Source organism: Sylvia atricapilla, chromosome 2 (assembly GCF_009819655.1).
Source record: "Sylvia atricapilla isolate bSylAtr1 chromosome 2, bSylAtr1.pri, whole genome shotgun sequence".
Lineage (NCBI taxonomy): Eukaryota > Metazoa > Chordata > Aves > Passeriformes > Sylviidae > Sylvia > Sylvia atricapilla.
In genome coordinates this window covers 13,117,452-13,169,960 of record NC_089141.1, presented here as the reverse complement: position 1 = coordinate 13,169,960, position 52,509 = coordinate 13,117,452, and the positions used below count along the sequence as shown (strand labels likewise).

The window sequence follows — 52,509 nt, the reverse complement described above, 5'->3', positions numbered from 1 at the left end:
ACTTCAGTAACCCTGTCTCATGTCAAATGTGGAGTCTTCTGTTCCAGGCAACCAGATTTCTGCAAACTGATTAAGCTTTGTGTTAAAGCCAACTGTGATTATTGACCTGCTGTGATTATTGCCTTGCTACCTTCCCTTTATTTATTTATTAATTATTTTACTACGGCCAGTGAAGATCATTTGATTTTTGAGAGAGATCAATAGAAAGCTTAAGGCAGGAAGCAACTCTGTGCCACTTATCAAAATGATGCAGATCAGATTATTTCCAGCTTTTATTTCATCTGAACTGTGGTTCCCTATGCACTTTCAGTGAAGGAAGTGTCAGTTATGTCAATGAGATAGATGAAAGGAAAAAACCCCAACAACCACACAAAGCAGCCCAAAACCACAAAAAGTGAGTCTGAACAGCAGTCTCGGTTTTGTGGAACATGAGCTCCCAAACAATTTTTAATAAACAAGTTTGCCCTTCCAAGTGTACACATGCCCACTCACCTCCTCCACTTTCCTCACAAATATCTCAAAACTAAACCCAGGGTTCTCACCTAAAGTTGGTCTCTGCTTTTTGCCCTCCTCCTTCCTGATCCGGGCACAAGCTCCTGCTCCCATGGGGTATTTCTTATCCTTCAGCACTGAAAGAACATTAAAAAATAATAATCTAAGAAAAGCAGCCATGCCACACTCTCATCAGGACCTGCTGTGAGGTTGTTGTCCACAAAATTCAGATTCACCTACGTGGTGTGCAACAAGCCAAGTAATTACACACTTGAGAGAGACATTGATTATTCACTTATTTTGGAGTTACACAAGCCTGGGTGCTTGGTGATATTTCACAAATCAAGCACAGCCCACGGGGCTTTCCATGCCATTACTTACACACAAAAAAGTTGTGTTAGTAACCTCCCAAGTATGATTGGTAATACTTGCCATACAATTACATAATCCCACCTGACTCCTATGCATGCTCAGGGGAAGAATCTTCACCTAGACAGGGATCTTTTTGACCTGGAGGTGTGATTTTTAATATTACAATGAAGGTGGTTCACCTATATCCAGATATGTTCAAGAGGCATATGTATCCAACACCGGATGGTGTGGGTTTGTGGTTTAGGGGGTACAGTGCTAGTGCTGGATTGATGGTTTGACTGGATCATCCTAAAGGTCTCTTCAAACCCTGATGATTTTAGGATTCTATAGGATGCATGGGCCTTAAGCCTTTTGCCAAATTGACAATACATATATCAACACCTTGATTTACTTCATCCACAGAGCTTGTTTGCTACAGGGTCCCATTGACTAAGGGGTGCTACCCACTCCTCTGGTTCTACTGACACACACTATCCTGTTTTATTTGATGAAAGACAGGAACCTGGGGTGGCTATCAGAAAGACATTCCCTACAGAGAGGATGGTGAGGGATAGGACCAGGTTGCCCAGGGAAGTTGCCCGTCCCTGGAAAGCGTTCAAGGCCAGGCTGGGCGAAGCTCTGAGCGACAGAGCTCGGAGCTCTGTTCTGGCGGAAAGCGTCCGTGGAACTTCATCGTCTTTAAGGTCCATTCCAGCCCCTTAAGGTTCTAGGGTTCTGCGATGCTTAGAGCTGGCGGGCCGCTGTCCATGCCGGTGATCGGCCTCCTTTGTGGCCGGCACGGAGCGCACACAGCCGGGCCGCGGGGCGGCGGCGGGGCGGGAAGGCGCCGCCATGGCCGCCCCGCCCTCAGCGCCGACCGCGGGGCGCCGCCCCCATAAGCGCCGCGCCGCCGCCGCGTGTGCAGAGCGCCTTTCGGCGAGGCCATGGCCCGGCGCGGCCGCTCTCCTGCTCCCTTCGCGTGGTTCGTGCACGAGCAGCTGCCCGAGCTCCGTGTGGCGGCCGCCGGCCCCTCCTGCTCCCAGGCGTGGGAGGTGAGGGCGGAATGGCGGCGGGGCCTTTCCTGCGGGGTGTGCGGCGGGCGCCATTTCGCGTGGCGGCCTCGGGCGGCTGTGGCCGTGCCGTCCCCCCTCAGCTCCCGGCCGTGTGCCGTGGGTGCGGTGTTGGCATTCGGGAGGGCGCTTGTTTGTGGGTGCCCTCACTCGGAGCTGCTCCTTGGCCTTGCTGGGTGTTAGTAGTCGAGGCTTACTGCGTTGTTAGGAAAAAAGTGCCCGGGAGTGTTTGGGCCAGCTTGGCAGCCATCGATCATAGCCTGGGGAAGTGCAGGAGTGATCTATGCATGGAGCTTGTTTGGTTTGTGGGACTGCTGTAGCGAGGGAAGTGGGAGACACCTTTTTATAACAGCTGATTTTCCTTCGAGTCCCTGACAGAGGAAGAGAAGACAACGTATGCCGAGAGGGCTCATAAATGGAATAGCAAGAAACACCCTCAGGAGACACTAAAGAAGGTAAATGCTGAGAACGGAACACCTTCAGTAAGAAGGGGGAGTAAATGGTGTTGGGCTCTGTGTGCTCAGGTCCATAGGATGCTGTGGAAGTTCCACCTGCTCTCCACATCCTCCAGGCTCCGGAGGTTATGGCTGCAGTAGTAGTGCATGCCATTATGAAGTGATGCAGATAATTGTTTTGGTTTGAATTGAAGGTAAAAAATACTTGATACCTCTTTAAACCATTACAACTTGTTCCTTTGGCCTGCCTTACCAAGTAAAGTGTGATTCTCTAACACCCTAGTTTTACGTTTAACAGTATTTTGCAGGGCCTGACTTAATTATATTTATTTATGTATCTGTCCATCCATCCTGTGAATTGGTGTTGCTTCTTGTTACAGGTTCATGTTGCTTTTGCTTTGTGAGTGTCATTGGTTTAGGCAGTTCTTGTGTGGTGGCCTGAAAGCACATCTTGGAGGCAGCTGATTAGTTTTTCTGGAGGAGCTGTGTGGCAAACCAGGTCAATGAAATGTTGCTGCCTATGCACAAATAGAATAATTACACCCTGCCATTGTTTTTAGGTTGGTTGGATATGGGAAAGAGTAGTAGCACTGTTGTGGCGAACAGTATAGAAGTAGGCAGTTAAGTGTGTATGGTTGTGGTTGGAAATGGCGGTAAAACAGATAATTTCTGCTATTTACTGCCTTGAAAAAGTATTTGTCTTGTTTGTTTGTTTCTGTCTCTTTTCTCTCCCAGCACCTCCCTGAAGCGGAGTTACTTAAGAGTTTGAGTTATGTGAGGTGTCAGCTTATTTTATTTCAGTCTTTGCTGGTAGTGTAAAAACTTGTGTGTCCAAGGAGAGAAAGTCACATTTACTGACTGAGTAAATGGATAATACTGAATTTACTTCTTTATGTTCTATTACTAGATAATGACCGTGAACTATCAATTAATGGTGAGAATAAATTCTAGAACTTCAAAACACTTATGTGGTGATAGAGGGAATGACAGGATGATTGTAGTTTGCAGTAACTAGTAAAAATGGATTAGCTAAATTAGGCAGCCTAGACTAGAAGGGAAGTGTTAGGCAGTATTCTCTAGTTTTGGGGGCCTGCGTGTCTGGGAAAAAGCTGTTTAAAGTGTGATCATCGTTGTGTCGTTTAGCAAGCTGAGCATGTGTGTTAATTAATGGAACTCCAATATTATATGTCAGAGAGAACTAGGTGAAATGGCAGGTAATTCGCAAATGGAGGCTTCTGTGTTTCCTTCCACAGGTTGTAGCATTTTAGAAGATTGTAACCAGGGAGAGGTTTACCAGGATAAGGATCACAGTCCTTACTGTGTCAGTGGAAATAGGGAAATCTGGATATGTGAGACTCTGTGCTCCCATTTTATTGATCCCAGCCCTGTACACAGACAACCACGGTCACTTTGTGTCGTGAAAACTCATGTTCCTCTTTTGGAGGTGGCCAAAGCTTACTTAGATGGGACTAATTCCTCATTTTGTTTTAAATAGTTCAAACTGATAACCAATTAACTTTGGCTAAGGTAGTTATCTGCAATCAGTGTACCTGGGTGTGGATGTTATTCCCAGTTTGGGTTTGAATGATCATGTTCTGTAAGGCTTCAGGATTTCTTTTCCCATCCTGTTAAAAGCTTATTGTTCATGAATGGGTTTTCAGAGCAATCCAATGACTTCCTTAAAGCTTTATCAACTTTTCATGAACCTGTTTCCTAGTCAAAGACAGCTAACACATGTGCCAGGTGCTTTTTTCATAAAACTTATAGAGAAAAGTTTTAAATTCCAGTTTGAAGATTTCCTTGCCTGTGATAATTGGTTGAACCTAAGAAAATACTCTCCTTTTTATTGTTATGAAATTTTGTAAATCTAGCTGTAGCTCTTTAAGGCTCTAATGAGCTGACAAAGGTACTGAAGAGAAATCTTACCTTCCTGCAAGTATACAGGCATTTATATAAATAAACTTTTCCACCTAACCACAACTATTAGTGGATATTGTATTTTCCTCTGATATAAGGAGCCGAAGGATTTTATTTGAGGCAAGAAGACTTTTGTTGTTGTTTGGATGGGTTTTTTTTAAAAACTTTTTCATCTTTTCCAGACTTGTAATGGGCCTGATCCAGTTGCTGCTCCTCTGACCACAAAGATGCCCAGTGTTGCTCCTTTGCCAGATGCCTGTGCTCTGTCCTGGAAGAATGATCAGGGTATGGTGATGTGGCAGCAGTTGATCCTGGTAGATGAGAGCATGCCCTTGGAGGATATTTTCACTGGTACCTGTATGAAGACTGTTTACATTTTGCTAAAAGCCACCTGTGTGAGATGTTTTACACTCTTGGGCTTCTGCTGTAAGAGGTAGAGGGACATCAGGGAAAATACTGTCCGCCCCCCTCAACCTCCAAGAATTCTATTCTCTGTTTTTCAGCTCAATGGGTGTATAGCCACTAACAGTTTCTTAACAGTTATTTCAGGGGGTTTAAGGAAAAGATAATTTTTTTAAGTCCTCCATTTATGATTTGACAAGGCCTAATCCTGGTTCAGCAGAAAAGAGTACTTGTACTCTTTCAAAGGGTTAAGAATTGTTGGATATCAGTGTTCAAAATTTGTATGATAGAGGTATTAAATAAAACAAGGGCCTGGCCTCTTTGGGAGAATAAAAGAGGGAATATGCACTCTGTCAGTGCCTTTATAACATCCTGACTTGCTTCTTTATTGAAAGAACTCTCAAAAATGAAACCTTTCTAACCTGTTCCATCTCTTCAAATGGTTGTTCTAATTAGAGTTGGGTAGTGAACACATTTGTAATCTTCTACCCAATGAATATTGTGTTATTCTGAAAAATAAAAGGTAGTGCTTACAAGTCAGGAAGCCAGTTCATATAAAGCAGTATGGTTAAGTCTCACCTCCAGCTTTTTACCTCAGCCTCTGGAACTGTTTTTATGTTGTCATGGTTATGGGGGAGCAAGAAACAGTAGCTCCATAAAATGTGAAATGCTTATTAGTGCCCTCTGTGCCAGGGGTCATGCTCCCCTGGCATTGTGATGCAGATTTGATTGGGCTGATCATGCTGGCTTGAGTTGACACAATTGATCTTTCAGCTGAATGAGAGGCATAATGATCAAGGATAACTGAGATACATTTCATGGTGCTGCTCTTTGTATTTCTCAGTTAAAATTCTGTATGGATCCCTGGAGCCATATCCATTTTTTCGTAAGGTAGGAGAGGTGTCTTTCCTATGACAGCTCACACAGTTTAAGACCCACCTAAGGGAGCATGACCATTAGGCTTAGGGAAACTAGTGTTAAATGGCCTAAAGTCTGGCATACAAAATTATTAACGTGTAAAGAAGGTTACACATCTCTAGTAGAGCAAGTAGGATTTTTTTGATGAGGGGCAGAAGTTTAGAGTGGGGATTAAATCGCTGTGTTAAGTTTCACTGAGGGCATTGTGACAGTCGTGAAGAGAATGATTAAGGTGTATTGTAAAATAATTGTCATAGTTGGATACTTTTTAATTAGTAAATGATAAATTTGTTTCTTAATGTTTGTGTTGGGTGTTCTTGCTGCTTTCTTTGGGAGCTCATTTGGTGGAGGAGAAGCAATCCGTTTAATTAGCAGACTTCTCATCTTCTTGCCCCACAAGATTGCTACCAAGACATTTAAGTGGTGTAAGCTGCCAGATTTAGCTTGTGAGGCTGTTTTGTGCCTCCTGACCTGGTTTTTCCCATACCTTATTTTCTGAAAGGGGAAAGAGAGCTCTCCTTAAAAAGAATAATAATTCCTGTTGGATTGCAGGCCTCTTAACATCCTGTGGGTTTGGAGGTAGAATTTTTTTTTTTTTTTAAGTTGCTTGTATTTGTTGGGGTTTTTGCCCCATCTCTACACACAGTAGGATCTCAGGAAGGTGTATCAGCACTACCAATGTGCCTGAATTCTGCATAACTTTGTTATCTTGTCATATTGGATACAGAGGAAGAGCTGTGTTATGCTTTGCTTGGTTGCTACACTTCTTCACCCAGTCATAGGAGAAAGTTCACCAAAGCTTACCAGCATGGCTTCTGTAACCTCTGGTGGCTTGTCTGAAGATGGTTTTGCTCTTTTTTCTTCAGATCTGGTTGCGGACATCTTCTACTTCCTGGACATTTACAGCTATGGGAAGCTGCCCCCGCACTGCGAGCAGCGCTTCCTTCCCTGTGAGATCGGGTGTGTCAGGTACTCCCTACAGGATGGCATCGTGGCTGACTTCCACCACTTCATAGACCCAGGTGGGTTTCAGGAAAGTCAGGGAAGTACTGGCGTGAGAGGGAGGCTTTCTGGGGGCTCTGCTGCCCAGATTAGACTTTTGGTATTAAGGCAAGTTTATTGCTTTGTTTATAAATGGTCAGACTTAAAATATCAGAGCAATGCTGAGCTTGTTTCTGAAGAGAATTAGTGTCAGAACTGCATGTATCTCCAAGGAGGGCGGGAGAAATCCAGGAGAACCTGTACATGTTTGTGCTTTATATTTCATGTCAGTGAATGTTTCTCTCCATGGGACCTAAACACTCTACAATGCACTTTTTAAAAAGTGCATATAACTGAAAATAATTTTTCCAAAAGTAGTTGTGGGGCTTTTACAAGACCACAAGGGAAAGAGGAAGCTGTTCCTTTCTGTATGTGAAGCTGTGGTGTGTAGTTGAGAGCTGAGGATCTCTCCTTGGCAGCATTGGATGATGATTGTACTTTTTCCTCTTTCTTGCAGAAGTACCACCACGTGGTTTTCGGTACCACTGCCAGGCTGCTGGTGAGTATTGATGGAGAAAACAAATAGTGTGCAAAGGTGTGCAATTTTACACTCAGCTTATCTGACTTATATCCAAATATTTTGTAAGTCTTGATAGTCCTTGTGTTTATCTTCAGCATGAAATGCTAATTGACAGCAGGGTAACTCAAAGATACTGGTTTATATTTAAAAGTTATGTTTAGTAGCCTGGCATATAGTAACAAAATTAAAATATCTACACGGTTGTTGTGTCTGGCTTAGCCTACCTGTTTCCTTCATGACTCTCAGTAATGTTTATAGACTCCAGTTTGTTTCTGTTAGGACATTTCCTCCCCTTGTATACAGAGGGAACAAACTTGGCCTGTGTTTTCCTACCTCTGATACTTGGATAATGGCCTTTTAAAGGGGGCAGGAGTGTGAGTGTTTGCTCACAGCCCAGAACTGCTGACAGAAGCAAGGTTTTGGTAGCTTAAACACAGACCCCTGTCTGTGGAGAGGGGTGTGTGTCTTTTGTGTACTGTAAGATGAAATGGAGGAGGGAACTGTATCTCTTAAGGAAAGTGGACTTCCCACAACTTTGTGGGTTGTTGTTGATTTTCCTGTCCCCTTTCCCCACTCCCTTAGGTGATGAGACCCATAAGATCCCAATATCTGGATTTCACCTTCCTCGTTCTTGTTACGCCGTTGTGCTGCGGGAACTTGTGGAGTTTGCCCAGCCAGCCAGAGGCGCTCAGCCCCGCTTCTTCTGCAGGGTATGGTCAAGGCTCTAAACCTCACCTTCTGCTCTCACTCCTGTTGGGTGGCTAAGGAGATACTTCACTCGAAAAACCTAATCAGTGTGCCTATAAATGAGGAAAGACACTTTGGAAAAAGTGTCCCAGTTCCATGCAGGAAGAAACGGCCTCTAGAAGCCAACCTTTTTATAAAGCAGAGACCTAATTTTCTGCCTTCTTATTTTCAGCCTGCACTTCTGGCTCTAATCTACTGATGAACAGGGTCTATTGTTCTCTGACATTGTTATGACTTTGGTTAAGGGCCCCTAAGATTTGACTTAAATTGGATGTGCTCAATAATAGTCATAAATCCTGCTTTTTTTTAAAGGATATTTTTGCGTTTTCATGACACTTCTCCCCGTGAGAATAACAGGTGTCTTAAATCTTTGCTAAAGTTTCATTTTCCAGGGAACAGAACAAAATATTAGGATTCAGAGGTGTTTAAGTTTCATAACAGGTGTATTATGTTTCAGTTTGATTCAAACCTAACCTTCATCCTTAAAAAGTAGGGAGGGACAAGATCTTGGGCTCCATCCATAAATACAGGGCTTTGAAGAAGTGTACAGGAAGAAATTTCGTTTCTGTTCAAGATAGTTGTCAGGGAGATTGTTTGTGGCACTGAATGCAATTTTGTTTTGGAGGTGATTTTTTCAGACCTAGTTAGAAGTCTTGGAAGTGTCAGAATTTTATGCTGTACTCCTTTGAGAGTCTTTTTGACAGAAGTCTTCTTTTCCTCCAGTCTAATGACCGATTCCGAATTAACTGGTGTCTCGGTCGAATGGCCAGCATAACAGGTAGGAAATGGGTCATTTTTGTCCATCCTTTTCCCCTCCTACCCCCAGAAGTAAGGGCTGTGTAATCATGGAGAGCTGTATTTGTCTGAAAAGCATGTCTCAAAGTTTTGATAAAAGCTGGTGCTGATAGCTAGAGCTGCTTTGCATGCTCTTCCTCTCTCCCACAACTTTCTAGGAATCCAGGTTTTATTAAAACCACTGGTGGAATATCTTTGAGCTTTGATGCTGTGATAAGAGGCTAGGCAGTGAACAGGGACTGATTGAGAAATGAGCTGAGCAGGATATTCAGTGACTCCTGTTTTCCTGGCCTGAATTTTCACTGAACTGTAGGCATTGAGAGCCACTGGGAGCTTTTTGCTGTAGAAGACCTGATAATGAAACTGTACCAGAGGAAGTACCAAAAGGAGCCATCCAAGGTCTGGGTATATAGAAAACTGGATGTCTGCCTGTGGGATTTCTCCAGTAACACCAGGTGTGTTGGGTGGTTCTTTGTTTAAATGTGCCTACTTTCAGATTCTTCTGTGCTGATACAACAAGTGATACTTGCTTGCAGTGTTGCAGGAGCATACTGGATGATTATGCAGTTAATTTAGAAATAGCCTCTAGTGCTTCCTCTGCTACTAATTTAAGAAAAGAAGCAATAATTCATTCCTAAATTTCAGTAGATTTTAAAAAAGCCATGTAAGTTAATCTTGGGATTCTGCTTGGAATATGGATTTTAAGATCCAGTGGGTTCATTGTTGTGACTTTGTCTTTTTATAGTCAGGCAGTTTTCTGTTTCCATGAGTGTCTTCACTCTAGAGGGAGACCTTAAGGGGAATGCAGGAATGTACTTTAGAAGACAGGTTTGGAGAGGAAAGTGGGGATGTTTATGCTATGAGGAACTATTTCACATTAATGGGAAACTTGAAGTGTTTCAAATGGTTTAAATTCCATTTGTCTCTTAGGGTTCTCTTTTCTCCCTGCCCACCACCTCAGCATGAAGCAGGTTGCCTGATAAGCAGACCTTTAAACTCTGCATAAACTACTTAGGGTAAAGCCATTGAACCCTGAAATTTTTAAAGGTACTGCATGGTCACTGCAACAAAAAGATACCATTGTTACTACTTGTTCCTGTTCATCTGGCCAGACCAATTGTTCTTGTTGATTAATAATGTAGGTACTTCTGGAATAAGCCTGAGCTTCATTTCATGTAGGTGCAAGTGGCATGAGGAGAATGATATTCTCTGCTGTGCTCTGGCATCCTGTAAGAAAATGGGGTAAGTATTGCTGGGGAGGTGCCTCCAGCATGATGACTTTTATTTTGTTAGCACTGCAATGGTGAGGGAAGTGTTAGTTACGTTAGAATTCAATGTTTGACTTCAGAGGTTATTCTCAGGATGCTCTGGCATATCTCTGCTTTGGAGACTTCTATACTCCCTAACATGTAATGTAGATACATAAGGTTCTGTTCTTTGTGGTGGGGAGAAATGAAAAGTAATTAGTTGGGAAGTGAGGAAATGCCATTTATGTTGTGTCTTGACAGCAGTAGTAGCACTTAATACAATAATAAATAGAGAGACAATAATTAGTCTTTCATTCAAAAAAACTCATCGTGGACTGATATACCCCCCAAAAAAGTTGCTTTTCATACTTCGAAGTGCTGCACTTGATAATGCAGGGAAGCAGCTTCTTTTTATTTCATGTGTAGCTGTACAACAGACTGGTAGTCTTGGTAAGATGCAGGGGTGCTGCCATTAAGTCCTTCTGCCCTCTGGTATCTGTTCCGTGCATCTCGGGCTTTGGCTGCTTTTGTTTGCCAGTTGAAGAGCATAAAATGCTGTGCTTCCACACATCAGCATTCCAGCCCTTTTAGCCAAACTTCTCTTGTTTTCCTTTCTTCCTTGGTCAAGTTACTGCATCAGTAAATCCTTTGCTGGTGCATATGGAGTCTCACTAACAGCAGCTCATCTCCCTCTGCAAAACTCTGATTGTGATCAAAGCACAAATACTGGGATCATGAAACCAGATGCTGGATATGTCCAGGTCAGATTCTTTCAGCTGATACCCTGATTTATTTCCAGTTGCCAATTTCAGGTGAGCTGTTCTCTCTTTGGGTGCTGTCCTTTGTAACAGCAGACTGATGAACTTGTAGGGGTTTGACCACGGGTTTGATGGATAGTGGTGTATATTTCATGTTAGCACGTGCATTTACCTTATTTTGAATATTAATTTTTTTTCATACAGAAAATGAAAGCTGAGAGTTCTGGATGTAACAAACCTTTGGGTTCTCCAAGACAGGATCAAGAGTTTGTCCATTCTAATGGTGAGTTTGAAACTGTCACATTTTTTAAGCAGAAAGAGAAACTTAATTCAGCTGTTGCTTTTTCAAATTTCTGGGCCTGGATGGTTGCCTGTAAGTGCCTATATTCTTGTTTGTGGCTTTCAGTGAATTTCTGAAGACACAAGCATGAAAAGCTGGCCTTTTCATACTGGACAGAATCTTTGGGTCAAAAATGTCTCTGAAAATTCTGTTTTTCTCAGAAATGTTGCTCTCTGATTTATGCTTTTCCATCACATGAAGCCATTCCCGTGCCCAGGTGCTTTGAAGCAGGGCCATGTTTAAAATGCTCTCCATGCTATTAAATCATTGTATGATTAGACTGAGCTGGGCCTTGTTACAAGTGTTTTGTTACACTCAGTTAAATACTTCTCTTTTAAAGTCTCTTTTTGCAAAAAGGATTTTTTTTGCCCGAAGGCCTCTGAGCTCAGTTCATCTGGATGTTTCATGGCTAACCTTCAGAGGAGCAGAATCAGGTTTGCAAAATAAATAACTGTAAGGATTCTGAGTTTGCAGCTTGATTTCTTGCATACAAGATTCATGCAGAAGTAAACTCTGTTCCACCTGGAAATCCTGCTCTTATGGTCTTGGTATTTGTGGAGGACAGGACCTGCCTGACTTTCTGTATCAGAGCTGTTGAATAGGTTCAGCTCCACAGCACATGAAGAACAATTCCATTATTTTATGCAAGCTTTAAATGCTGATTTGATGTGCAAACTCTATTTAATTTAATAGGTGATTATCCATGTGGTGTGAAGACCTCCCCTTGTGAAACAAGTGTTGTACAAGGAAGAGGAGTTATTCGGTTGCTGAGAAGTGCATCTGATCTAGCCAAGTCTTTCAAGAATTAAAAATCTTTCACATCCAGGACAGCTGTAAATTCTAATTTTCTTTGTTTCCCTAAGATAACTAGTAGTTTTTCCAGACTGCAGTTTTTCATCATCTGTGCAAACCTTGACAGTTGAAATTATTGTTAGAATGATAAAACTATTGAGTGGATTTAAAGAAGATAAAAAAATCTTGTTCATTACCTACAGAAAGATTTATTCTGAAGGGACCTGTCAGTCACATTTTTAAAACTGCATTCTGTACTAGTTGTATTTCTTAATGAATGGAGTGCAAATTCAAGATTGATTAATCAATGTAATTGAATTAGAAGAATTCTTTAGTGACCAGTGTGGCTTTAAACAACTTAAACTTTTTGCTTTATTTCTTTTTTTTTATGACCTTCCCATCTCCTGCATGTGGAAGATGGGACTTCATCAGTAACAGTCTTGCTTCAAAAACTGATGCAGAGGGGAAAGCACTGAAGGTGTGAAGTGCTGCCCTAGAAGAATTAATTCAAAGTCAGTAGTCTCAAAAGTTTGCTATAGTATATCAGTTCTAGCCATGAGAAATTTGAGTGGTCTTTCAAGGCAAAAAAGCAGATTTTATATAAAATGCTTTGAAAGAAATACTGTGGCACATTTATCTATCTGTTAATGTTCTTAGAGGCACAGGTTATATTATATACATCAGGAACAAGTGCAGCATAAGTTTTGGGTTTTTTAATTTGCATCAGTTTTCTTTTTAAGAAATGCATGTGTCTCAGACTTAGACTTAGACTGGAGAGAAGTGTAGGTGTTATGGGGTTGGGGTTTTTGGGGGCGGTGTTTTTTTGGGGGGGTTGGGTTTTTTGGTGGTTTGTTGTGGGTGGTTTTTTGTGATTTTTTTGTTTTGTTTTTGAAATATATCAGTTTGAATTTGATACTATTTCACAAGAGTTTAGTCAGGCTGGGTAGATACCAGCCAGGTATCTGGGGACACATTAAAAAGTGTGACAGTGTCTGACATTTTGTAGGGAAGTTAGATATTCCTTTTTATGGAGGTAGTGCTTGGACTAATCTCCAAAAAGTTGTCTGTCTGAGCCTTGTGCCTAGTCCATGTGTCTCCTAAGCAAGTGATTCTGAGAAGTAAGAGCTTATTTTGTTAAGTTGTTCCTAGATTTTGTACCAACAGATGTCCAGTTTTGAAATACTATTTCCATAGCAACTAAGTGTGTGAAGATTTCATTCCTTGTACTGAAACTCAAGATGAGGTGGTTCATTCCCTTGAATAAGGAAAAAAACCAACAAAACAAATGCAAGCAAAACCTAAAATGCAGCCAAAGCAGGAGGTTTATTTAAGCATGCTGATCAGTGGGTCAGAGAAGGCCAAGTGCTGGTTTGGTTGGGAAACCTGTTACAGTTGCTGTAAGGCCAGTTGAACCCTTTCTTCCAGGGTTTTAGGGTCACTGAAGCATTTCTGTTCTTACCTAACTGTTCACCTTTATCACTGAATTTCCTCACTTGATTGTGTTTCCTTCCTCGGAGGCTGCTGTCTTGCCTGCTGATTTTCACCAAATAAGGGACAATAAAGCTCTAATGCTGAAATTTACCAATGAAGCACTTGGGAGTGTTGTAACAGACTGAGAGTGTCTATCAGGTAGTGATAAAGGCTTTTCTACGTTTGTATAGAGCTGTCCAAGTTCCTTAACTGACAGCCATTGCTGCATTGATATTTCACAAGGTACAGAACTATTGTTTTTGAAGTATTTTCTGAGTTCAGTGTTGCAATAAAAGTTTGTTTCAGTTCTTATGTAGGAGAGAATTCATTAAAAATTATTGTTAAAATACTTACTCAGTGTAAAGTACACAAACCTAATATTTTTTACTGAGCTTAATGTATTAAATATCAAGACTGAGATAAAGAATGTGAGCATAAGTGGGAAAATGCTGTTAGGATTCCATGGCATGTCTGTGCTTTACCACCTGTAAATTAAAATAGCACATAAGATGTAGAAGATCTAATTATATGCTCTAGGCAGTGGGCTGTTAACTGGGGCAGTAACTATCTTACTGTAATAACCAACAACTCTAGAGGGGGGTTTTTGTAGTGACAGTCAGAATCTGTGCCATTAGAATGAGTACAGTAACTCAAAGTAGCCCATTTCATACTGTTCTGTATTTATTGGGGGGGAGCCCTAACAGTTGTTGAAGGATAATAGAAAATGCTTTCATTTTGGAGCTTGGTTCCCTGGCTGTTCTGCAATTTGTGACTCTGTTGGATTTCTGGAAAAATAAACTCTGAAAAACAAGCACAATAAAGTAATGCTTCTCTCCTCTTAAGTAAAGGAAAATAAAGATGAGGGATTGTAACCTTAGCCCACTTCCCAAGTGCCAGGACAAATACTGGTAAGGCACAAACTGTCAAAACCAGGACAAAATTCTCCCCACTTGCATGAAAAGATTCTCAAGGTGACACAAAACCAAGAGAGGGCAGAATGGCTCTTGGGCAGAGTTTGGGTGGTGCAGCCTGGGAGCTCTAAACATGTACCACAGGATAAAATGTAATGGTGACAACATTCATTCTGTGTGTGAGTGTTTGGTAGCACATCTGCTGAACTGGCTGAAGAGCTGTTTTCATAAAGGAGACATCTAGATTCTCTCAGACCTGACTTGCTGCCCTCCTGTTAGAGCAGCTGACAGGAATGGGTAAAAAGTCATCTTGGTTTAACACACACAGTGCAAAGTTATTAGGTCTTTTTGCTCTTGTTATAATAGTAGTAGACAAGTGGTTGACTTGTGCATTGCTGCTCTAAAGGTTTTAGCCAGAGCAGTTGTCTCAATTGTCATGAAAACAATGACTGTAGTGACAGCTTTGCTGGTCTAGTCTACATCAGTATCTTGACATGTAACCATATTCTTTTACATTCTATTTAGAGTATGTAGCTGATACTGAAAAATAAAGTATGTTAACATAGAGTGATCAGGAGTTGCTCCTGCTTTTAATTTAACTGTTACTTAAACATTGCTGGCTTGTCCACCTTCTTCTTGCAGTAAACTGCAGGAACCAGGGGCATGGTAGAAGTTCCAGCATTCTCTCAGATGCACACACATACATTGTAGATAGAGCAAAACCTGGTTTTGACATCTTTAATTTGAATTTTGGTTTGGAAGGCTGATCATTAAAGCTCAAGGTGAAGGTGGCCTTAGTCTTGTCCTTCACGACCAGCTACCTCTTCCCACTTGGCTGCACCCACAGCAATCCTTTTTGCTCTCCATCTGCTTCACGAGGTAGCAGCTTTGGGTGTTCTTTGCTTTTCCTGTCCCCATACCTGCACGCACACAGCACCTCTGTGTTTCTTCCCCAGTCACTTGGCCCTGCTCCCGTCTCCTGTGTGCTTCCTTTTTGAGGGTGAGTTCTGTCAGGAGCTCTTTGGTCAACCTCTGCTTGTTTTGCTGTTCGTCTTGGAGAAGGTGGTACTTGAAAAATCACCATGCTCACGTGAACCTATTTCCAGCACCCTGTGCCACAGTAGTCTTCCAGGTCGCTCTCTGAGCAAGGCCAAGGACTGCTCTTCTGATGTCCAGGGCTGTGATGCTGCCTTTTGCTGCTGTCCTCTCTTTAAATCTTAGACTCCGCTATCTTGTGCTTACAGAAGCCAAATTTGCCCTCTGGCCTTCGCATCCCATGACTATTTCTTGTCCGTAAGGATGAGATCCAGCAGGGCTCTGTCTGTTCCCAGGTGGAGCTCTGCATTCCAGCTGCTCTCTCACATGGGGAGCAGCTCTCCCTCATCACCTCCCAAGTGTGAGAAGAGCTGGACAGTGAGTGATGTATGGGAAGGGAAGGCACACTATCTCCTGACTCTTGATGCCTGTGCCAGTTCTGGGATCTGCATTATAACTACTTTGATACCAGAGAGTGTTTGCTGTGTCTATGGTAAGATAACTCTTCATTCCATCCTTAGCAATGTGTCACTCATCCAAATCCTAAAAGCTAGACCCAAGACACTAATTTGGTGGGGATTTTCTGTGTGGGGGTTCTGTCAGGTGTCTGGTTGGAGAAAGCAGTGCTGTGATCCTGGATCAAACAGCAACAGCTGATCCTCATTCCGTGGTGTGTGTCCTATGCCAGCTGCCTAGAGTGAGGTCCATGCTGAGTCATTCCCCACTAGGAAACTTGCTGTCATTTCAGGGATTCTGGGTTTTGAGCGGTCACAGTCAAGTGGTGGTGTGCTCAAGGTCAGATTCTTCTGAATAAATGCTTGTTTTGGGTGAATGAAAACCTGTATGCTAGAAAGCCCTGTCTCAATTTCCTTGTGAAATAGTTGTATTTTCCTTTTCCTGATAAGTTTTTTAAAAACTTGCGTAATTATCATAGAGGGGCTGTGCTTTTGGACCTGTTAGTTGAAATAAAAAGTGCAAGCCCTTTCTGCTAGCAAGGATTTCAAATTTTGCCCAAAAGTGAAGTGACTCAAGTATTTGTGTGAAACTGGGTTTATTTTCTGGTTGATAGATAGAAGTAGCTGCAGCTGACTGCAAAGGCTTTAACAGCATCATTCCTTTTGGCAAAGTAAATGTGCTGTGGTGGAGCAGGAGAAAAACAAGTTTGTTATCTAGTTTCTGCCCTCCTGATGACTTCTGCAGGATTGTCATCACTCACTGTCACCCTAAGAGTGGCCAGCCAATAAATTTTCTTGCAATGATTTAGTAAAATGAAGAAACTGGCAAACACTTCCATTAATCTAACCCTGTATTATCTCTGTTCCCTCACTTTTCCATGGTTTGGTTTTAGAGGCTCCCATAAACTTCTCTAACTGCCATTTTCAAATAATTCCCTTCAATCCCTAGTGAACAGGTGAAGTGCAGCGGAAGTTACAAGTTGCCTTATGTTGGGTTGTAATAAATTTAGTAGTGGCTCCAGCACATCCAGAATTAATCTTGGAGGTTTGATCATTGTGCTGTGAACTTCATCAGTCGGAACACTGCCTCAGTATCTTTCCTGGAACAGTTGATACAGATAAACAGAAAAGGAGTGCAGTTGCTCTAGCAACAAGGATGGTGAGATCATTAACTCTTGTCTTTCTGACAAGTTGTGAATTGTGCACTCTGCTGAATCTTGAAGTGGGCTGTGGCAGCACTGGCTTTTGTGTGTCTGTAATACTGGAAATAGTTCCCAAGATCCTGAGAAGAGTGGGGAAGGCAGTGAGAGCAGATCCTTGTGGTTGTGTGGGGAATGGGGAGAGGTGGAATCCCTGGGGCCAGCTCTGTGGGGTAAAGGAGCATTAAGATTGGCAGTTCATTAAAGAACATTGTCTCCCAAACACAAGAGCAATCCAGGAATGCAGAGAGATTGATTGGGAAGACTCTCGTCTTCACAGGGATCTTGTGGCTGCATCCTAGTCCTAGCGCAGTATAAGGGAGGGAGAAGCAGGTGTGGGCTACAAAGGAACAACCCATGAACAGGGGCCAGGGCTGTAGGGATGCTGTTTGGAAAACAGATCTGTGCTCAGGAAGGGTTCAGAGAGGAGAACAGCAGCAGTGGGAGTTCCAGACCCATGCGATCCCTCATGCCAGATGTGCTGCATCCCAGGATGCTGAGGAAGGTGACAGACACTTTTTTGAGGCTGTTTTCTCACCTTTGGAAGGTCACAGAGAGTATGGGAAGTCTACAGCAGTAGGAGGCAAAGTACTGCACCCATCTGTCTACAGGGTGATCTAGGAAAACCTGGGCTGCTCAGTTCCACTGCGCTCCTTGGAAAAATCACAGAGCAAGCCCCCTTGGAATGTGTTTTTAGGTGCATGAAGAAGTGGGGGACTGTAAAGAGTCAGCGTGGATTTGCCAGTGCTAAATTATGCCTGACCAGCCAGTTGGATTTCCGTGATTAGTTTGTGAATAAAGAAAGTGGAACATAACTAAACAGTAGTTTGTTATGTAAAGTATAATTTTTTCCTGGTCATACATTTTCTCCCTCCTTCCTGCCTTCTGAGGGAAGTAGTAATTTAAGTTCAGTATACATACATTAACTCTTTGGAATTAGTTAAGTATCACTACTTTAATTTATCTTTCCTCTAAATTCATTATGGCTGGTTTAATTTTGCATAAAGTTGTGGCTATACTACAGGTAACTCTTGGAGTTGCTCCTGCTTCAAAAGACATACAAGACAGGCAGGAAATTAATTCAGTCACAGGAAAGCCCTGGAATAAGGCATGAGTTTGAATATGTGTGTTTGTGTATTTCTGGCTGACAGAGCAGAACAAATTGGTTGAGGAAAAACACATAAAGCATTCTGATAAATGCACTACTTCCAAGGTATTTTTAAAAAGGTAAAAAAATGATAAGTGGCACTGAATTATCTCAGCTGTATCTCTATGTGCTATCCCTCAGTTTATTTCTCAGTGCAGAACTGAGCTTAGCATTGCAGAACTTGAAGCAGTTCTGGTTTAAGTGTTGTCGTGTTGGACTCTTACTTTTTCTCTGCTAGTTCTTAAGGAATCTGCTCACAGAGAATTAAATTCATGGGTTTCGGGGTCATTTTGTAAACTCCTCTATATTTTGTGGCTGGTTTCATTAGACAACTTAGTGCAGTTGCTTACTGCTAATGTGTATTTTCCTTCATGCCTAAAATGATCACTATGCAAGTGTTACTTGAAGACTTCAGCTGACAAACAGCAATTAAGCTTCACCTATCCTAAAAGTGAGGAGTGTGGGGCAGGTAGCAGAGTGTCACCATGGTTCAGTGGCCACAGCCAGCTTCTGGCTATATTCTGGCGTTATTCTGCTGATAATTTTCAAGTCCTTTTGCTGGGCTTTCCAGTTAAGATCTTTGAGAACCCACACCATTATCTCTCAGCAGAAGCCTCTTCAGGCACTGGGGTTTGGTGGAGGAAACAGGTTGTGCTGACTAATGTCTGTAACATTTATAAAAGAAATAGCTTTTGTTTCACAGTAGAAGTCCATTACAATGGTAATTAGATAATTCATGGTATACTTGCTTGTTACAATGAGACTGGAATATACATAGCAGCTCTGCTTCTGAGCTATGCACTTCATTTTTTTATCTGCCTTGAGCTTATCTGTGAAATGTTCTTTTTTAGCCATCCATTTTTGCAATGTTTTGTCATGCATCATGAGAAAAGGTTCTCAGAATTTCTTGCATTTCAGGTTATCCATTGCCAGAGGGATTTAAATTTGTGTGCTCTTTGTAAAAAACTCCTGTTGTTGCTCTTTGCAGTTGTTATTACTACAAATCAGTAATTGCATTTTAAGTATTATGTAAAACAAAGGCAGCCAGAAAGCAAGCCAGAATAACAGTTCTGGTAGGGTGGTTTTCATAGTTTTGAAATCTAGAAAATGCTGGTCATGTGTAGGAGGATGGCTGGTTCTTCTTTGAAGTTAAATTTTAGATTTTTATTACAGTAACTGTTTGGGGGTAAAGGGTATGTGGGAGGCATTGCTGTAAGTTTCTGAAACTCCCAAAGTTGAAGATGCAATAGGGATTTTTGAAAGGATAAGTATTTTACTGCAAACATATCTTTCAAAGAAAAACAAAAGAAGGAAAAAAAGGCAACCAACCCCAAAAAGCTGTTAATTAGCTTTAATACCCATTGATAGTCCTTGGGGATGGACAGTCCATTCTCTTCCAAAGATACCAGTGGTAGGAGTTCCCTCCACGTTTGCACACATCTTGCAGATAAAATGCAGTGCTTCTGATTAAATTGTTACCATTTTGAATAAAAAGCTATTTTTCCTTCTTCTTTCACCTCCCCCCCCCTTTTTTTTTTTAATGAAGGATGTACTTGCCATGCACATGCTCTCACATTGTCATTTTCTCAGAAGCAGCAGGAGCAATGGATTATTTCTGACTTGGCCATGCAAGAATCAGGAGGAAAGAGTAATGTAATGAAAATTAGGAACTGTGGGAGCTAGAACTCAGAAATTCAGGAGTCTGACAGTAAACAGGTTAGATTGTTTCTAGTTCTTATCAGCTGCTCATCTAAGTTCTTACCTTATCTGACATTATTATGCACTGTTGTCCCAAACGGGAGACTAACTGGTCATTGATGATGCTTTTCCATATCTTTATTTATATGTGCATATATAATATATACAAAGAACACATTTAATAAAATGTCTTTAAAAATCATCTTGCTTCAACCTCCATAAAAAAACGTTTGTGTTAGACAATGGTGAAAGCTTTGACATTTGTGTGATTCAGTAAACAAGACCACGCTTCCTTGATGAATTGCAGTTGGTGACCTTGAAACCTTCTGTGCATCTGGGGATACATCAGCAGCTCTGTTCCTCTGTTCTCCAAATAGACCTGACTGGTTTCTTTTTTCAGAAAGTTGGAAGTATGGAAGACTGGTTATTTTTGGATGACTCCATGTGCCTCTTTCTGCTATGAGATTGTGTGTTAGTGCTCACTCTACATCAAGCACTTCTTTCCAGGGAAGCAAGAATGTTCTCTCCCAGAACTTGAAGGCAGAGCCTTTGGCTTTCATTTTACAATGCAACTTCTTGCAGTAAGAAAGAGGGATTGTTTTCTTTTCTACAGTGATGTCTGTGCCTCAGCAGATCCCGAAGATGGCAGTGGCTTCTTCATTCATGCATTCTCCACATCCTCCTCTATGCTCTCATGCCTTGTTGGCATCTGCCTGGAGGGTTCATTTCTTTCTTCTTGCTCCCTAAAACATTGTTCAGGAGTAGAGATGTTAAGCAAAATGAGAGAGAAACATCACTGAAGAGATTTTGTTAGGATACTTTTGAACTGCTCCAAGCTAATCTAGAACTGTATCCAACTGAAGTCCAGAAATTCAGTCTTGCTGGTGATGCAAGAGGTGTGGAAGCTACTTCTGTTTTTTTGTTGGGTTTTTTTTTTGTTTTTTTTTTTTTTTTTAAATAGCATCTGTGCTAATTCATATCCAAGATTTGAATAATTTGGTTCTACCCAGGGATGCAACAGTGTCTGGGACACCTGGGCATGCCCCATGAGGAGAGATGGGAGTCAATGGGGTGGATACTAAAAGTACTAAAAGGAGACTGCAATACATGCTTCCCCAGATTTCTTTTCTCCCCAGCTTTCCCCTCCATCTGTTGATGCTGGAGGGAAAAGGAGAACCCTTCATCTGTTCCACTCACTGCTGAGTGGAGAGGTACTCACGTCATCTCGTAGTCAGTGTCCTTGCTGTCCCGGCAGCAGCAGCAATAGGAAATGATCCCAATCACCACAATGGCCGCAACAACTCCCCCAATGATGCCAGCATACAGAGCTATGTTCATGGATGCTGCATGGGAAGGGAGGAGTTAGCACAGGAATGATGGCAAAGGGGAGCAGCACAATCACTGCACTTCAAATCCCCCCACCAGCTCCAGACTGAGTGGAAGGCACATTCGTTGGACTACAGCAAGTGGAAATAATTCTGTACTGGGTAGTACAGGAGCAGTAAGCTACTGACAGGGAGGAGCCCCTGGATCTGAACAACTGCTCTTCTTTGTAGTTTCAGACATCACAAATTCAGTGCTGTCTGACTGGGTTATGGAGTTTTTGGTCATTTTTCACTAACCCAATGAGTTGGTGAGTGCTCTACCAGCCTGTAAACCAGTGGAAAGGGTCTCTCTTAAAGAGAGAACACATGATAACATTCCCCTCCTTCAGTGCTTTGAGCTAAGATATTTTCTCTGGTACTTCTCTTCCCCGAGGCAGCCCCATCTCTTACGTGGCACAACGCTGACTGTCATGTTGCAAAAATCCGTTCCCACATCATTTGTTGAAGTGCAGATGTAAAAGCCAGAGGTGTCTGCTGAGATGTTCTTCAGAGTTATTTGTTGCCCTGTTGTGAAACACAAATCAGGCCAAAAAAGAAAAGAATTAAAGCAGGGAAGGAAGTGGCAACAGCAGCCCTCCCGTTCCAGCCCAGGATGGTTGGAGTGATGAGAGGTTATTAAAGCTGATGGATTGTTCTGTCTTGCTCGGAAGCTGCCATGCTCATCCCTGGTTTTAGAGTGATTTGTGGGAGGATAAACCAAAGTGTGCTGTTTTGATTACAGGGAACATGTGGTATTTGAACATTCCTTTTAGAAAGAAAATTGTAGGTGGAGGGTGAGAAGTGTCTGTTCTTAGAGAAACCTTTTGGGTTTGTTTTTGTTGTTTTTTTTTTTTTGGGGGGGGGGGGGTGTTTAAGAAATGTCAGATGCCCAAATCAGGACTGGCCATCTTGATGAAATAACTTGTTAAACAAGAGAAAGCTCTTCAGTCCTGCAGCTCTTAGGATTTCAGATATGAATTATTTAGCAGTTGGGTGAAAAGTTTTCTAGTCTGGGAGAAGCCACACAGGCTGTGTAAATAAACAAAGAAGAAGAACTCTAGTGACATGACTGCAGTGATGCTGATGCTTTCTGTCCAACCTCACACAGCTCAGAACCACAGGCTGAAGCTTAGCTCTGTCAGTTTGTTTGTAACATCTCCAGCTGATATGGGTATGCGTAGTCCATGCTTTTTGCTTGTGAGAGAGGTCGAATCCCTGCTCTGAAAGCAAAAGACTCAATACTTTTTAATGACTTTCCTGTTTCCCTGGGTCCCACTTTTCCTATGTTGAGGGTTTGCTGGCACCTAGTGCCAGATAGTAGAAGAGCGTGCAAACTGAGAAATGACAGACAAAATGCTTGCTTGATTTTTAATTATAATTTTTTCTTTTACTCTCTCCATACTCCTTGTATTTACTTGTCTCCCTTGTCTTTTTTTTTTTTTTTTTTTTTTTTTTTTGGGTTGGGGGGAGCAGCGGTGACATTTGTAGCTGTCAGAGTCTTAATCAGAATGGAATTTTAAAATCCTCCTAACAAATCAAAAGTAACTGAGTGAGTGAAATGGGAAATTATGTGGGTCAGGTACTATCAGCTCTGGAGTGTCTCCTGAGGGGGTTCTGCACACGTTGCAGCAGTGGGACTTGCTTAGCACAGAAGCCTGTTGCCTGTAGTGACAGTAGGGCACCCAGCCAGCCTGGAGCACCGAGGGACAGTCGGCACATTGTTTGGCCGTGAGTGCTCCCATGAAAGCAGAAATGAGTTGGGAATGGGCCAGCAGAGATTCCTGTCCCGGGGAGGGACAGGGTGACAGTAGAAGCTGCTGCTGTGGCAAGTCCCGCTGTGCTCAGGGCTGTGTGTGATTCACTGGCACCACTTAGTGGCAGTGAAATGAATAAAGTTCCTGCCCCGGTGATACTTTGTCCTTTGCATATTTTGTGCAATAATCGGCTTGTGAGTATGGAATATCCTGTGGAGTCTCATCGTCTTTATTTTACTTCCCTTAAACCAGGAAGGGTAGATACAAACATTTAGTCTTCCCAAAGCTGGACAGGCCAGGAAAAAACAAAGTTGTTTAATGAAATAAATCTGAGTCCTCTGTCACTGCTTAAACCCTCATTTCTGTAAAAATAGTTCTGTCAAGGTCCTGTTGTGGGAAAATTCAGCTCCTTTTCCCTTCCAAATTCTGACTTAAAATGAAAGCAAATAAAATATCAGGGCCTGTGTATCAGTCCTAAAGAACCAGAAGCCTTTTTCATGCTCAGAGCAGGAATGGTGTAACTTTCTTATATCCCCTTCCTCTAGGTGAGTGGACATCTCTGGAAGAAAGCTTCCAGAGCCAGCTTTTGTTTCCTTCAGTTTAGAAATAGATCTCCTTGTTGTCAAGCAAGCTGGGATGTAAAGACAGTTAGAAAACTCAATGTTGTTCTTTGTGTTACACCTTACTCTCAGCAACTGAGAAATAATTATTTCTGGCTGCTTCCAGAGCCATTCAGCCTTCTCACCAGAGGAGTGCTGCAGTTAAAGTCTTTCTGACCATTCTGACTTCAGGTAGGAGTCCTTTTCCCCCTGCAAAGTTACTCATGAGCATGTCTTATATCAAAAGGACAACTTTTCAAAATCCTGTTCAGAGAACATCCTAGAATAAGCCTTAAGAGTGGTGTTGGATTTGCATTTTAAAATCTTTCCACCCCTCATCTGCAGAGACCTCAGTGCCTTGGTGTCTTTGGATTTCCCATACCTTCTGCATATGGTAGCACACGGGGCTCGTTTTGCACATTGAAGCTTTTCCAGGTGTATTTGGGCGCTGGGGAGCCCTCGTGAGAAACACAGGTCAGGTTGATTGTCTGTCCATACTGTGGTGTCCCCAGAACATTGCATTCGGGCTTGGATGGTGCAACTGAAGGAAGAAAAAAAGGAATTGTATTAATCAGAAGCAGTTTCTTGTTTCAGTGGTTTTTATTCTTGCAAGCAGAGGCAGGTCTTGCACCTGATACCTTCTTCTTAAAGGAACTTAAAGTGAATTTGGATCTCATTTGTTTCTAATTTGGCACTGGAAAGCCAAGAAGGAATTGCAAGATGCTTTTTGGGATATGTCTAATAGTATTAGGTACCCCATCCTTTGATAACTGGAGTATGACAGGCCACAGGGGGAATGAGGAATGCCCTGTAATGATTCCTGGATTATTAGGAAAGTGAACTGTACAACTCTAAAGGCTGTTTTCTACAGCTGGGTGTCTGAAGCAGAGTTGCATGCCCTAGGCATCCCAGCATCCTTCCACAGGAGTAGGAAAAGACTAAAGGTGGAATTGGGGAGGACACCTTTTTTTGCTGTTAGGAAATCTGTTGTTTAAAGCAATGTGGACGTTAGAGGAAGGGCCAGGTGTGCCTGACAGGGGCGTGGCATTGCCTGTGTCACCTTACCGAGGACTAGGAGGTCCAGGAGCGCAGTCTGTGCAGGGAAGTCATTCCGGAGGCGGACGCTGCAGGTGTAGGTGCCATTGTCCTCCATGGTCACGGCCGTGATGGTGATGCTGATGTCCCCACTGTCAACAGCGCCGCTGAAGTGGATGCGACGCTCGTAGCCCTCTCCGTACTGCACAAGCCCATCAAAGTACCGCGACACGATATCAACCTGGGGAACAGCAAGGGGACAGGGTCAGCCTCGGCCTCCCCTGTGTCAGTCTGCCACATAACTCCATGAATCAGCCCACTCTTAAAGAGCAGCTGGGAAAAGAGGACCTTAAACTGCACCAGTTTGAGAAAAAGCCAAGAAAAACATAGAAATTCAAAAGGATTTGTTTCCATCTGGAATCCCCTTCTTACACCTTATCTGAAATCAAAGACAACTGATTTCTTTTGCTGGGGCTTATTCACCATTTCTCAACATGAGGTGAGAACAGCATGAGACTTCTCTGAGACCCGTGTCAGTCAAATTGCCCTATGGTTACACAAACGCTCCCAGCAAGGATCTCCAGACAATAAATCCTTGGCAGTTCCTGCAAGGAGATCTCCAAAAGCTGCTTCCCCTCCCACTAATTCCCAAGAAGTCAAGGAGAACTTTTAAAAGTTTCTTAACCTTCAAATACTTCAAATGGATGTAGGAGACCTCAAGAATCTCTTCGTGTACTGGTATCATTAACTTAAAACTTTTTATACAGTATCAAAGATATGTATATTAGACACACATATTTTTATATGTGCATATATTTTTAGAAATCTGAGTGTTTCACATGTTTTAATAGATGTAAACCCCATAGTACATATAAGTGTTTCAGTAAACACTTGAAAGACCAAGGGAGAGGAGGAAGAGGAGTGGGGGCTTGCCTAGTTTGTGCAATAGATTTGGAATAAATTGCATCTAGACTCAGCATTTCCATTTGCACAGTTTTGGGATTAAAAGAAAAGCCTGGAAGAAATCTTTCTGTTCCAACATCCATTCCCACCCACAGCTTTCACCTCCTGCCCCTTCTCGGATGCCCTCTCATCTGTTTCTTTATGTAGCTCAGTTTACCCTGCTACTGATTTTCCTCCAGACAAGCAGGTCTCCTCTGTCAACAGCCTTGTCGGTGTTAAAATTACAGCGCAGGGTAGCATTGCTTCCTCTTGCCACTTTGATTTGCCTCGCAGGTACTTCCACAGTGAGGGCGTGAGCAGACACCAGGACTAGGAAGAGAATAAATGCTGCACTCAGGAAAAATGACAACATCTGGATTCCATGGTAGTCTCTTTGGCTTCCTCACTTGCCACAATAACCCCTCATTCCCTGTCATTCCCCACTGAGCACGAGGTGGTATGTGCTGGGACTGATTGGCTCTGGGAAGCTGCTTCAGGAGGGCTTAGAGCTAAACTCTGCTCTCTGTTCCTTGCTTCCCTCTTCTTCACCTACTCATGTATTGCCATGGAGTCTAGAAAGACGCTTTATTTTTTTTCCTGAGCCCTCCTTCAGCGTGACTGACACCCTTTGACAGTTCAGAATGTGCAGAGGGAGACAGATAAACAGATACTACAAGTGCATCAGCAGTCTTAAGGATTCAGGCTAAACTAACAAACTGATATTGTCAAATTTCAAGGATCAGGAAAACTGTCAAATAACTTGCCTCGATCCAAATGCATAGAAAAGTGACATTTTGTGCTAAGGAATCAAAACCTGTTCATGTTTTTCATCCCTGAAAACAGAAAAACCTAGAGAAGCAAAGAGTGTTTGAGAGAAACAAGGGAAGAATAGCTCTTAGGGGGGTTTTTTTCAAATTAGGAAGGTAGCAATCACCTTTCTCCAAGAACTCTAGCTCCTGCCTCTGGAGCACAGGGACAGCTGAGATTTGAATAAAACAGAAATCCCTGTGTACCCTGGGGAAGCACGCAGGGCACAGGGCAGGTGTTTCTTGTACACTGAATTCCCTCTGACTTGCTCTTAATTCATCATGTCTGAGCATTGCCTGGTGGGCAGGTCTTTGTTATTCTCAGAATTGAGCTGGACATTTATATCTGCCCTGCCATAGGTGACCTTCATGCCTGCAGAAATCAGTGGTTAAAAACACCTGCTTCCTCCTAACAGTTTGTGTGTGTTCTGTGTTTGGGTTTGTTGGTTTGAGGCTTTGGTTTTGTTTCTTCTTCTATTTTAACAGCACCATCATCTGTGGAAATCATTAGGGAAAGCTGTAAGTGGCAAGGAAGTGCTGCTCAGAGGTGCTCCCATGGCAGAGAGGAACATGGTGCAGTAAGGAGGAAAGAGGAGGAGGGCTTCCCCCATGAGGGGCATGTTGCATGTGGTGGTGAAGGTTTGCTTCTGAAAGCTGAGTCACTTTTTCCTGGAGAGGATTCATTTGAAAAGTTGGCACCTAGCAAACTTTGGGTCCTTATTCTGCCATATCTTTCTCCAGGTTAGATCTATAAGGAATGTCATGTATAAGGGAGAGAGCAATGGATTTCTGGATTCCACCTTGAGTTGCAAACTGGCTGGGAGTACCCACTTTCCTAGACAGGAAAAGGGCACAGCCTATGCACTAGGTCAGTAAGGAAACGCCAGTGGCAAGCTGAGCACTGCCAGATCCTTGACTAACAGTGAACAAGTGTCCCTTAGAAAGTAGCAGTATTGGGACACAAAAGTTTGTGTTGTCACTGCACTGAGAACCTGGGGAGACAATTCAGGTAATTACATAGGGTGACATGGAACAGTTTGCACAGGGATTTTTAGCCTGAATTCCCATCTTTCTGCATGCCCTGCCCCATGACCGAGTTCTTCTGTGGGTTCCCACAGTTCATGAGTGAGGTGCATTTTCACCTCTTCCTCTGTGACATGGCAGGGGTGGCTTCTGTTGTCTTGGGGATTATTTAATTTACAGCTGCTGACAGTTACGAGAAGGCAACCAGGGCAAAGTATTTCTAACGTACTTTTATTGCGGCCACTCCCAGATCTTTTCCTGCTCTGGAGAACCCAGGGGAAGGCCCATGTTTGCACAGCCCCAAGGCTCTTTCTGACTAGAGTTTTCATATGCCCTCTGCATGAGAGACATCAGTGAAAGCTTTCTCCTTGCTTGTTGTGACTCGATAGAGATGCTTTCTGCATTTAAGCGGAAAGCACCACCGTCTGTACTAGGAGATGGAACAAAACCCATTTCCTGATCTTTTTGTCACTCAGAAACTGGTTCCACTGGGCTGGGGTTCACTGACAGGTCGTAAACACACCCCTCTGTGTGGCAGAGAAGAAATCGCCCAACCTCAAAGATTTCTTTTCCTTCTTCCATTGGATGAGTCAAATCCTACAATAAATGATATCTTTCTTTTCTTCCAGACATGTTTAGTGCAGAGTTGGGGAGCAGCTGAACCCTGCCTCACATTTGTGAGGCACAGCCTGTAACACACTCATTCATCTGTTGCTGTCCCACTGCTTCTGGTACTCTTCATTTGTCACCCACATCTCTTCCTGCACCCCACAAAGAGCTTCCCTCTCTCAGGGAAACAACACAGTTTCATTCTGAGATGTCATTGACTCAGGCTGATTTCCTCCTTCCTACTTCTCACCACATTTCACTTAATAGTCATCATGTTTAAAATTTGTGGTTAAATCTTCAGAGGCCGGGGGGTTTTTTCTCATAATCTATTAAAAAATATGGCTGAAGGGAGGGGAAGCAAATTCTGAAAGAACTCCAAAAAAGGAGAGAGGACAAATAGCCTACATGCTATAGAGAGACAATGTCACCTAGATTTAAGCCCTAGAATTACTTTTTTGTGTATTATCACTTTGTATGTTTATAACATTTGAAGAAATTGAGAAAGGTTTTATCTTCCTCTGCTTAACTTAGAGATTTGTACTTGTACAAAGGAAGAAGAATATCAAAGTGACATTTCTACCTTCACATTCCTTACTGAGTAATTGTTAACAGACTGAAGGGTAATTAATACAATTACAGGAGGGTTTTGTTTGCTGAAATAAACTGAGATTCTGATCAAGCAACAATACAAGAACTTCATTTTACATACTTACTTCTCTCTGAGAAGTTCCCCATACTTAATTTGCACAGCAAGAAAGGTGAGAATAATGAAAAAGGAGAGTAAATACCAATGGCATTGCACAAGTTGCATAATGATCATCAAACCATGACCCAAGTCACATTTGTTGCATGTGGAACCCATCCACTTTTTCTGATTAAACTTTCCGAATTTCCTTTTTGTGGGCCTTGTTGTTGAAGTGACATTTTTCAGGATTTTTAGTTAAAAACCACCAAGCAATTCCCATGGGCGCAGCTTGGTCTAAGGCTGGAATAAGGTGCAGGAACATGATATAAGAAGATGAGACAGGATAAATAGCAGCGGAGAAAGAGGCTGAGACTTCTAGAGGAGGAAGTTCCTTTTTCAGAGATAAATATTGTATTAATGGAAACAAAATAAACTGTTTATGAAAAGTACTTTCCAACTTCATGAAGAACAGCATTTTTTTCCCATTCCTAACAGTTTTGGGAGATGCCTGTGTATCTGGACATTCAGCAGAGAGATTGGTACACAACTCAACTTGTCTGGCCATAAACACAAAGGAACCTTCACTAAACAAAAAAGAGACATACAAGGTGCATTGAAGTCCTTGTACTTTGTAGTGCTGTTTCCTTCCACCCAACCCTTGAGGACATAACCAAATTAGTACTCACTTGCACTGAAAATGAACAGCCCAAGTCCTTTCATTTCCATCCCCCTCATCTCTCCTTTGTTTCACCTCAAGGTGCTCTTCCTTGTAATCTCCAGGAGGCTGGGTAGGTAATTGGCTTTCCCTGAAGGGTTGGTTTGCAGTAGCATCATAGGTTCACTTCCTCAGTCTCTTTTAAAGCACTTCTGCTCCAGCCTGCCCCTCCCCTCCCAGATGAAGTGACATCACCACTTGCTGCTCTCTGTAAACTTATGAACTCCTCCTCCAGTTGTGGACTTTCTCCCACAATTAAATGGCCTTTCCCCGTTTCTCCTAACACGCAGGTTCATAAAGCAAGGGAAGGGTGCAGTGGGACTGGGAGTGGAGTGTGCAGTGCAGCTGAAGTCATGCATCCGATGGCAGGCAATTAGGGGAGGATAAACCTCATTTTTCTCAAATATTTTTAAGGAACAGAGTTAAAAAGTGTTTATTTAGTATTAAAGTATTACAGTGTTTCACAATGCAGGCAGCAGCCCACATTCAGGTTTTAAGAGGCCTAACTCCATTTACTTTAAATACTCATACGAATATAAGTATTTCCTTTCTTCTTCCCAGTAACTTCAAAACCCACTTGACTGATTGCAGTTAAATTTGATGGACAGACAGCAATCTTAAAGATGGAAAGTTCTTTCAGTCTCATAAAAATCAGTAATCCAAATCAGTTGGCATAAGAGAGAAATCTAAATGGTACCTCCTTAGAGATTAATACTTGTCTTCCATTCCAAGAATCTGTGGCTTCACAACATGATGGGTCTCACCTTTTGTGCAGCCAGGCAGATATGGAAATATGGTAGAGTGAGTAGTCACAGAGACTACTTCATCTCATGTTGGTGTGGAAGTGATTCACTGGTGGGGAGATTTTTACTCTGCCTCTATCAGCCACTCTGGTGCAACACAAGTAAATAATTTGGCACTGAGATGGATTATATTAATTGTTTTGGAGATCTGGCTAAGACTGGTTTCCTAGGTGTTGTGGAGAGCGTATGCTTCAGCACCTGATACTTACATAAATCTTATATTAATATGCTTGGTTTAGATGCTCTATATTTATAGCTTTTGTTAGTTATTTAAGCCTAGATTGGAAAAGGTATTTAGGCACTTTTATCCTGTCACTTTTCCCTGACAGTTCTCATTGAGGGTCTCAGGAACAGACTGCTTTAATGTGGGCAATTTTAAGCGATTTTATATGTTTCTGGGTTGATTTTCTTTCCCTATTTAGCATGTGCTGCCAAAGCTCACAAGCATTGGCACCACAGCTAAAAGAGCTGCCATAGGTACCAACAGCACTGCCAAAGCTTTGCATATCAGCTTCTTTGTCCCTCACCTGTGGAAAATGCAAACCCTTGAAGTATTATTATTGCTGATGGCTGCAGCTCTGGGGAATCTTTTTGCTGATACATAGGATTTTTAGGGGATATCATTATGTTTTTTAAATAAAACTGCCATTGACATGAAAAGCTTTAGTACGAAACCAGGGTGACTTCATTGTGCTGCCAAAAATACAAGATCTGATAAGGCCTGCCTGTGAAATTCAATGAGGAATATGCATAGGTAGCATTGTGTTAACGCTATAAATCTTTGTAACTCGTGCCAGTAAAGAGAAGTAGGAACATCAAGATCCCACCTTTCCCTCCTAAGAGGACAGCACCTGTTGGTGTTCAGTTCAGGTTCATCTATGAATGAATACATTAACCATCTGTGACAGATGCCCAACCACTTACAGCTCTTTTTGCTATGTTTGCACGTGCAAATGGTCATTAGCAAAGATTTATGTCATCCTTGCCTCTGCTCTGTATGGTCACCTTGATCACAAAACCCAACAACCTGGGGCCAGCAGTGAGGAGGAAATGCTAGGCTGCCTGCTCTGAGTGCTCTCTACAAGTCTTAAACCTACAGGGTCCTCTCACCATGTCTGCATCTGAAGGGTTGAAGTGGGCATGGCATCTTTGGCTGCACTTGTATCCTAAAGATTTATAAATAGGATCTTCAGAAGCAGCTCAGTGACTTAAAATCATCTGTTTTTATTGGATGCCAATGGTGTAGGTGCTCCTACAACATTTAAGTGCTTTGAAAGCTCTGTTCTCCAATACAAGGCAGTCTATAAGCAAACATCTTTAGATCATGTCTTGCCACAATTAGCAGTAATTAACAAGAACACATGGTCACTGTATTGCAGAAGCAGCTAGAAATTGCATTGCCAAGAGGAGGCACCTGCAGGATCAACACAATTCATCCTCTTTATGTGCATGAAACTGTCAGGATCTCTTCAAGCCCATAATCAGCCACCCCTTCCTCCCTTTGCTGTGACACCCAAGATTCAATACACCACCTTCTCTTTTCCCTGCTCACTCACCTGCATTAACACAAGCCTGGACTGTGAGCACACCAAGACTTGAGTGGCTGTGTCACAGCTCTTCCTTGCCATGATGTGGCATCCTCACAGACACAGCTCCCATCCCCATGTGGGGATGCAGCACTCAAGCAAGAAGGAAGGTGGTGTGCAGGCCCTGCCCAGCATGATACAGCACCAAATGTATCTGTAGTATGAGGTAGGTAAGTTTCCTTTTCCACTTCCTTTTCTAGTTTGCTTGTTTGTTTGCAAAGGGAGTCAACAGTAGGATGTTTTTGCAGGACTCACAACTGGAGCCCCCAGTACAGATAAACAGCACTCAGACTTTCAGCTGGATCTGTCCTGGGCCAGCCTGGCCCATGAGTTTTCCTGGAGGGTCAAGACATGGGAACTAGAGGCTGTCTTTTTGAAAAGACACCAGAAAAGACACACTGTGGCTCAGTCCTGGCTCTTCTAAGAACAAAAATCAGCTGATCTTACAACCACAGAATTATTTGGGTCTGAAGGGACCTTTAAAGATCATCCAGTTGAACCTCCCTACCACAAGCAGGAACATTTTTCACCAGACCAGGTTTCTCAAAACCCCACCCAACCTGGCCTTGGACACTTGAGTGATGGGGCATCCACAACTTCTCTGGGCAATCTGTTCCAGTGCCTCACCATCCTCATAAAGAATTTGTTCCTTTTATTTAATCTAAATCTACCTTCTTAGTTTAAATTCATTGCCCTTTGTTCCATCATTACAGGCCCTGGTAAAACACCTCTCCTCCTTTCTTAGAAAGTTCCCTTTAATTACAGAAAGGCAGCTATAAGGTCTCCCTAGAACCTTCTCCAGGATGAACAGACCTGACTCTTTCTCCATAGAAGTGTTCCAGCCTTCTGATCAACTTCGGGCCCTCCTGTGGACCCTCTCCAAGAGGTCCATGTTTTGTGCTAGGGGCTCCAGAGCTGAATGTTGTACTCCAGGTGGAGTTTCACAGGAGCAGAGTAGAGTGGGACATCCCCTGACCTGCTGGTCACACTTCTGATGCAGCCGAGCATATGGTTGGCTTTACAGCCTGCAAGTGCAGTTGGCTCACCACCAGTATTCCCAAGTCCCTCTCCTCCAGGCTGCTCTGGATTCATTCATCCCAAGCCTATACTGATATTGAGGACTGCTCCAACCAAGATGTAGGATCTTGCACTTGGCCCTGTTGAATTTCGTGAGGTTCACATGGGCCCACTCCTCCTCCGTATGGCATCCCTGCCCCTACTGAATCCAGGATACCACTCAGCCTCGTGTCCTCTGCAGAACTCCAGAGTGTGACTCAGTGTCACTGTCTGTGTCATTATTCAAGATATTGAGCAGTCCCAGTACAGGATCCTGAGGGATACCACTTGTTGGTGATCTCCATTTGGATGTCGAGCCATTGACTGTAATTGGATCCCATCCAGCCACTTCTTTAGCCATCAAATAGTCCATCAATCAAATCCACCTCTCTCCAAATTAGAGGTAAGAATATTGTGTAAGACCATGCCAAAGTCAGTGCAGAAGTCCAGGTAGTTGACAGGTAGCTTACTTTCCATTAGGTTGGAGTGGTTCATCCTGCACTGCGTTTCCCAAGGATATCAGAGGTCATACCTACATTTCAGTTTGTGAAAGGTGAGATCCCCCTTGCCAGGAGGCTCTCTGCAGGCAGGGGTCCAGCCTCACTGGCTCTGGACTCTTTCTTGCAACTGAGAAACAAAGATCCAACCCACAGCAGGGAAGGAGTTAAGTGCTTGACCAGCTGCTGTCTGTGAGGCACTGAATTCCTTCCCCGTGCAATCCAGCAGCCAGTGTCAGGACAGCTATATTTAGAAAGCTGATAAAGGTTTGGTGCCAACAGTTGTCCTGCCCCTTGATGAAGAAGCTGTAGAGAGAGTGAGAGGGGGGCAGCTGATTTCTTTCCCCCCAGTACCATTCCCTGCTGTCTTCAGTGGACTCCTTTGCCGTGCCTCCGGCAGGGACCACCAGTGGAGCCATCAGGCACAAGGGGGTAAGTTCCCTTTCCTTGCTCACCCTTTTCCCTGCCCACGGCCCTGGAGTGACCACGCGGCCGCGATCCCCCGGCCTGAGCCCGGCTGCCGGGCCCTTGGGAGCTGCTGCCGGCTCTTGTGGCACCAAAGTCCCTCTGCCTGGGCCAGGGCAGGTGTTGGCTGCTGTGTTTACACGTTCCTAACTGAGCTGTGGTGCCCCGGCTCTCCCGCACCCCGGGTGGGAACAGCAGCCTCCACATGAAGGATTACAAGGACAAAGTCCCAAGCCTTCAAGCTCCTTTGGCCTCAAGCTTTAGGAGCATTTCACTTTGGGGACATGAGGTCTCATGTTTCTTTCCCCTGGCCCTCCTTCCAGCCCAGCTCTGGCTGTGTATGGCTCCTTCCAGCCACCACGCGCAGTCAGGGGAGTATAGAGTTTCTGCCCTGCCACCCCTTCCTTCCTGGCCTTCCAGCACCCTTACTCACAGGCAAAAGAGCATTGGCGCTGGCTGGGCCACAGCCAGGGAGCTGCATGAGGCCCTGGGAATGGCAGGCACCGTGGTAGAGCAGCCAGTGCAGCTCATGTGGAAAGGGCTCCTCGCAGGAGCAAAGTGTGGGAGGCCCTTCTGTTGTACCTCGCTGCCACATAGCCAGGGAACGGCCTCCTGCGCAGTCCTGTGTAATGGCTCTCCCTCCTGCCTGCTCCTTGCAGCGGATCCCCGGCAGCCGCCATGGCCAGCGGCAGAGATTCGGACAGCGAGCCGGCAGCGCCCGAGGAGGAGGAGGAGGGCCCGGACGTGAAGGCCGTGCAGGCCCATTACCTGCGCAGCCCCTCGCCCAGCCGGTGAGTCCACAGGCACTGCCACTGCCTCCTGGCAGCCCCTGCGAGGTGCTGCCCTTCCCTGCTTTCCCTTCCTTCCTCTGCTCCGCACTGGCACTCGGGCCAAGCTGAGCCCAGGGATTCCCTGCTCTCCCTGCGGTGGGGTCAGTGTGCCAGCTCAGACAGAGCCTGCAGAGACAGGACTCCTGCACTAACTAATCCACCATGCTGAGAGAGTGCACAGCAGGGATAAACTGCAGAAAGGATTGCTATGGGCTGGTGTTGTCCCTCTTCCCTGTCTCACCCCCCCATACCTCTATGCAGAAGCTTCTATTCCAATTTCAACTCTTTGAAAATTCAGCTTCATCTTCGTGTCCCTTATGAGGACTTGTGGACTTATTGAATATTGATATTAGGCTTTGCCAGCCCCAGAAAGACCAAGGGTCTTGGGATTTGGGTTTGATTCAGCACCAACTTTAGCTACAGGCTTCAGGCACTGAACAGGAGGCTGTCACAGCACAAGCAGAAATTAAGTTACCTCAAGCAAAACAAGCACGATTAGATGTGTTTCTCCTAATACAAGGAAAAATACACCCCTTTGTTCTCTTTTCCTAAAGCAGAATGCTCTGCAGGGCTTTCTGTACCCTTTGAGATGCTTTAGCTGAAAGCAACGAGTAGGGATAGGGTTTGAAAAGAACTTTCCCAATGCCCCTCAACAAATAGGAGGTTATGAAATGTTTCATAACATTTATGTTTCATAAATATTTAACTGTGGGACACTGCAGAAAAATTAAGGTTGAGTACTTATTTCATTTAACCACATGTATTTCAAAATTGTTTAGGAAGATCATTGAACTCAAAGTAAAATTATGTATTGAAAAACTGTGTATTGATCTCTCTCCTACTGCTCATCAGTCACTCAGAATGAACACAAACATTTCTCCAGTTCCTTCCCTTCCCCTCCCCTCCCTATTCCTTTTTTTCTTGTTGTCAGTGGCAAAACACAGTGATGAAAATGGCAAGATCCTTCCCGGCCAGAAGAGGGTCCTTGAAAGACCCAGACTTGGGCAGTTCTGCATTTCACAGATGCTCAGGGCAGCTATAGGTAAAATGTGTTGAGGCTGCGGTGGCAGATTATCACCAACTGTTAACCTATTTATTGAGCTTGGAGGCAACCTTTACAGCAAAAGGAAGGGAAGGCAGAGCATAGCTGCAAATTTGTGTCAGCTCCTGTAAATGAGACTGAGACTCCCCTTGCTCGTCTCGTAAACTCCTTTGAAGAACTAGAAAAGGATTACTTTCAGTCACGGTTGACAAGTGCTGGAACTCAGCTAAATGACCTGGATGAGCCTGTTAAGTGGTTTCCGATGGCTGTGCCCTCTGTTTTGATTCTGGAGCCTGAAAGCAGTTCAGCTCTCCAGACACTGCTGTACCCTGACTGCATTTTAATCGCCCTCCCTCTCCTGCTTTAATTAAACAAAAACAAACAGTGTATTGCAAGTCTTCAAGTCTTGCATTGCCAGAGAGCTTCTGTGATGGCAGCCAACTTGTCCTAGTGATTTGTACCATCTATTTGGAAGGAAGTGTAGGGGGTGTAGATCAGGGAAAAAGCTCCGTAAAATATTTTGTTAAGATGGTCTAACTGAGAGACTGAAATTTCTTGGACTGTATAGGTGGACCCAGAGGGAAATATACTTGTTTTTAAGGTTGTGGCCTTTTTTGCTTAACAAAAACTTATTATACTGCATCAAATAACTCACTTCAAAGGTGTTTGTGGGTGTCATAGTAGTTTCTGATCGGCAGTTACACAAAACTGAGTGAGTGGAGAGACTGACCACAGGTTCATGCTCTGGAATGCCCAAGGTACAACATACTGAGGGAGAGATTCATGGGCTTTCAGCCTCAGTGTTTGCACTGCAGCTTGTGGTAACTCAAAGGATGCTTGCAGGCAATTAACTGGCAGAAAGAAAACCCAATATTTTTCTAGCACAATCTGGTTTGAATTACTCAATAAATTCTAGTTAGGACCATGTTTATGTTTGTCTGTCTAAGTGAGAGTTACTTGTGATCCATCCCCCTCCCAGTCTCAAACCAGACACTGATCTTAACCCATAAACTCCTCCATCAGGTAATTTGATTGCACTCCTAAGCCCACTGCAGCTTCTCCCCATGGTACCTGTCTACATCCTGCAAACACTGGATGCCAGGCATCTTTGAAGCCTGTAGTGCCATGCTGGAGATCAGGGTTGGAATGAGATATGGGAGAAGAGCTGGGATTTCCCGTCTACAATGAAAGAATCCTCCCTGCTTCAGTTCTCTGCTGTTCCCCTCTGGAATGGGTGAAGAGGGCTAAAGTCCTGGGGATGGGATCTCAGTGGAGGGCATTTGCCTAACAGGCAGTGTGATTGGTTGGCAGGTACTCAGTGATATCAGACACTGATACAGAGAGCATCTTCATGGAGCCAATTCATCTGTCATCTGCTGTGGCTGCCAAACAAATCATCAGTGAAGGTAAGAGAACTACGTAAATTACAGAGACCTGAAGCTGCACTTGTTTTGCCTTTCTCATCTACAGATCCTAAATGATAAAAAAGCCCTTATGAGAAAACTCCATCTGAAGTAGAGAAAGAAATAGCAACTTACAAAAAGGTTTGGTGACTTCCTTTGAAGTTGTACAATGAATCTGTGGCAGAATTGTGTACTGCAGGGGTAAAAGTCTGAGTGCTTGTTGCTTGCTGCAACAAACTAAATTATCGTAGAATGGAATAGAATAAAACAAAATGGAGTATTTCAGTTTAAAGGACATACATGATCATCTAAGTCCAACTACAAGGGCTGACCGAAAGTTAAATCATATTATTAAGGCACTGTCCAACACTTCTTAAACACTGTCAAGGATGGGGCATTAACCACATCCCTAGGAAGCTTGCTCCTCTGTTTGACTACCTCTCAGAGAAAAAGTGCTTCTCAAGGTTCAGTCTGAATCTCCCCAGCTCAGCTTCAAACCATTCCCACATGTCTGATCGCTGGATACCAGGGAGAAGAGCTCAGCACCTCCCTCCCCTCTTCAGGAAGGCGTAGGCAGCAGCTGCATCCTGCTGGTCCTGGAATAAGGATGCCCTTAACTCCCAGGCCTTTGGCCAGTGTGGAACTGAGAGGACAGTGCAGTGTGCCCTTCTCATTGCTAATCCCCTGAGGCAGTTCCTAGGTGAGCATGCACCTGCCCACACTGCAAACAGAACAGGGTGATGTTTCTGTGAAAAAAAAGCCACAAGGCTTGTCCCAGGCACATGTACTGATAGCTCATACATCTGCATTGTTTTTATGTGCTTTTACTTACAATGTCAGTTTATTCCAGAGCTGAAGACAAAGGATGTCAGGGTAGACTCGGTGTGTCCCAGGATGCTGGAGTCTGCGCAGCAGCTGATGGTGGAAGACCTGTACAACCGAGTTAAGGAAAAGATTGATGACACCAGCTTGTTTAACACGCCGTGTGTGATGGACTTGCAGAGGGCACTTGTGAAGGACAGGCTGGAGACCCCCAGAGATGCTGTGAATGAAGTCTGGCCTAATGTCTTCATAGCAGAAAAGTGAGTGTCAGCTTTTGTCATCAAGTTGCACGAGATTCCCAGTAAAGGGTCAAATGGAACCATTGAAGGCATAACATGTATTACATGCATCTAATACCTTTCATCCCTAGAGAGCCTTAAAGTGTTTTTCAGACTGTGCTCACAGAAATCTCTATGCACTGGAAAGTAAATACTCCTGGAGTAGAATCAGCAGCTTTCCTATGCTGTTTAGATGCTTCAACAGTTTAAGAGATGAAAAAACAAATAAGCCCAAATTCCATTGTTCTAATTGGAATTTGGCCCTACAGTTGGAACTTAAGTCTTTGTTATGTAAAAGGGAGTTTAAAAGGTAATGCCAAAGCAAATGTCGAGTAAACATGATTATGTCTCCTGCACCATGGTTCAGCTGTCTGAGATACCCGTGTAAGAGACCAGACAGAATTAGAAGGGAGTATAGACGAAAGCATCAATTATGGAGTGAAAAAAATCTATAAAAAAGTACATGGACCAAGCCTAGGATGGCAGAATGAGTTTCAAATCAAGCTGGAGTGGAAACAGCATATAGCTCTGTAGGTGAATGCAGGCTTCTTATTTTCTTTTCCCAGTGAGTATTGGAAAGAAATACCTGTAGAACTCTCAAAGGACATTAATGTCTGAGTGGTGCGTCATGCTGAATTAGTAACATGGACTGGGAGTTATGTAAACTTTGTAGCATGCAGCTTTTTTCCCACCCAAAATAGGAGCACTGATATCTAACATACTTTTTCCTTTTGTGCAGAAGCGTTGCAGTGAACAAAAGCCGTTTGAAGAGACTGGGGATCACCCATGTCCTGAATGCAGCTCATGGCACAGGTGTCTACACAGGACCAAGTTTCTACAATGGTCTCAATATCCAGTACATGGGCATTGAAGTGGATGATTTTCCAGATATGGATATCTCCAAACACTTCCGCCCAGCTGCAGAGTTCCTTGACGAAGCCCTGCTGACTTACAGAGGTAAGGGGAGAAGATTGAAAGGAAAGAAGGTTCCAGGTTGCTTGGGAATTAACAGGGAGAAACCTTACTCTGATAAACAGCTGATATGTCACATTTGTCATGCGGTAGAAGGCAGAGCCTTTGCTGTGTGCATGCAGCTACAGTGAACACCTCCTGCCCATTTCTGCCTGGTCTCATTCAAAAGAGGAGGGAGCAAAGAGGTAAGGGGAGGCAGCCCAGCAGCCCCATGGCTTCAGGTTCAAAGTGGCTGCAAGTTTGCTCCTGCAGATGCTTTGAAAGAGCCTGGCTATAGCAAAGAGTAGAATCCCTGCTCTAATACATTTTTTTTAATATTGATACTCTATAATACTATATATAAAGAGAGATAGATACATTCCTGTACCCTGCACATTACAGTTTCGCCATGATGCAAAAAAACAGGCTGATTTACTAGAACAATCCAAGTGGCTGAGTTGAATCTCTGGGTGTCTACACCCAGGCTGCTGTCAGATTTGCTGGACTTCAGTTCCATGGCAACTGTTATTCTGTTGGTCTCCAGTGCACAGTGGTCATTTTGTTGCAAATTCAGTGGACAGTTAGAAATATCTTTTTGCAGTTCAGTATTGAAAGAAGCACCAGGATCTGTGATATCACTGATATTCTTCATATAAATTGTCAATTAATCTAATTTTTATAGAGACACAACATATTACCTCCTAGCAGTAGTGACAGTAAGAAAAGTTTAAAGTTTTGTTTGTATACGAGGAATGCTGAGCCAATTTTAATAGCTCAACAACATGAGGAAGATGCACCAAGGCAGAGGAGCCTTAGAAGAAATGAAAGGAGGAAGTTCTCCCCCTTTTGGTGAGCTGTTAGATTGGCTTTACTGGCTGGTAAAACACTTGGAAGGCAACCAAGACTTTTAAAGCTAAGACAGGCATAAAAGAGATTTCAGGATTGTAGGAAGAGGTTCATTAGGTAAACCTCTTGTGGTTACAGCGGCAGTCAGAATGATGGTGCTTAAATTGGCTTCATTAAGTTTCACTGCAAACAAATTGATTAAACTGGAGTTTATCACACATTTAGAAATAGTAATTTCAGTTGTTTGCAGACTAGCAAAGCCTCATTTACACTGTCTTCCTATTTACAAGCTTTTCTTTAGCAGCAGTTTGCCATACAACTAACTTAAACCCCAAACAATTTGTCTGTGCCAAAGCTTGGTTTTCTGCAAGAGGCAATAAATGCTATAATAAATGCTATAACATAAAGCAGATCCTCAGTTTTGAGGATCCTTCCTCATACAGTTACTGGTGCAGGACAGTGGGTCCTTATGGCTTGAAGCAGCTGGATCAGTTTGTCAGAGTCAAAATCAGCTCTTTTCTAATAGGACTTTGTAGTAGGACTTTGGCCTCCAGCTGGTCTTCAATGTAATTGTTTGAGGGTACCTTGCAAAACTGATCTAGATTCTGGCAAAAAATACAATTAAATTAATATAAAATTGTTATTTAAGTCCTATAATGCTCTTTATAGAAAAAAAATAAGTTATTTGCTTATCCTCCCAATGCCTTCCTGGAGGCTAATGCTAATATCTCACCTTTTACATATTGAGAAAAAAGCATGGAAAGCTTCAATGTCTGACCCTATGTCAGCCAGCAAGTCAAGAATGTCTCACTTACTTTTCTAATACCTATTATAAGCTTTTTAACTATTTGAGTAAGTGAAGTATGTAGGTGAAAATACAAATACTATTTAGACTGTTTGAAAATGTGCCTGCCCACAGTTTTTCAAACTAACGTGCTTGTTATTTGTATGTCCAAATTTTCATTAAGGCAAAGCTAGCAAATATTTAGTACTGATTTCAGTCACTGAAACATATAATCTTTGTAGTTTTTAACACTATTCAAAGAAAGCTTTTGTGCTACATACCGGAGCATCCTGTCTGTTATTGGAAACAGCTGATTCCTTTCACATTCACTGTCTGTAGGCAGAATCCTTGTCAGCAGCGAGATGGGGATCAGCCGCTCAGCTGTGCTGGTGGCCGCCTACCTGATGATCTACCACCACATGACAGTTCTGGAGGCTCTGATGACCCTGAGGAAGAAACGCGCCATCTACCCCAACGATGGCTTCCTGAAGCAGCTGCGGGAGCTCAATGAGCAGCTGTTGGAGGAGCGGGAGCTGGAGCGTTCTGGAGATGAGGATGTGACTCCGAGCCAAAGTCCTCGTGCCTACACAGGGACTTCTTCGCGGCTCTCTGGAGCTGGGGACTCGGGAAGCATCAAGGGAGCCAAAGCCCACTCCATCACAGTAGAAGAAGAGGACACCAGCAGCATTCTGGGAAGTTTTATGAGCTCTTCATCAGTGGAAAAAACTAGCTGGGTTTCCAAACACTCCACCCTGATCTCTGAGGAGGAAGAGGAACAATTGTATGAGGAATGGAGGAGAAAACAAGGCCTATCTGCAAAAGAAGCAGGAGTTTACCATGAAAGAAGAACATCTCCAAGGCATCTGGATCAGGAAGAGGAACAATCTGATGAGGATGTGGAACAAAGGATCCATGATTGGCAGCGCAGAAATGAGAAATACCAGATGGCAGGCACAGCCAGGGAGGAGGATGGTGAATGCAGCATGGGAGGCAGACCTTACCCATCAGGTGAATACAGTGACACTGAGAGTGTGAGCAGTTTTGAGATCCGAACCCTAAAGAAACAGCTGGAAGCCAGCAGCTTTAGCAGGATGAGGAGGAGCCGCACAGGCTCTATGTCTTCTGAGAGCACTTGGGACATGTGGAATCAGAGGCTTCTAGAGATTGAGAAAGAAGCTGCTCACAGGTATCATTCTAGGAATAAAACTTGTGGGGAGAGGCAATCCCCAGAAACGGGAAGAAAGGAGAGGGATGTGGATGAGGAGAGTGTGTTTTCAGACTCCTCCTGTAGCTCCTTCTACAATTTCTGCCAAAAGAACAAGGACAAGTTGACTCCTCTAGAAAGGTGGAAGGTCAAGAGGATCCAGTTTGGCTTTCACAAGAAGGATTTAGAGCCATCATCTGCAGCATCTCCAGCAGAAGATGGCAGCCAGGCAGGTCAGGAGGAAACAGAAGGGAAGAGTTTGTCAGATATCGATCTGACTGCTTACCAAGCTTGGAAAATGAAGCGGCAGAAGAAGGTAGGCAGTGAAAGCAGCAAGGAGGAATTTGTGGAGTTTGCCAAAACTGAGGATTCTGCTTCAGCTAAAAAGAAGCAGAGGCGTGTAGAGCTCCTTGAACGTTCAAAGAAAATTTTAGAAGAAAGCCAGTCCATGTGCAGCTGGGAGACAGAGAGTACAATGAGTGGGAGTATTCCCCTGTCAGCTTTCTGGCCTTCAGCGCCTTCTGCAAGCGGTGGTGATGATGCAGCTTCTGCCCTGAGCATGCAGACAAATCATTCATCTTTGTCACAGGCCAAGAGTTGTACAGGAGCAATGCAGCTGCAGATGCCCAATGTACCCCTTCCCAATCTCCCAGTTGGCCCAGGTGACACGATATCCATGGCAAGCATTCAGAACTGGATCGCTAACGTGGTCAGTGAAACCATTGCTCAAAAGCAAAATGAGATCCTGATGCTGTCCCGTCCATCATCCGCCATGGCCTCCCTGTCAGGAGACCTTGGCAGGCGTGCTGATGATGACAAGGTTTCTCTTCTCAGTGCTCAGAGTGGCTCATCCCTCGCTGCCTCTCAGCTCCACCAGCAGGAGCTGCGCAGGGCTGAGTCTCAGTCTGTGCTGTCTTGCAACACTTCCATGAGTGCAAGGACAGAAGGAACTACTTCAAACATGAGGACGACCCAGACAAGCAAACCACTGTACAGCCTCTTCGCTGATGATGTTGACCTAAAGAAACTCAGGAAGAAGGAGAAGGAGATGCAAATGGAAATGAGAGAAAAAATGTCAGACTATCAAATTGAAAAGGTGATCAGTGACAATAAACGCAGCACTTTATTTAAAAAAAAGGTGGCCAAAGCAGAGGAAAATGAAACGGAAGATGACAGAGAGAGTATAACAAACAGCCACAGGCGTCCCTTGCAAACAGATTTTGACAGAACTGATGCAGTCTTTGATCTGTCCAGTCAACCTGCAACCTCAGGTGCACCAAAGTCAGAGATAGATACTGATATTACCAAGTGGCTCAATGGCTTGAAAGCAGAAAGAGAACCACCATCATATTACGATCAGACTGAGAAAGCTAGAGAGAAATATAGCAGATATAGACAGATGGATTCTGAGACATCCAGTTACAGATTCTGCAGATCCCAAAGAAAAGAGCTAGATAGCTGCTCTTCCTATGAGTCAACAGGAGATTCACTGAGATCCATGTCAAGATTTTCCTCTGCTTCTGCGAAAGAGGACAAAAAGATGTACAAGTTCACAAGGTCCAGAGTCAGTGAGACAAGTTCCAGAGGAAACAGCCCAGAGCTGCATGTTTTCAGCCAGTCACCTGAACCACCCTTTGACTCTGAATCCCCTGAAACATCTACACAGAGCCGAATTAGAGCTCATCATGTGGAGGCATGTGAAGAGGAGGCCAGGTCAGACGTGTCAGAATGTGGAGCGAAGAGAAAGTTCACCCAGAGCTTTTCAAAGTCTGAAGAAGATGGAAAGAAGGAGGCAAAAGTGGAGCAAAGTGAGGAAAGGTTCGCATCTAGGCAGGTCTCTCAGTACAGGCGAAGCACGCGCAAAGAAGAGGAAGAAGAGATGGATGATGATGCCATTATTGCTGCTTGGAGAAGCCGACTAGAAGAAACTACAGCAAAGCTCCAGCGGAGAAGGGAAGAGTGACCAAGATCAGACTACAGGAACACAAGCAGAGCCACAGAGTCCCTGAATCACTCACTCATCATTATATTTTTGATAATCCTTTGTGGTTTGTAGGGCATTTCCTGCAGATAGTTCTCTTCTTAATCAAAAGCAATGAAGGGAAGAGGTCAAGTTCTGCAAGTGTTTGTGGCTTGTCAGAAAGAAGATGCTGGTATTAAATGATCAATGTAGGTAGGAACACAATGTTAGAAGCCATTAGGAGCCAGACAATGTTCAGCAGCAAAAGCAGGTAACGGTGACGCCTCAAGTCAAAAGACCAATCACATCCCATTTTGGTTATTTCAATTTCCTAGTGTTGTTAAAGACTGGACATGTTTTTTCTAGGATCTTTTTGATCATAAATGGAAGAAGCCAACAGCTTCTTCTAGGAACTTAAAGAATGTTTTCCTCTTAATCAGTTTTACTTTATACAACTGAGAAGATATTACCAGGTAGGCTGCATTTTCTGCACCAGCCTTACAAGTGTCTAGAGAAATAAGACAAACATGTTCTGTTTTACTTTACTAAGTAACAGAAGTGAAGTGGAATACTGGAAAAAGGAAGATGTCTCCTCTTTAGAAGTCTGGTGCAGTAATGAATGTATTCATTGTTTTCTATTAGATGGAGTCATCTCTGCTCCAGTACAGTTGATTCCTGCTAAAAGCTTCAAGTCAACAAAGGGAAAATGCACTAGTATTAACAGCCATCCAAAAATCATTTTTTGATGTAGTTAAGGAAATAGAGTTAGGATTAGTGTTAGTGTAGGCTGGGTTTCTGATTATTGACTTCACTTTGATTTATGTATGCAGCTCATAAGTCAGTGCTTTTGTGTTTATTAATTTTCAACATGATTGCCTTGAAAGTAAAGAGCAATACACAAACTGACCTCATAATAAAATTGTTTAATTAGACCATGGGTGTAAGGCATCTTGCACCTAAGGAGAAATGGTGTATCTGTGGAGCTGGCACCTGGAAGCTTGTTTTTAGAAGGCAGTAGTAGGTTCAAATGGCATCTTACAGTTAAAGTGTTCTTAGTATCCTGAGCTACAGAGGAAGAAGGCCAGCCTCCATGGTAACTGAGTACTCCAGGTTAAGAGCCTGGGGTCTCCCCATGCCTTGCAGAGCCTTGTGAGCTGTGTGACACAACCCATCAGCTTGCCACAGCATCACTTGTGTGTATTTCCACACCATAGCACCCAACCCTCACCAGTCAACATCTTCCACCTCTCTCTTACAGGCTCATAGGCCGGTTTCTACTGACTTTGACTCTGGAATTATCAGTTCCCTCTTCTGTACAGACTGTATTTTGAACCAACAAAGCCCTCTGGCAGAGCTGAATCTAAAATGACAATAGAGGGATGATGCAGTAGCGCTCTCTCACAGGAAGTTTGTCTTTTTCTTGTAATCTCTTCTCCCTCCCACTGTGATGCTTAGAGCTCACCATTACCATTATGCTAGTACCTCTCCCTATTTTAATTGTGTAATATAGACAGCAAGCTCCACAGGGCAAGGGCCTGCTCTTTGTCCCTGTCTGTATGGCGCTACACACATCAGCAATGCTATCTAAATAATGGTTACTGATAACAAAATGCAGCTGGCAATTTTCCTAAACTTAGAATCATTTCTCTCAACTATAACTCACTGATCAGACATTATCCCTGCTTCTCTGAAGATAAAGATGATTCTTTCTGACAGCCAGGACTGGGGTAAATAATAGCTACTTATTGTCAGGTGAATGGAGTCTCACAATCAGGTGATTAACCAGTAACAAAGGTAGAAGAAAAAAGAGAAATAACTTACTTGTGTGGGTTGGTTTGGGGTTTTGGGGTTTTTTAGTCAACTCAGGTTGCATTTCTGAAATACATAAGGAACGTGGACATGTTAGTGTTTCAGGCATGCAGAGATGCTCCAAGGTTTATAATGCTCTCCCTACTATAAAATAATATATAATACAGTGCATCTCTTGTTTCTGCCTATTTCTGTGAGTTGTTATTTTTAAAGAAGTGAATTTCCAGGCCTTCAGCCACGTTCTGAGAATTTATACTGAATTTCTGCAGTGTGTGTTAGGATGGGCATTTTTCTTTCCTTCATCACTGGTGAAGGTGCTCTGCAGAAAACAGCTCTGCATAGAAATATTTGGAGCTTGCTTTAATTCACCCTAGAAAAGGTTTTAAGTTTCGATGGATCAAAGTGGAAGTGTGCAATACCTTCTGGCACTGAATTTACTTTTTTATCAAAGGCTGATTCCCTCTGAAAAATCTTTCTCCTGCTTCCTGTGCCTGGATGTTCTCAGCAGACAAGCCTGTCCTCTGCAGTACTGTAGGGGGCATCTCACGCTGTAAAAGACGAGCAGTAGATGATGTAGTAATTGGTTTCATTTTGCACTATACAGCACAGCCTTTGTTTGGGCAGCATTTTGATTTAAACACTAATCTAGATCTGCTGCACAAATAAATTATTCAAGACCGAGGGGCAGAATATGATTCTGTAACAAGTCTGAGCCAGACCGTCCTGATGGCGAGTTTTGACCCTTGTGAGAAAGGGTTAAGTGGGTTCTGCTGACTCATTGGGGTAGGTGGCTTATTAGTTCACTTGTGTAAAAGGGAGATAAAAATGGTTTGATGGGGAGAGGCCATCTAAGATGCTGGCTGAGCAGCCATGAGGGAGAAGCCTTAGAAATAGCTGAACTTTATTTTCTTATTGCTTATATCCTTGTTAATAAAGCCAAACCCCCAAAGCAATAAGGGGGTGGGGATCTTTTTGGACACCGTGCAGTATATGGCCAGTGTTTGAAAGCAAAATGGGAAAGACTCCAGCTCACAGGTATAAATTACATGAAACAGTGACATAAAGACCTTGCATGGTGAAAATATTAAAGCATTCAGTCATAAGACCAATAACCAGGAGAGACAGAAATGGAGGGGTTGAAGGCAGGCTAGAAAGTCAGGTTTTAAGATGAGAATTTAGAAGGAGATAAGGAATTGCTGAAAGGGGAGAGGTCTGCACAGATTGTTTCAGGTGACCAGAGCTGCAGAGTGAATGGTTTTTCAGCAACGACACCAGTCTGACAGTAGATTAAAAGAGTAAATAACTACCCAAATTTATCTAGGAAGGATTTTTCAGCAAAGATGCACTGAGACTGATTTTTTTTCTCCCTCTCAGTTTGCTGCTGTAGGCAGGAGGGTTTTTTTGGCATTGTATAGTGGAAGGTTAAAGTGCAAGGAGCATCCATACGGTCAGTTAAGAATATAAACACAAGAACATAAGAAAGGCTGTATGGGGTCAGACCAAAGGTCCATCTGGCTCAATATCCTGTCTCCGATAGAGAACAACAGCGAATACCTAGGGAAGAATATATACAGTGATAAAAGTGTTATTTCCCCAGCATGATTTTCCAGCTTCTAATCATTTGCAACTCAAAGACTTCCTAAGTCAGGTGTGATATTTTTGTATTTAATAGCCCTTAATAGATTTTCCTTTTATAGAAGTGCCTAGTAGTTTTTGGGTTATAACCATTATAGGCTCATACCCACTAGCCTCTGTGATCTCTTGTAGCAAGAAGTCCCACAAGTTACTGTATACAAAATGCTATGCCATCTTCTTTCTGCCTATTCTGAACCTTCTGCCCACTAGCCTTCAATGCCAGTGTAGTATCTGTTTAGTACCTACATGTGCCATGAGATTTTACTCCCCCTTCCGTCATTCTGTCCCATCCTTAGCTCTCTGGTTTTCCACCTGAGTTACTTATTCTTCATATAGGGGCTGCCTCATGTCTCTTCATTATCCTGGCCATTTTTCTCTGAACCCTTTCTAGTTCTGCTTTGTCATGTTTGGGATGAGGGACCAAATCCTCATGCAGTATCCAGGGTGCAGGTGTGGCAGGGATTTATCCTATGGCATATTGACCTTTTTTTCTTTTTTCTATTCCTTCCCTATTGACTCCTAACAGTCCGCATGTTTCTTTGGCTGTTGCTGAGCACCAGAGTGATGTTTTCATAGAACTATTTATCATATACACCAAATCTTTTTGGATGGCAGTGGTCAGCTCTGAGATCATCATTTCATATGTTAAGTTTTCTTATTTGTAATGCATTAAGTTTATTGGACTTGAATTTCATCTCCCATCTTAGTTCTCAGTCTCTCTCTCACATTAAGTCCTGCATTTTTCCACATTTTCCCTCCTATTTCCACTGCTGTTTCCTTAATGTCCTTTGAACAAGGTAGAAACTCAGAGAATGTGGGAAGCAAAGCAGTTAAGAAGTGATAGACGAGAGAGAAGCCCATTTGATGTTGGTCTGCTTGAGGTAAGAAATAAGAAAATGATGAAAGTCAGACAGCTAGGGGATAAATGTTCAAAAAGAGATCTGAAGACAATAGGCAAATTAAGAAGGGGACCTACAGTGGTCAGAGACAGGAAGATATGAATGTAAGCCAAAGAGGCTAATGCAAAATATTAACCTATTTAGATGTATCAAAGTCCAGGGAAAGGCTAGGAGGCAACATCTGTGGGAAAGGAGATTTAAAGAAGTTACAGGTCTGTGAGAAAATGGAAGAAGACTGGGAGAAATGGAAAAAGTGAGAGACATTAGTGGGACACCGATGATCAAATGACATTGGTGCTGGATTGGGAATTCAGTGTGGCCCAAGCAAGTTTGAAGGAAGTGGAAATGTGCCAGAAATATGTTATTTCTACTGTAAGAGCTGCATTTTGCATCATAATACTGATAGCTGTGGGGCCATGGCCCATTTCCCCCATCTAGGAATTTCAGGACAATGTGATTTATTGTGTGCAGCACTAGCTTAGACTGGATAATTTTGAAAGGAGTTTAGCACCATTTCCTTCCTTTACAGTTCCTTGAGAAATGCTTACACATTAGCTGTGGTGGAGGGCTAGGTGAATTATGAGACAAAAAGTTTTATTTGGGGAGGTTATGTTGCATTGCCTACCTTTCCTTAAAGGGTGTAGCTGGAATACATTCAATATAGAGACTATAATGTGAAAACACAATATCCATGACCTTCCTAAATTTATAGACAATCCAACAAAGGTACTGAAAGCATGTGATTAATGTAGTCTAGGGCTTGGAAACAGACACTGCATACTCATATAATCCAGCAAAATCTCTTTGAGAGCTACCTACCTATTCTCTGGAATTTCACTTGTCTTGTAGAAAAATGAAAGTGGGTCAAATCTCTGGCTGTTCTAATTGTGAAGAAAACTTCCAGAATGGGAAGTATGTGTAACAAATAAACTGTTCTCTAGAGAGGTAAGAGCATAGGTCTAAATGGTGTGTGAATTGCCCCAGTCATTTCAGCAAGGTTCTAACTTGCCCAGAAGTAATAATTTAAATGCCAATAATAATTGTCACCCTGTACTTCATGTAATAAATTGAGAAAGATTCAAAGTGCATGTATTTAGGTTGTGTATTGCCAATACCAGCATAATCTGCTTGAATGAACACACATTGTGGTTGGCTTTTTTGTTTTCTGGGTTTGTTTTCTTTTATTTTTTTTTTTTTTTTTTTTTTTGCTTAGGCTGCCTTTTGTTTTTTGGTACATTTCAACATATTCAGGAGCTGATTTCATGTTGTTTCTGTCTATCCTCCTTTTACAACCACTCAGTAGCTTCTGAGCTTGGTGTTTTCCTGTGACTGCTGTTCCTCTGCCACAGGCTGCACACACACACAAAAACACACACAGATATAAAGAGAAAACATTATTTGTGACTTATAAAAGCAGGCAACAATATGAATTTGGTTCTTCCTAGGACTATCCAAGTGTGGTGATGTGAAAACTGTCTTAGAGAGCAGGAGAAGGGACATCCTGTTTGTGCTTTGAACCTTCCCCTCTGGATTGCATTTCATTTTTATTTGCATGTATCTTTAAAACAGACAGTTTTAATCCCTACAGAAGAGCATAACTGCTTCCACATCTGATTCATATCTGCAGGTAAACTGGTTTACTTTTAGTTAAGATATGTGTGCACAGGACGACACAAATGCGTGCAATAGAGAACTAGCTTCATTGTTAACTATGAAGAGAGCAATGTCTCTACATAATCAATCAATCAATCAATCAATCAATCAATCTCTTATTTTTTTTCAGTGCACCCTTCATGCCAACATGCCTGAATGCTTTATGGTCATTAAATTAAATCCAAAAACACACCACAGAATGGACAAGGCCAGATCAATAAATCTTAAAACCTGATTCAAACTTATCAAGGACTCTGCACAAGTAACCATGACAGGAAGGATGACTCCAGTCAGGAGGGCACGTGTGTGGGCATAAAACTGAAACGAGACTTAGGTGATACTAATTAGGAGACAGAAACATTGAAAGGAACTGTAATTTCTATTGCATCACCCAACTGCCAACAGCATCAACCTGCAGCTTAATGTCTTAAGAGTATTTTCAGATTTATCAGTGATGTAATATAACAATGGTGGCAAGAACTTTTTACAACTTTTTACAGCTGTACACTTCAGGGCACCTCTTATCCAATTTTAAAGATTTGCCTATTTGTGATCTCTCCATTTGATAATTTCAGAGCACCATATTAAAGAAAGATGCAGTAAACACCAGCTGGCAATATCCATACTCTGTCTTCATGGACCATCCCAGCAATTTGATCTTTGCAATGACTCCATGCTGAACTCAGATCCAGTCAGAAGTCATCCATTAGTTGGGCAGAACATTTCTCCCTCCTTGCTTGAGAGGAGAGCTTTATGAAACTGCAATACCTTTTATGAAAGTGCCAATTAATGGGGAGCTTTGTACATTTTGCTCATAGAAATATCCCAGTAGCTGTCATAACCTATGGAGGTTCATTCCCAAAGCGCATAAAATGACCACAGGCCTAACTACATTCAAAACTAAAAGCAAACCCCAGTCCTTCAACTTAAACTTCCCTCCCTCAATAATTTCGAGGCATGTGCTCTGCAGTCTGTGAATTGGATCAAAAATATTGCCTAGAGGCAAAGGGTCAGAGGAGATTCCACTTATGAAAAACAGGAGGCCCTCAAAAGGGTGCAACCTCAGTTGCTGAACAGACACCACAAATAGGATGGATAAAAGCCCACATGAGACTGGTATGTGAGCAAGCAGAAGCTGACAGTTGCCCCTCAGGAATACAGTATAAAGCTTTCAGTTCTGCAGGAGATGTGATCTGAAAGTCTGCTTCCTGGAAGCAATAGCACCTGAACTGTTGCATGGTGCTGCAGTTGCATAATTTAATAGTTGTCATGTTTCATCCCAAGGTGAGCGTTCTTGGTGGTAGTGTACATAAAAAATTTGTATGTCATTAGGGATAAAAGGGTCTGTGACAGACAAGGTCAGATATTATCCTCATGACTGGCAGAAGAGGTCCATATTAAAACAAAGAAGGTGTTTGATTTCCTTTTGAATGTGGGCAGATGATTCAGACCCACGTGCCCTTCATATGCTCTGTCTCTCCCCTTCCTATCTCCTTTCTTTTGAAACAGATTTAAGTCCATCTACTTTTATATTTTCAAACAAAACCCATAAAAGGGCCATAAATATCATGACTCGCTAAAATGAAAGCTGTTTTCTTCTTCTCCCAGGAGACTCCTGCCTGAGAGAGAGACAGAAAGAGTTCACCTCTTTGAAAATTTCCTCCTCTGTTGAAGTAAAGCTGGTATCTAAAAGCAGCCTTCAAGGCTTTGTTCTTATCATCTTGACCTGGCTTTGTACTGGCTTCTCTCTGTATTGCTTGTGGAAGTGTGAAGGACAGGGCTAGGGGAAGGAGTTTTGGCTATCACTGGCAGAGCAAGGGTCACGCTTGGAAAGGGATTTCATTGTGGTTTCAGAAAACATTATAAACTCAGCGCACTGGCAGAAAGAATGAAGAAACTCATTCCCCTCCTGGATCAGACCAGTGATCCACCCCTTGTGTCTCTGATGTTGGCCAGAACCAGATTCACCTCAGAAGGTATAAAGAAAGTTTAAGTGGGTAATTATGGAATAACCTGCCCTGAGTAAAATTTTCTCCCCTTCTGGCCCAAAGCCCTCCTTCATCTCTCCTCCTTGGTTAGAGTTCAACTCTATGCCCTGAAGCATGACGGCTTCTCTCCCTTCCAAACTGCTTTTCATCCTGGCCTGTCTCATGTAACTGCCTATGACAGTGATGGGATGTATAGGTCTTGTCCATTGAGAGTCTGTGACAGATCATAGCCTTATTGGAAAGAGAGGCAGAGAGGCTGAAGAGAAGGCGAGGGAGGAGAGCATAAACTCAGATGAAATATCCATCAGGAAGATGGAAAGAAGAGTGAGTGCTTGGGAAACTAATTGCTGCCTGCTGATCTGGGCTGTAGAGATAGCTTGCAAGTGAGCATTTTTTGCTTTTCAAAGATTTCAGCCTGGAGCACACTAGGAAAGTCAACTCTTAGTTGAAACTACTGTTCATCAATATTTCCCCTTATATATATATATATTTTTTTTAAAGCTGTAGAAGTATGACAGTAGTCCTGAGAAAACAATTCCACTATAGTCTAAGGGAGCTTTTTCTCCCACTGAAGTTCACTACTCATTCCTGAAAAGGTATTGGCATAATTTGGGGCTCCTAAGAGCCTCAAGAGTGTCTAAACACTGAACATGGATGAAAATCAGGCTATTTTTCTACTGCCCAAAAACTGTTTAGGAATCCAAAG

At 43.0% G+C, this 52,509-nt stretch overlaps 3 protein-coding genes across 3 annotated transcripts; 2 read left to right on the top strand and 1 right to left on the bottom strand.

The window, feature by feature from the left end:
• The first annotated feature begins 1,783 nt into the window (after positions 1 to 1,783).
• Positions 1,784 to 12,640, top strand: MAEL (maelstrom spermatogenic transposon silencer). Its single transcript, XM_066338327.1, has 12 exons — positions 1,784 to 1,895; positions 2,273 to 2,368; positions 4,468 to 4,570; positions 6,472 to 6,627; positions 7,104 to 7,145; positions 7,749 to 7,876; positions 8,637 to 8,691; positions 9,022 to 9,163; positions 9,888 to 9,950; positions 10,584 to 10,716; positions 10,918 to 10,996; positions 11,747 to 12,640. Exons 1-12 carry the CDS (start codon positions 1,788 to 1,790, stop codon positions 11,860 to 11,862), a joined length of 1,221 nt encoding a protein of 406 aa, XP_066194424.1. The 5' UTR covers positions 1,784 to 1,787; the 3' UTR covers positions 11,863 to 12,640.
• A 7,086-nt stretch (positions 12,641 to 19,726) lies between these two features.
• Positions 19,727 to 29,396, bottom strand: GPA33 (glycoprotein A33). The gene is made up of 7 exons (XM_066340835.1): positions 29,264 to 29,396; positions 25,633 to 25,784; positions 24,543 to 24,753; positions 23,860 to 24,018; positions 21,536 to 21,649; positions 20,980 to 21,103; positions 19,727 to 20,503 (listed from the first exon to the last, which is right to left on the bottom strand). Exons 1-7 carry the CDS (start codon positions 29,310 to 29,312, stop codon positions 20,422 to 20,424), a joined length of 891 nt encoding a protein of 296 aa, XP_066196932.1. The 5' UTR covers positions 29,313 to 29,396; the 3' UTR covers positions 19,727 to 20,421.
• A 4,966-nt stretch (positions 29,397 to 34,362) lies between these two features.
• Positions 34,363 to 44,189, top strand: STYXL2 (serine/threonine/tyrosine interacting like 2). The gene is made up of 5 exons (XM_066340834.1): positions 34,363 to 34,490; positions 36,883 to 36,977; positions 37,825 to 38,056; positions 38,814 to 39,031; positions 40,995 to 44,189. Exons 1-5 carry the CDS (start codon positions 34,378 to 34,380, stop codon positions 43,820 to 43,822), a joined length of 3,486 nt encoding a protein of 1,161 aa, XP_066196931.1. The 5' UTR covers positions 34,363 to 34,377; the 3' UTR covers positions 43,823 to 44,189.
• Positions 44,190 to 52,509: the final 8,320 nt, after the last annotated feature.

Excerpts from the sequence above, each read along its gene's own strand:
- STYXL2 (XM_066340834.1), top strand. The coding sequence starts at position 34,378 with ATGGCCAGCGGCAGAGATTCGGACAGCGAGCCGGCAGCGCCCGAGGAG. Across the intron at positions 36,978-37,824 it reads CAAACAAATCATCAGTGAAG|AGCTGAAGACAAAGGATGTC; the intron begins GTAAGAGAACTA and ends AGTTTATTCCAG. Across the intron at positions 38,057-38,813 it reads AATGTCTTCATAGCAGAAAA|AAGCGTTGCAGTGAACAAAA; the intron begins GTGAGTGTCAGC and ends CCTTTTGTGCAG.
- MAEL (XM_066338327.1), top strand. The coding sequence starts at position 1,788 with ATGGCCCGGCGCGGCCGCTCTCCTGCTCCCTTCGCGTGGTTCGTGCAC. Across the intron at positions 1,896-2,272 it reads CCTGCTCCCAGGCGTGGGAG|TCCTTCGAGTCCCTGACAGA; the intron begins GTGAGGGCGGAA and ends AACAGCTGATTT. Across the intron at positions 4,571-6,471 it reads GTCCTGGAAGAATGATCAGG|ATCTGGTTGCGGACATCTTC; the intron begins GTATGGTGATGT and ends TTTTTTCTTCAG.
- GPA33 (XM_066340835.1), bottom strand. The coding sequence starts at position 29,312 with ATGAGGGGGATGGAAATGAAAGGACTTGGGCTGTTCATTTTCAGTGCA. Across the intron at positions 24,754-25,632 it reads GGAGGAAAATCAGTAGCAGG|GTTGATATCGTGTCGCGGTA; the intron begins GTAAACTGAGCT and ends GCTGTTCCCCAG. Across the intron at positions 24,019-24,542 it reads CCTGGACCTCCTAGTCCTCG|TTGCACCATCCAAGCCCGAA; the intron begins GTAAGGTGACAC and ends TTCTTCCTTCAG.